This window comes from Artemia sp. Qi Xiang Cuo, chromosome 3, assembly GCF_049724085.1.
Source record: "Artemia sp. Qi Xiang Cuo chromosome 3, ASM4972408v1, whole genome shotgun sequence".
Classification (NCBI taxonomy): Eukaryota; Metazoa; Arthropoda; class Branchiopoda; order Anostraca; family Artemiidae; genus Artemia; species Artemia sp. Qi Xiang Cuo.
Window position 1 is genome coordinate 36,991,064 of NC_142796.1, and position 72,089 is coordinate 37,063,152.

A 72,089-nucleotide genomic window follows, 5' to 3' on the forward strand; every position below is an offset into this window, starting at 1 on the left:
TTTGGAGACAGTTAGTGTAGACAGTAATTTTATTTTTAGACCCAAGATATCTAGCTTCTCTAATGGAGGGAGAGAGAAAGAGAGGGGATTACAAAATTACTTTAAAAAACGTATCAAAATTTGATAATATAATGTGTAAAAATTGTGTCGTAAAGCTATGGGAATCACATAAACTCAGCATTTTCAGAACTAAAAACAAAAGCTAAATAAATTTAAATTTGAAGTTTGACTCGATTCCGATAGCATTATCAAATAACCTGATACTAGACTGAAGGATAGCATGTAGAGGATTTAAACAGGATTCAAACTTAAAGATTTGTTTCAACAAAATCACCCCTTTCTTTTCATAAAGTTCACTGAAATCAGATATACAACTGAGCTATTGGGAGACGCGGCCTTACTGGTGCTCAAGGCCTTGTGAAGCCGGCTCTATGCGGGGCCTTACGTTATGGTCGTCCTATAGTGGGAGCAATAATAATGTAGTCTCTAGCGGGACTGTTACCAATGTGATTCATAGGGTTTAGCGGGAAAGTTGTGGTTTAGGGCCAAAAGCGTGTCTAACGAAGGAGGGTTTTGAGTTTTAAAACCACTGGCCCCGCTTCATATAAAGAGGGAGCGCACATTTGGGAACTCAAAGTCGTACATTCCACGGTTTTTTCTGTGAGTCCCCTCATGAAGTCACAAAATCACTCATGTGATTGTAATTCATAACATATGTGGCCCTGTTAGCACGAGGCCCAGTGCGGTAGCACCACTTGCCACCCCCACTGGACGGCACTGGCTCTCAGAGGGGTTGGAATCGAAAGTCCATACTAGATACTTAAGACCAATAATAATCTAGTATGAAAATTTATTTTGAGTTATCAGATTGTCCAGCTGTGATACTAGGTAACTTTATGTTGCTCCTTAATTTCAGTTGAAAAACTTCTTTTAAAACTTAATTTCTGATTGTTTTTTTAAACAATGCTGGAAAATCCAGCGCTCCCGTCATAACAATGTCCCTTCCCCCATGGAAAGATGCTCCCACATAGCCCCCGATCCCCCCCACTACCAGCAAAAAAATCCCCCCTGAAAACGTATGTATATTTCCCAATAAACAATACTATATGTAAACATTGGGTAAGGTTCATAAGTTTCAGCCCTTCCCCCGGGGCCTTTGGGGGATTAAGTTATCCTAAAAGACATAGGTATTATATTTCCGACCATGCTGAACGAAATGGCTCTCTCAAAATTTTGATCGGGTGACCATGGGAAAAATGAGCGTCCGAGGGGGCCTAGTTGCCCTCCATTTCTTTTGGTCACTTGAAAAGGGCACTAGAGCTTTTAATTTCCGCTTCAATGAGCCCTTCCACGATACTCTAGGACCACTGGGTCGATACGATCACCCACGGGGAAAAGAAAAAACAAACACGCATCCGTGATCTTTCTTCTGGCAAAAAATACAAAATTCTACATTTTTGCAGATAGGAGCTTGAAACCTCTACAGTAGGGTTCTCTGATACGCTGAAATTGATGGTGTGATTTTCATTAGGGTTCTATGACCTTTAGGGGGTGTTTCGCCTTTTTTTGAAAATCTGACAAATTTTCTTAGGTCTGTAACTATTGGTGGGTATAATTGAACTTGATAAAACTTATATGTTGGAAATCAGCATTAACATTTCATTTTTTGATTCATCTATTGGTATAAAAATTCCGTTTTTTAGAGTTTCGGTTACTATTGAGCCGGGTCGCTCCTTACTTACAGTTCGTTACCACGAACTGTTTGACAATATTAGTTTCAGCTCGGTGGGAAACTATCACCCCTGGGAAAAAAACATCACCTGGGAAAAAAAAAAAAAAAAAATAAACACGCATCCGTGATCTTTCTTCTGGCAAAAAATACAAAATTCCACATTTTTGCAGGTATGAGCTTCAAACCTCTAAACTAGGTTTTTTTGAAACGCTGCATCTGATGGTGGGACTTCCATTAAGGGTTTTTAGCTTCCATGGGGTGTTTCTCCCTTTTTTCGAAAACGAGGCAAATTTTATCAGGTCCTTGACTTATGATGTGTTGGACTAAACTTGATGAAACTTATATATTTGAAATCAGCATTAAAATCTTATTCTTTTAATGTATCTATTGGTATCAAAATTCCGTTTTTCCGAGTTTCAGTTACTTTTGAGCTGGGTCGCTCTATACTTACAGTTCGTTACTACGAACTGTTTGACAATATTAGTTTCAGCTCGGTGGGAAACGCCATTGTAGCTATATTTTAATTAAATATTTAGTTGATTTTTTTGTTAATTTAGGTCGTATTTTATGTAATGCGGTCTGGGCGCCCCCCTCCCATAATTTATTGTTGTTGTCTCCATAATTTTGTTGCTAAACTATTATATTTACATGATATTTTGGTACATTTCATTATGATTAACCCAACTTCACTTCTTGAGTGTGGTGGCTATAAGACACAAGTACCATAGTAACAGAGCAAACATTAGTTTGATCTGATTTTGATTTAGCTTTTTTCGATTATATTGTGTCTGGTGGGGTGCTTTAATAAATTTTTCCCCCGAATCGCCACTCCCCGTAACGACTTTGTAATGGAGTGGGGGGGGGCTGCGGTCAAGGTTGTTAGTCAAATATCATGGAAACATCCTAATAAAATAACCGTTGTATTACAAAATGTATTTTTCTACCTAACATGGTATCTTTTTTTTAAGCAATACCCCCACCATGAGATGGTTGCTAGTTCTAGGATATACAAAAAAAACAAATGGAAAAAGATAATTATTGCTTCATATTTGCAGTAATTTTCTATTAATCAGAGTTTCATGCTTCCTTCCATTGTTACCCACATAGGCTATATTGGAATATATTCAAATAATATTTGGTGCTTACATGTTATAGTGACCACACCAAAGAAGTGAAGTTAGGTTAATCATTTTGAAACATACCAAAATGTTAATGAAAATAATATACTTTAGTAAAAAAAAAAAATTATGGAAAATACAACACAGAATTGTGGGAAGCAGGACGGCCAGAACACATTATATTTAATACCTAGATTAGCCGCCTCTATATATTAAATATTTAGTTAAAATATACGCCCAAAATTTTTTCTCTCGCTCAGGCTAAGCTGATTATCTCCGAGTGAAGACAGAGAACTGATTTCATTACAGATCAAGAATAAAGTGTGGTCTCTATAACACCTAAGTACCTAATATACTAATATAGTAATTATATTGAAATTTTAGCGGAAATTGTTTCATCAGGTCAAGAATGTGACAATATTTTATTTATTTCACTTTTATTGGTTTGACATTACGAACAAACTGTTGATGAGAAATAAGTGGAAAAAATCTCAAACAAACAATATCTACAAAGTTAGTTTCTCAACTAGGACTGTAGCCAGTCTAGGCATTAGATCCCATTTTAACAGTAGTGATTATTATACTGGAAAAAGCTTGAATGGCAAATGTATAAGTGTATTTTTTTTTTTGCAAGCTAACTTTCAAAAGATCGCCCGTGATTCGGTATAATTTGAAAATAAATGAATTAGGAAGATTATATCATTTCCATGCTACATTTTCATTACTTTTTTGTGGATTGGTAATATATTCATATAGATAAATTAATGAAACGTATATAAATAAATTATATTTGGATTTGTTAAAGAACTTTGAACAAAACAATATTCAAAGACATAATTTCCATTTTACTGTAACCAAATACAACGAATGGGACATCCAAGATTAGGTACTTTTAGAATTGTCTTGAGTTTCGCTTTATTTTCTTCTTCCGTTTTTATTTCCCGTGATGAAATTGTTTAAATCACAAAGTCCGATGAATTACAGAGAAGAATATTCCAAAGTAGTCTAGTCAAGAACTTTGCCTTGTCTTTTTGTCAGACCTTAACTGTAAGGCAAAACTGCATTTTGTTAAACCACCCATAACCACCTACTCTAAAGGCATTACATTCACCCTTCATGACGGATCCGCCTTTATTTCTTTGAATGAGAAATAGCGAAGTAGAGTCCATCTAGCGGTAACAATTAATGCTTTTTGAAGCAAGTTTACATTATTTTGTACAGAAAATTCAAAGCAATTTTAAAAATCTGGCACGGCGAATAAATAGATCTGAAGCTAATGAACAATATGGTATAAAAATCTTGTCTTTTCTGTTGAAATAGTAGGTTCACCTCAGTCGCAAAATTCCATTTTTAAAAAAAAAAATTTTTCTTAAAAAAAAAAAACTGAAACAAATTTAAAAAAAGTAATGCGGTGAATTTATAAAGTTAAATCTCAGCTATGGAATAATACCAGCATTTTTACCTTTCGTTGAAACTTGAAGACGGTACGCGATCTATTAAAAATCGGCCAAAAACATGCATGGTAAGCTTAAACCTCAAGTGTCGTCAATCGCGGAGATTTCAGTGGCAGACCTTTTTTTGGTTTCAAGCCTTTACGCACGAGAATAACTTTAAATGACATTTTGGTGCCATAAGATATTTTATGATGGTGTTGTCATAAAAAAAATATAAAAAGTGCGTAAATGTAAATATTACATTTTTGTTATACATTCAATAGTCTGACAAGGCATTATGTATCTTTTGTCTTTACTAACTAGGACTGGGTCAAAGCCAGCTTTGTTATATAGATGTCATTTCTGTACAAACTGAGCAATATATTTAAATGTTTCAAAAATGGCTGCTACAGGAAAGTTTTCAGGAATGCTTTCTATTGTTAAAGGTAACTTTTGAACGGATTGCAAAAATCTATACTTTTGTAAAAATGATTGGTAAGAATACAGTTTTAGGGACTTTTTTTTTGGTAAAATTCTAGATTAGATGCTTTTTGCCATCTTTGAAATTAGGCTAGTTGAGGTAGGAGAATGAATTCTGAGCCTAAATTATGACCTAGGAATATTTTCTCAAGCTCTTATCTCTCCCTTTTTTTAAGGTTTAAAAGATTGCATTGAAGACAGTTTAACCTGTCTTAAATTTGGAATTTTTTTTTTTTTTCAATTTGCTTTGAGTAGGCCTATACTTTTTGGTAAATTGGGCCTATTTACCAAATCATATTATTGAGTTACGACTAAAGTGAATATACCACTCGATGCCCTTTTTATGCTCTTTATGAATATAATAATCATTTTTGGGGGCTCAATCATTTGAGCCCCCACCCCTATAGGCTATATACCAGTTCAGAGTATATTTTTGCACATTAGTGGGGTGGGGGTAATTTTATTTCTGATGTAAATGAGAGGTAAGTTAAACTTCCCCTAATGTGAAAATATATAGACCCTGAATTGGTATATATAGGGGGTGGGGACTAAAATTCATTTCTGACAAAAATGATTATTATATTTGTAAAGAACATAAAAAAATGCATTGAGTGGTATATTCACTTTAGTTGTAACTCAGTAATATGATTTGGTAAATATTTACCTACTTTTCTGTGGCTGAAGGTTTTTAAAACAACATTCCTGTGATTTGAGAAAGATGTGGTATATTTTTACCACATTTATTTCTGATGTAAATGAGAGGTAAGTTTAAACTTTCCCTAATGTGCAAATATATACCCTGAATTGGTATATATAGGGGGTGGGGGCTAAAATTCATTATTGACTTACAACTAAAGTGAATATACCACTGGATGCCTTTTTTATGCTCTTTATGAATATTTTATTTCTGATGTAAATGGGAGGTAAGTTTAAACTTTACCTTCACCCCCTCCCCCCCTAATGTGCAAATATATGCCCAAATTGGTTTATATAGGGTAAAGGTACCAATGTTTTTACAGTTTTTGTAAAAAATAAAAACAGTTTTTCTTCTCCAGGAGTCCTAATTCAAAGACTTCTGGTTTGAAAAGAGTTTAAGTATGTAGGAAAAACACCTAGGAATATAATTCTTTGATGAGAAGTTTGAAGTTTTGTCTGGAAAGGGTACAAAACTCTTATTTTCTTAAATTAGAGCATTTTCACCTACAAATTCAACACAACAAAAAAATTACCTGATTTTGACGCAAGCCGGAACCCAAATCAACACCCGTATTGAGTGTCAAACCAATGATTTGACAGTTTTTGTAAAAAACCAGTTTTTCTACTCTAGAAGTCTTAATTTAAAGACTTTTGGTTTGAAAAGGGTTTCAGTATGTAGGAAAAACATCTAGGAATCTAACTGTTTGATGAGAAGTTTGAAGTTTTGTCTGGAAAGGGTACAAAACTTCAATTTTCCAAAATTAGAGCATTTTCACCTACAAATTTGACACAACAAAAAAGTTACCTGTTTTCAATGCAAGTCGGAACCCAATTCGACACCCATCTAAATACCTGTGGGCAGAACCTGGTGTATTTGACACGTAGCCTATATTCTTGTTTCTTTGTTTTTCTTCATGTTCATTTATTGTATAAAAGTATAAAAAACTATCCAAAAAGTAAAAGTAATAAAGCTAACAAAATTGTTGCAGGTATGTAGTATTTAGTACAACAAAATTGGTAGAACAAATTTTAATATACATTATTAAATACAAATAGTATTTAGTATAACAAAATTGTTTCACTAGCATTTTGGAAGGGATAAGGTCTAGGAAAACGGGTGTGGATTTCAAGAAATTTAAGAAGTTTATTTGATTTGGTGGATTTTATTTTCATATGCAGTTTCTTAGTTTTGTCCAAAACATAGGCCTATGTGTCATTTTGTATAAGATTTTGTATTTGATAAAATTTTTATTTTTTATTTGGATGAAGGATAAATAAGGGTATAATCTAAAAAAATATGGGGGGGGGGCAAAACAAGGTCTGGGGGGTCAAATGCCCCCCCTGCCCCATAGCAATTTACGCCCCTGCATGGTATGAGGCCAAGTGGCAGTTCCTCAGATGATGGAAAAATCCAGTGTCTGTAAGTAAAACTTTAAAGTTTAAAAAAAAAAAACCTTTTGTTTAACTGTTCTTTCATCTGAAATAGGCTATTATTAGAAATAATAATCATCAAAATCTCCCGTTGGGCAGAAAGCACCCGTAAATTCAACAGCTATGGTGCCTATGGTCTCATCAGTGGATCCTGGAATTTCAACACCTATTATTTCTCATCTGTTTTACATGTTCAGTAAAGTTTCAACAAAGTCACCTATATTTTGACAGGGCCTGGTGCTGTCTGTCCAAAATTTCGACAAGGTTACTACAAGATATTCGCCAAAGAAATAAATCCCTTGATAAAAGCCAATATTTACGCTTGAATGCGGCTGAAGGAACATTTTTAGTCCGCCTGGTATTCCACTATATTAAACAAGAATTTTTGATCCTTGGAACCTAGTTTCAACAATGCAATTTCTGTCGCCATTTTCATTTAATTTTATCGAGAAAAAGCTAATGTGGCTACATTTCAGAAAAGATGAAATATATCTTAACACAGTTGCACATACCCTAACTTTTTGTTACAATAAATAATCAAGTAATGACAGTTTGAACGTAACATACCCTAAAAATTGTTAGGAGCTCCTTTTGTATCGAAAACAGGAAACTGACCGAATTGAATGTTCTTTTCATATCTGGGTGTACCGGATATAGTGTCCACGTTTCGCACCGTCGAAATATAACGACGGCTCCAAGAGATGGTGCTCTAAGTCATGGCTAAGCAGAGCTATCCTGTTTTGAAGGAAAATTTCGACAGTGGTTCTGAAATTGCACTGTTGAATCATTGGTGCCTTTACCCTAGGGGTGGGAGTAAAATTCATTTCTGACAAAAATGATTATTATATTTGGAAAGAGCATAAAAAAAGGCATTGAGTGGTATATTCACTTTGTTTGTAAGTCAATAATATGATTTGATAAAAATTTACCAAAGATTTTTTTTCAGATATAAGGCCTAAATTTTTATTGTCTTTTAAGAACAATAAATCTGGATTTTGCAAATTTAAGCTCAAAACATTTTTTTTACAACATTTTCTTTAGATCTATTCCTGAAAGTTTTGCTTTTATACCTTAGGTTTCAAGGTAGAGGTAGATTCTTCCAAAGACATTCCAAATGTGGAATTTCTCATGATCTATTCCTGATAGTTTCATTCACCTAGCTCAACTACTTTCCATGAAAGTGTTAAGCATCTCATCTAGAAATTTACCCCTATTAGAGTTTCACTATGATATGGTTAAACTTGTGACTAGAATGTAGTAATCTTTGAGAAGCACTTAATTGCTGTATGTTTTCACATGCTTTATGGTGCTGAATAATGTCCTGTTTATCACAAAAATCATTTAAATGATAAAAGTTAGATAAATAATTTTTATTAGGTTCCTAAATGTACTTGACAGCTTAGGAAGCTAAGACAAGACCTAAAATATTAGAGTACAAAATAACATTGACTGAAAAACTGATTTTGCATCTCTAGCTTTGCAAGGCAAAGAATAGACTAGGGGTGATCAACCCACATGTTTTGCTGGCCATTTTGGAAATATATTATAACTTTGAAGGCCACTTATAAAGTTATGTATACTTATTTTAGGTTTGGACCAAATAGAGACTTTGTTTAAAGTTCAAAATTCTATCCTAATTGATTAGCATTACTGTGTCTTCTATTATTCTTACATTCAGACATAGATAAAACAATAATAAGTAGCCTATACTTTAATGCATATTGTTAATAATTACATAGAAATTAAGAATGAAAAATGTAAGTGAAATATAGCCTAAATAACTTAACCATAAAAATAATTATTTTACTAGGACATAATTTCTTTCTCTTCTCTGTCACTTAGCTTTTCTAAGTCAATGTTGATTTGGTTACTGTATTTGAACATTGTAATTGATGTTGATGGTTAGCATCTATTATGTTTGAGTATTTGGCTGTTGGGTCAATTTAGATTTTGGGAAAACAATGGACAGATGTAAATTGACCCAAAAGCACTAGCAATTTTATTTAGCCAGTTTTCTGAAATTGGAATTCTCTTTTTGATGTAAGTGTAACATATTTTTAGTTCTTATTATTCAAAAATGTGTTTAAAATCAAATGTTATTTTATTTTTCATTATTTTGAAAGCTAACTTCTGAATTTATTGATGCATAGTTTGTTTTAATATGTTGGTTTTCACTACTTTGGCCATTGTATTTGGTAAAAGTATGATGAATATTGCATGCTGGAAACATACTCAAGACAGGCTGCTTAAAGTCTATCAGCTATGGTTGGCAGGCTGCAATATAAGACTAGCTTATATTGTTTTGTATTGTCTCCTTGGTAAGAAAATCTGATGATTCTAGAATTAGCACAGACAAACTTCTATAAAGGTTGGTATTTCTCATGAAGGACACATCAATAAAGAGAGGATAAGTTTATCTATAAGTACTGTTGTGAAATTACTGTAAAATAAAAACCTGTTCTGTAAAATTGGTAACATAAAGTACTCCCTAGGAAATATAGAATAAAATTGTTGTTGTAGAGTTGCCCTGTAGCTACAAAACCAGTTGAGCATTTTTTTTTTTTTTTTTTTTTTTTTTTTTTTTTTTTTGGTCTATCATTTTTCAGCTTTTAATGAAAATCTTGAAGATTCTGATTTTCCTAGGCTTAAAAGGGTAATGTGCCCCTGAAAACCAATAGGTGCAAATTTTCTCAATGTAAATGAATTCAAGCTTTTCTAAAAATACTATTTTAGAAACTAGGGCACAGAAGTTGAATTTACACTCATTTTATTTATTTATAATAAATAGGCTTTGATTTGCTTAGGGTTGAAAGTAGGGGCTAATTTGGGTCCAATCTCCATACACTTCAAACTTCTCTGAATTTCTGGACACTCCCTAATCAAATTATTTATGACTTACAATTTATTTATTTTTTACAATATACTTAATATATATATATATATATATATATGAAAGCAGGGGCTAATTTGGGTCCAATCTCCTGACACTTTCAAACTTCTCTGAATTTCCGGACACTCCCTAATTAAATTATTTATGACCTACAGTTTAGTTTTTTTTACAATATATATAATTATATATATATATATATATATATATATATATATATATATATATATATATATATATATATATATATATATATATATATATATGCATATATATACTAAATTCGAAATCATAAATGTTTTTTTCTTTCCCTTGGAAGGAGAAGACAATTGTAAAAAAAATGCTTGCATAATGCCTACATAAAATGTTCATTGAAAGATAATAAGCATATGTAAATAAGGTAATATACAGTAAGATGAGGGGTAATCAACTACCAATCACTCATCATAAACACTTCACAACAATACTAATTAGGGTAATTTGAATTATATTACTTTTTTTCACCCTTATGTATGTCCAGTAAAAATAAGAATATCATATCCAAACCTATTTCTCTCACCCTTTGGGTAGTTTTGTCCAATATTAATTACAAGGTGCCCAGGGGCGAATCTCCAGCATTTTTATTGGGGGGGGGGCCAAGCGGGGGCCATATCTGGACCCCTCTTGCCTCCCTTAGGGTTGAAAGTAGCCCTTTGCTTAGGGTTGAAAGTAGGGGCTAATTTGGGTCCAATCTCCATACACTTCAAACTTCTCTGAATTTCTGGACACTCCCTATTCAAATTATTTATAAGATAAGATAAGATAAGATAAGTTTTATTCTTCATTAAATACACATATAATATTACATGTTATTAATCCCTCAAAGGCTCATTGGCCTGTACAAAGAGGGACGACATATGAATTACATACTCAGAGATAAAAAACAAAAGAAAATTTAAAATGATCACTTACTCACATATGAAGGAGAAGAAAAGAAAATATAGATAAACTGGAAACTATAGAAAAAATTAGAATAAATAAACCAAATTTATTAATTATATTAAATAGACTCACAAAAAAAAAAAAAAAAAAAAAAAAAAAAAAAAAAAAAAAAATTATTATTACTATAAGCGAATCCCTATCGTCGAAACAGAATTATGTGTATTGTCAGGTAAAACTAACATCATAATAGCTGTTACGATATTATTCATAACTCTTATCCAAAATATTAAAAAATCAAAACTTAAGCCATGTACAGCCCTTTTAGCTTGTATTTAAAACTATATAAATTCCAATTCAATCAACTCTGCTTATTTCTGAGGCTAGGTAGCAAAATTGAGGTTTATGGGTTAATTCAATCATAAGGCTTATAATTATTGGACTGTAATAAAATGGTGCGAAAGCAATAAAATTTAAACCGTCTTCATGAATGCTACTCCTTAGTGAACTATACAAGTTTCAGCAATAAATATTGATAGTCATACCTGAGGTCTGGGAGTAATAGCGCAGAGAATACCACCATAAAACAAAACTAAACATTCAGGGGACATCAACTCAAAAAAAAAAAAAAAAAAAAAAAAAAAAAAAAAAAAAAAAAATATTCAGTTTTATTGTTAAATAAATGGTCCTTAAGAAACCTCTTGAAATTGCCAAACGAGTGGCATTTATGTAATGAAGAAGGCAGGGAGTTCCAAACCTGATGACAAGCGATGAGGGGATTGAAATCTGACCGCACAGTGGGAGTAGGAGGAATGCAGATACTATGTGACGAACGAAGGATATATGGAGCTGAATCAGAAATAAACTGAGGAGTTTTTTGAAGAGATTTTGGAAGATTGCCATGAAGCTGATGAAAAACAAAAGAAGCACAAGAAAGAATGTAGATAGACTGTAGATTTAGAAGCGGTCTTGGTGAAGAACAGTTGGTGTCCATAACCAGACGCCGTTTTTTATCATACATGACAGAAAGCGACCGCAGTGTAGAAGGAAAAGTAGACATCCATATTATGGGACAATAAGAGACATATGACTGGACAAGGCAGAAAAAAAGAAGCTTCAGAATAGATCCAGGAAAGGTGTGTTTGAGTTTTCGAATGACACCCAAACTCCGTGAGACCTTAACCTAATCATGGCTATATGGTGTCTAAACGAAAGGTTCTCATCAAGCAGGATACCAAGATACCGGACCAACCGATTCTTTGGTCTACACAAGGAGCCTTGTGACACCTGAAGCTGTGTCAGTTGAGGGAAAGCTACACCAATTCGAGACAAAATAAGAAAATGTGACTTGGTAACATTCAAGGCCAAGCACTTCGCCTCAAACCATGAAACTACTCTCTCGAATATTGCCACCAGATGAGATCTGACATCACATTCCGTCCTCCCTAAAGTCCCAAAAGTGCTTTCGTCAGCAAAAGCAACGAGGCAATCTTCATTAGAAGTAGCATTGAGACACAAAGGAACCTCCGGATGACAAAGATTGCAGCATACTAGAGGACTGGTGTTCTTGACTGCTGAAATCAGATCATTGAAATAAATCAGAAATTCAACGGGGTCAAGAACAGATCCCTGAGGGACACCATATTATACTTCAGAAGGACTCTGGAAAAGAAGATCAATTGAAATAAGTTTACCAGAAAGATATGATTCAAACCAAGAGAAAACATTTGATCTTATACCAATATACGATAATTTCCAAAGAAGAATCTGATGAGTCAAAGAATCAAAAGCTTTACCAACATCCAAAAATAAAGCTGCCGTGAAAAGAAATAAATCTAGTGCCAAATGAATGAGATTCAAGGGAGGTGAAAAAACATGCTCTGTAGAGTGATTTGCTTGGAATTCGAACTGGAAATAATGGAAAAAGTTTTTTATAACCGACAAACTAAGACGCCTAGATAGCATAGCGTTCTAAGAAATTTTGTTTAAAACAGATAGAAGAGAACTTGACCTCTAATTAGAAGGATAACGCCGGGACCCACCTTTATACAGTACTATAACCTTAGCTTGCTTGAGCGATTCAGGGAAAATTCCTTTCACGAAAGACAGATTGACAAGCTTAGTCAATGGTGACAGAAGAGCGGGAAGAACAGCACGGATAACCCGTGTAGGAATTCTGTCTGGCCCTGAAGACGATGAACCTTTAAATGCATTTACGATCCGAGCTACCTCGAACTCAGAAACAGGGTTCAAGACCATTGACTTTAAACATGGGGGTCCAAGATAGGCTCTGAAATCGTAACGAGGAGTTCTAGAGCTCACAGATGAAGCAGTCATTTTTCCTATATTACCAAAATAAGACGTAAGCTCTAGCTGAACATTTTCTTCTCCTTGGACAATTTTACCGTCAACTATCAGCGTTGTTGGAACTGAAGGTGGAGGGGGAGTAGGTTTAAGTACAGAATTAATAATTTTCCATGTCTTCCCAACATCCTTTCCACATTTAGAAAATTTCCTGTGATAATACTGAGACTTGGCCTTCCGACACAGAGAATTAAATATATTCCTATAAGCCTTGAACCGCTGATGATGAGAAGCAGATGACGAAGCCTTGTATAGTTTCCACAGATAATTTTTCCTTTTCCAGCTTTTATGGAGACCTGGAGTCATCCACGGATTCAGCATTACTCTCCTTTTCGAGGTATGAGGCTTTGCATTCCGGTGGCAAACTTCTAGGATACCATCTTTTACTGAATCATAAAAGAAATCAAAAGAGCGGTTAAAATCAGATTCAGAATCCAAACTATCCCAAGGCTGATCAGTCAAACGAGATTTAAGTAGACTGATCTCACTGACACCAAAACGGAAAAATGGGAGATTAGATGGCGAAGCTTTACACTTCGATCGATTAGCAGTCCTATATCGTGAAATAGCAGTAAAATGATCAGAAATATCACTAACCATCTCCGAATTATCTAAGACATCTAGTGACGAAAAAATATTATCAATAAGTAATGCATGCATCTCAGTAACTCGGGTTGGTATTCAAACTGAGGGTAGAGTTCCCGCGGAAAGCATCATTGACAAAAATCTGCAGCCGAAGCAGAATTTTGATCCAGCAGGTTAAGGTTGAAATCCCCCATAAGGATTAGCTCGCAAGGATGCTTTTGGACTAAGTCCAAAACATCTTCCAGAATTTTCATAAACGAAGGAATTGATCCACTAGGGGACCTGTAAATCAAACCCACATCTAAATCCTTACAGCCTGACTTAATCTCAATAAAAGGGACTCAAAGATTCCTTCCTCATTTCTACTCAAATCACTTCGGAAATTATATACAAGATGATCGGCAATATACAGGGCAAGTCCACCTTTCGCCATCTGTTTTCCGGTTCATCCTCTCCATCCTAAATCTTTGGATATCTAAAAGCATATCCTTTTTTGAATCCAGGAAAGTTTCACATAAACCAATAACATCCGGAGTTCCCCCACTGACGATCCATTTCAGCTCATCAAAAGAGGAACAAAGTCCCTGAATGTTTAGGTGAAGCACAGAGAAAATACCATCTTGTTTAGAAGAGGCAGAACCACTTAATTGCGAAACATATTTACTTTCAATAACTGATTTAGGATCATTATAATTCCTATTTCTACTTCCAACTGAATTATTAATTATACTTTCTATATCTAAAGGATTATTTTGTAACTCAATAAAACGTTCCCCCAAAGAGTTAACATCACCCTGGTCACTAAAAGAATTAATCATTTTACATACGGTGGATGGTAGATCCGCTCCGCGACCAAACTCACCAGATCAAAGGATAACGACATAAATAAATAAATAAAATCACAATAATCATACCAATAAGTAAGATACATATACATTTTATATTATTCAACAAATTAATAATAATAATTTCAGATAAATTTAGTAACTTTCTTAAATCATTAATCATACTACTCAGTTCCTGAAATAAAAAATAAATAACGCTAAAGCTCCACTGCATTAATGTACCATGAGACCAATACAAGTAAAATTATTTTCAAGATAACAAAGGATTAAACTCCCAAACTGACGCAATGACTTGTGAGAACAGGCATGTAACAAAAAAGAATAATTATTGAAATCCATAAATTTCATTGAAGTTAATTGGAACGAAAGTAAATCATTAGACAGATACGCAAAAAGAAAAAAAAATAAGCAAAAGATAAATATAATACGCTGAATATATGAATGGCAAGATACTAAACATATCTATAAAAAAAAAAAAAAAAAAAAAAAAAAAAAAAAAAAAAAAAAAAAAACCTTAATCTTAAACACAGTCGGCTAGAGTATGAATTTTTTAGTGACACTTTCACCGTTAGGCCTTGCCAAAATTTGCCCACGATCAGTCCAAACATTTCTATGACCAAATCTGTCCTTAGCGGTATATAGGATCTCACGTCGCCTCTTTGTTAATGCTTCCGATAGGAAAATTCCACTTGAAGCTAAACTAGCTTTTGCTTTGAAGATTTTCTTCGCTATATCACTATTCACAAATTTAACTAAAAAAGGAGGGACTTTGTCGTTTAGGGAGGCATCGGTTAAAGCAGGGGATATTTTGAATCTGTAGATATTCCTAATTTGGGCAACATTAATTTCAGTCAAGTTCATTTTGGTTCAAAACTTGCAGGATTGTTGATTGGAGGTCAGATCCGGACTGTTGCTTAACACCATGCAAAATTAGCGAATCAAGCAGCACTTCTTGTTCAAATGAATCTAGTTTCATCTCAATTTTCTTGATTTTCTCTTCTTGATTTATAATTTGGTTGCGAAGAGTTTTCAGCGATTGTTCAATTTTGTTCAATTTTTTCAAATTTGGGTTGATAATCAAGAGTAATCGCATCATATATTTGACAAATAATATCGTGGGATGACTGGCGGTAAGAATCAGTATCCGAAAACCTTTCATTAACCTTCTTAGTTATATTTTGCAGTAACTCTCGCTTAGTTTTTTCCAGTTCAAGTTCCGTAGAAGTGATTTTATCCATCAACGATACACATTCTCCTGTATTAAATTCCTTAATTGTTAATGCATTAAATGACTTGGAAAGGGATTTATAAATATCGGGTGAATTTTTTAATTCCTCAAATGCAGCCTTTACACCTGCAGTCTGTTTTGTTGAAGTTCGGCTAACGCTTGGATTATATTCTGCCAAGTTGGCTTCAACAAGTCTGTATTCATCATGTGTCCCATAGCAAAATACCAAATATGATGGCTTTCCTTTGCTATCCTTGGACACTTTTGGTATTTTTACTGGCCAATGAGATAATTTTTTGAAGTTAGCTAACGCGATATCAAACTCTTTAAATGCTGGCATTTCCTATTAAGGAGAGGACAAAAGTAAAAGCAACTTATCTTTATCTAAGTAAAGAACCTTAAGGAAAAATTTAGTTGGAAAAATGTTCCAAAGATTCAATAATATATATCCAAAATAATCTATAAAATCCTCTAATATCAGTCTATTTCAATACCAATTAGTTTGGCACCAAAGGTGAACACAGATCAATTAGCTCGCAGTAGGTTTACTCAAGAAAAGTCAATGGCGCAATAAATTTCACCTGTGTCTTAATCCGTTTAGTTGAAGAAACCAGTTCTTTATTGTTCAGAGACTATAAAATATCCGTTTTAAGCTAGGTGTTCACTGAATGAAAGCGAGTTATAAACTCGAGTTATGACTTACAATTTATTTATTTTTTACAATATACTTAATTATATATATATATATATATATATATATATATATATATGAAAGCAGGGGCTAATTTGGGTCCAATCTCCTGACACTTTCAAACTTCTCTGAATTTCCGGACACTCCCTAATTAAATTATTTATGACCTACAATTTAGTTTTTTTTACAATATATATAATTATATATATATATATATATATATATATATATATATATATATATATATATATATATGTATGTATATACTAAATTCGAAATCATAAATGTTTTTTTCTTTCCCTTGGAAGGGAGAAGACAATTGTAAAAAAAAATGCTTGCATAATGCCTACATAAAATGTTCATTGAAAGATAATAAGCATATGTAAATAAGGTAATATACAGTAAGATGAGGGGTAATCAACTACCAATCACTCATCATAAACACTTCACAACAATACTAATTAGGGTAATTTGAATTATATTACTTTTTTCACCCTTATGTATGTCCAGTAAAAATAAGAATATCATATCCAAACCTATTTCTCTCACCCTTTGGGTAGTTTTGTCCAATATTAATTACAAGGTGCCCAGGGGCGAATCTCCAGCATTTTTATTGGGGGGGGGCAAGAGGGGTCCATATCTGGACCCCTCTTGCCCCCTTAGGGCTGAAAGTAGCCCTTTGCTTAGGGTTGAAAGTAGGGGCTAATTTGGGTCCAATCTCCATACACTTCAAACTTCTCTGAATTTCTGGACACTCCATAATCAAATTATTTATGACTTACAATTTATTTATTTTTTTACAATATACTTAATTATATATATATATATATGAAAGCAGGGGCTAATTTGGGTCCAATCTCCTGACACTTTCAAACTTCTCTGAATTTCCGGACACTCCCTAATTAAATTATTTATGACCTACAATTTAGTTTTTTTACAATATATATATATATATATATATATATATATATATATATATATATATATATATATATATATATATATATATATATATAATATATATATATATATATATATATATATATATATATATATATATATATATATATATATATATATATATATATATATATATATATATATATATGCATATATATACTAAATTCGAAATCATAAATGTTTTTTTCTTTCCCTTGGAAGGGAGAAGACAATTGTAAAAAAAATGCTTGCATAATGCCTACATAAAATGTTCATTGAAAGATAATAAGCATATGTAAATAAGGTAATATACAGTAAGATGAGGGGTAATCAACTACCAATCACTCATCATAAACACTTCACAACAATACTAATTAGGGTAATTTGAATTATATTACTTTTTTTCACCCTTATGTATGTCCAGTAAAAATAAGAATATCATATCCAAACCTATTTCTCTCACCCTTTGGGTAGTTTTGTCCAATATTAATTACAAGGTGCCCAGGGGCGAATCTCCAGCATTTTTATTGGGGGGGGGGGCAAGAGGGGTCCATATCCGGATAGTCAAGGGGCCTGGGATATATAATATTTTTTCTCCACATTATTCAGAGGCAACTGCCCCTCCCCCTTGCCACCCCCAAACGACGCCCCTGAAGGTGCCATAAGATTTGTCAGTAAAGTATATGAAGTATTGGCAAAATATGGAAAATACTGGTAAAATATGTAAGATAGTAAAATAAGTAAATTACAAATTTTACAGGGGTATGTAAAATTACTGTAAAAATATGTAAAATACCCAATTTTACCATTTATAACACTATCCATAAGGCTTTGAAATGTTCTGTCTTGCCTTTGTCTTTTGTGTGTTGTGGTGTTATGTCAATCGAAATCATATTTGATTCAGCAGAACAACTCATCCACAATTTATGTTTCTGTCATTCCTCAAAATAACTCTTAGCTATACCAGTTGAAAAGTTGTGAAGTAGTAGTTCTTTTGATTTTGTAGCTTCTACACAGCTGAATAGACATGTCAAAGTTGTTTTTTATCACATTTAAGCAATGCTTGGATGGCATGGTAAAAAAATGACCCCTTAAACTCTTGACCTTAGCTGTAATTTAAGGATTGGCTTTGTGCTTTAAAAAAATACACTTAGAACTCTATCCAGTATCTTCCAGCCTCTCTAATTTGAGTGCTTCTAGCCAAATATTTTTTTTGCCCTGATAATCAACACATCATTTAAATGCTAAAGCTCCAGCTGTGCAAATAATTATGGATGTCTACTGTGGAAGGTGCAAGCTGCTGCTCAAATTAAGCCTGTAGGCCTACTTTATTAAATGTCTCACTTGTGCTCATATGACAAAACATATCTGCTCTTTTTTCTATGTCTTTGAATTGACTGACAAGAAGTGATGAAAAAGGGACAATTTATTCAGTGTATTCTGCAATGACTCTGGAAACAGCTACACAATAAATTCTGGAAACAGATGAGAATTTCTTACTTTCATGCCCAAACAATCTGACTGGTAATTGACAACACAGGTATAGGGGAGAAGATTAACTATTGGGTTATTAATATGGCTCAGCCCAAAGAGTAGGATGCTCAGCCAGAACAACAAAAAAGTGTTACACATAGAATGTTTTTGTTATCATTATTGTAGTTTGTGGTAGTTTTATTCTACTTTCTTTATTGCTATGGTCTGTCTGTGCATAGGCTAAGGGGGATCCTAACTAATATACATAAGTAAATACTGTATGAATTATATACATTTAGTTTAAAATTGGATATAGGCTTTCATTTTAGCAGTAAAATTGTCTGAATCTGAATATCCTATAACTAGTCCATATAAAAGACAGCAAGAGATGGTAAAAATAGAATCAGAACATTTTGCTAAATCTGAACATGCTGCTATAATTAGTCTATATAAAAGACATCAAGAGATATTAAAAATAGAATCAGTAGTGCTGAACAACCTTGAAGTATTACTTTATCCAAACAGTGGTTGTCTACTTTCTTTCTAATCTTGTAACTTTGCCTACATCATTTTTTGGAAAGGGACCCCACACAGACTATACTTTCATCATCCCCAAAAGCTCAATAAATATCCAAAAGATTATACTAAAATGCTAGGTTCTTTAGACAACATACGACCAATTAAATATCGTGCACATTTCTTCACATAGGGAAAGTAGATTAGGAATTTCTCCTTGGTAGACCTAAAGGACTCCCCTCTCCCTCCAAACATGTTTGGGCCTGAAAACGGCGCTTTTCTCATTTTTGTACCTCATTTATCTGCAGAAGATCCTATGATTCTCCCCTCCCCCTGTGGGTTGTACCTGATTCCATCTATGGCTTTTCATTTTGTTAAACATACACTTGCAAGAATAGGACTGCATCCCTGATATAATATGACAACAGATTCATGGACTGACGAAAATAGAAATGTTATATTTAATGCTATGATTTTATTTAATAAAATTATATTGTGTATGTTTGTTTATTGCATAAAGTGTTCAGTAAATAAATCATACTTCAAGGATATGCGCCAACAATCAGAGTACAACACTATGCAAAAGCTGCTGCCACAGCTACTACAAGGAAACAAGGGAAGAGAAGACTAATGAGAAATGATGGGGACTATGTGACGTCAGGAACGCTGCTGGCCACTCAAAGACCTCGTTTCTTTTTTGATGATGACAATCCAGATCTTGCCAATCGACCACTTCGTTTTCATCCTGGTCAATATGTAAAACAGTCATTTACTTTATAAAACAAGCATTTTTGTAATTTAGTTGTTGCAGAATTTCAGTAGATAGAATTTGGAAGCAATATATGCATAATTAGTATTGTCTGTGCTTTTTTTTTCTCATACGTTACTAGCTATATATATTTTCTAGCCATATTACTAGGTGGTACAGTTTCACCTTATAATATAAAGATCTATTATAGAGTTACTTCAGTGAGGACACCAGAGTAACAGTTACTCTGGTGTCCTCACTGAAGTATCTCTATATTGCATCGTTTCCCTATGCGGATCATTTTGCGCAGATTGTACATTTTTTTTTTTTGGTGGTGGTTTTATTGGATTTTAGTTTTGTCTTGTTTTTTTTTATCCTGTTGTTCTTGTGTGTCTTTTGTGTTGAATACGCCTTGTTTGAATACAGGCGAAATATCAGCGTTGTTTTGCATTTGTCTTTTCTTTTCTCTCCACTGGCCACAGTATCGTTTGTTTGTTCTTTTTTTAGATTTTTCTCTTTGTTGGTTTTTGTCATGGCTGGCCAGTTCGGCTTAAGATCTTTCATAGTACATTTAGATTACGTTGAATGTTCTCTTGGCAGTGAGCTGCGAGAGCGAATAATATCGGAGATAGTAAACATCCTTAACGTACACCGGATCTGACAGGGAACCACTCGGACAGGCCATGCTCCATATGGACTGCACAAACCTGTATAGCATTCAGGGCTTTAATCATGTTCACAATTTTCTGAAGCATTCCATACGCTAGGAGAATTTCCCACATTGCCTCTCGGTGCACAGAGTCAAATGCTTTTTCAAGAAGTCTATAAACACTAAAATAAGCTGCACTTGCCATTCGTTTGATTCCTCCAGTAGAATACGTAAGCTAAATATCAGGTCGCAGCAAGAACGATTTGGGCGAAAACCATGTTGCTCATCCCTTAAAATTAAGTCCACTTGAGTCTGAATTCTACTGACTATAGTCTGACATAGAACTTCACTTCCTACTGTGACACCTCTCCAGTTATCGCATGATGTCTTTCGACCTTTCTTGAAAACTTTCACGATAATGCCTTTGTTCCAATCAGCAGGGCCAGCCCTGTCGTCCCACACCCCACCAAGCAGCTTAAATAGTGGGTCGGCGAGAGCCTTTCCCCCCATATTTCAACAGCTCCGGAGGGACTCCATTACATCCAGCTACTTTCCCAGTTTTTAGTGACTTGAGGGCCATTATAACTTCCTGAAAGAGGATGGGGCTCGAATAGATATTCAAATTAAATAGGAGCACGTCAGAGACCAACAGTGGCTCACTGGGTATCGGCTGGGTCAGAACATCCGAGAAATATTCACTTCGATGTTTCTGGACATCTACCTGATTGGTAAGCAGCTGCCCACTTTTATCCTCTATGAAGAGGCAACGGTTTGTTTGCGCTCCGGAAAGCTTCTTAGTAAGCATATAGACGTTTTTACTAGCACCCCGACTGGATGCTCTTTCTGCCTCAGCTGCTAAGTTCTCAGCATATTTTCTCTTGTCATTCCTGGCAGACGTTTTCACTCGCTTATGGGCACATTTATACTGCCTTTTTAAACTATCACAGTATTGTCTATCGCTAGGCTGACTAGATGAATGACTAGGTGAGTATTTATCAACGAGAGCTTTTAGATTTGTTTTTTCCTGAATCAGCTGCCTAGTTTCTTCACTAATCCACTCTTTTTTCTTTCGTTTCTTATATCCACAAGAACTTATATCTTCTATTCACTGCAGCATCTTTTAGGCACTCCGATAGTGATTTCCAAAGACAATCTGAACTTCTTTCGTCGGAGTCATCGAAGCTCTAAGATCCGAACCTATTTTCTAGTGCAAGATTCTATTTTTGATAAATAGTCTTATCACAGAACTTCTAGATATCGAATTTCTTAACTGTAGCTGACACTTTCTTCGCCACCTTCAATTTAATTTTGCACTTGGCTATAACTAGTTGACGGTCTGAGAAACAATCGGCTCCGCGGTAAACTCTAACTTCCTCAAGGGACCTTCTTCTGTGCTTGCTGACAAGTATATGGGTGAACTGGTTTTGACTGGTATCATCGGGTAAATTCCACGTGTATTTGTGGATAGTCTTGTGGGGGTACCATGAACCACCAATAATCATGTCATTAGTGGTACAATGATCAATCAGTCTCATGCCATTTTCACTTATTTCACCAAGTTCATGAGAACCGACCACCGTAGGTGCATAATTCTAGTTGCAGACCACTCTCGCGTTAAAATCAGCACACACAACCAATATATCGTGGCTATGAACTTTATTTGTGGCATCATTAAGCGACTGAAAGAAAGTGTCTTTATTAGAGTCGCTTGATCCATTTGTTTGAGCATAAACTGCGATTAACGTCATTTTTGGCTGGCTAGTTGCAAAACGTGCTCTCAGGATACGATCGTTGATTGGTTCCCAATCAAGAAAGTATTTCTTTGCTGCACCACTTAAAGCTTTAACGCCGCTTTAATACGCTCTTTCCCAGAATAAATCACATGATAATTCTCGCACTCAAGGGTCCCAAACTGTGGAATTCGTTCTCAGATAATGCAGCCACATCTATCCGATACTTATTAAGAATTCTCATCACATTATTTATCCGATCCGGCCGAGTATCTGGGTTAATCATTCTAACATTCCAAAATACAATTCGGAAACCATCTTTCTTAGTCAAAAATCGTGTCCGGGGGTGTTCAGTATCTCAAGATCAGTCAAAATTCCGAGGCCATTTGGCTTTGATTCAGTAATAATTATTTTTTTTTACGGTGACAGGCTATTAACCTGTCGGCCAACCCTCACCACTTTGCGGACTTGGGACCGTAAGTTGTGGCCTGAGAGAACCAACAGGGCAACCCTGTTAACCTTCCGGACACACGCCAGGTGGCATTAGATGCAAGTTTGGAATTGTTGATTTTATTAAGATTTTACTCACACCCAATAAAATTTATTGATTGGGTTTGAAGTCCGAAATTGAGCATAAAGTTACCGTGGTACAATTAATAAAAATAGGAAAACTCCTATTCAGGTCTTCAGTGAGTGAAGTTCTTGGTAGATATGATCTTATGGTCTTGCAATTTTCCTTGCTGCCTTTATTCATTGTTTACAGTATAATGGATCTTTACGCAACCACGCTTAAATTTGATTTAGCCTCATGTGTTCCCTTGAACATCTTCGGCAATCTGTCATCCTTCATTTGCAGAACATGTCCAAAATATTTTCGATATTGGATAAATGGATCCCCATCCCAATCGATTACTTTGCTTCAAGTAATAATATCAAGGAAGGTCATAGAAAGGAGGAAGAGCGGATGTCTCGTGTTTCAATTTTTCTCTCATCAAATTGTGACACACAGTCAACAACAAATACAAATTTATTCATCGTAGCATGCGTAAAATCGGCATCTTCAACTTATACGATACTCCTTGGGTTTTGTTGACATACCTGCAGGCATTGTCCTTGATGATAAAAAAATAGACTTGGCCAATCTATTGCTGCTGAAGATATGGATGACGTATTTTAGGTTAGTTATGGAGCGCCCCAAGGCTCGATTCTTGGTTTCCAAAAATGACCTTTATCAACTTTGTAACCTGGCAGTATCTAACATCTGCTCTGGAAGATATCCAAAAGGCCCTTCTCAAACCACACCAAAAAAATTATCAAATATACATAAAAACATAATTGCGTTTGCGAATGACACTACATTGAGGGCTCCTGCGGCAGATCTGTATTGAAGCTAGAACTTATGACCAAGAAAAATCATCTGTAGTTTGACAACTATCTATTAGCGCTCAATAAAACAGGCAGTAATCTGTATTTTTTTTTTTTTCATATGGACACGAGTTCTCATGCAGTAGTCAAGCTTCCCATATCAAGAGGTCGTACATTCTCTCCACCTGATAGATACGTGCGAATTCTTAGACTTCTCGTGTATCCAGCCTCATTGGCTGGATCCACCAATTGGGTCATACAGAAACAACAGCAAAGTTTCGAATTATCCGTTCTGCGTCTTTTATAATCCTCTTTTATTTATCGTCATCTTTTCTACCTTTTATCTGCCCGGATGTCTTAATTTCTCATCTTTATTCTTGGCCTTTTGCTGTAATTGAAAGCAGCAAGTCCTCCAGTCCACCATATATATTTCAGTTCAATTGTTGAGTCTAAATTTAGGCTCTCCATTAGTTCATTTGCATTCCAGTGTCTCCAGTATTCTAGTATCTCCTATTATATTTTTCTGGATTGTTTCAACGAATAAGACATTCACATCCCCATGAAGTTCAAAATCAGGAAGACACAGTGGTTATTTTCACCCCATCAGTGGAAAGGGAGCTTGGTCCCACCTTTACTGAGGATTGCGCCCGGGAACTCCATTCTTGTCAGGAATAAGGAGTCCTTGACTAGTGGTTTGTTTGAATTTCCTTAAAGCTTTTGCTGGGTACAAGTAATTGAATTAATTGGATTTGTAGGAAAAAATGTAATAATGATTAGAATTTTGTTCCTTATTTGATGTTTTTTTTTTGTCTATCTTTTTTTAATTAGTTGGAGCTAGTCCTCCATGCTGATGGGCACTGGCAGATTGAGTTATTTTGATGGCTGAAGGTTGACACGGAGGTCAGTTGTATTTGTTTAAGCACCTAGGAGTAGATTTCTTATTTACTGTTGCTTGGGTAGTTAATCATGAACAGTAATGCTTAATTGACAATTGTTTTTGTGTTCAAAGTTAACGGGCCAATGAACCCTCTGGAATTTAGCTGCTGATTAATTTTGCTTTAATAATAAATGGACTTGAATATAGGCCTATATATACCTCGACAAATTTAGCTACTCGAAATTTAGCTGCTGATTAATTTTGCTTTAATAATAAATGTACTCGAATATATATATATATAGCTCGGCAAGCAAATTTTAGGAGAATATGGAATAAAGATCTTTTCTTGTGTTATAAAATTACAAAACAGTATAGCATTTGTGAGACTGGACAAGCACGTGACATAAATCGCTTTATTTTTGGTAATATCTTAAAGCGAGGCCTTACATAGGAGGAGAGGATCCGGGCTTGAACCCTTGCCCATAAATGAGAAAAAGTACATTAAAGTGCACAGTTTTAGAAACTGATACTTCAACCACCAATCCGAGAAGAATTTACTACTACTGCTACTAACACTCACTGCAGCCCTAATCCGCCCAAGGCCAACACAGCTGTGCACGCTCTTCCTACATCCCAGTCGATTTTAAGCTTCCATTTTTACGCTCTTTCAGGAAGCTTCAATTTTCTTTAAACACAGTCTTAAGACCTCCCCCCCCCCCATTCGAGGACGATCTTTGGCAACTTGTCAACTTTCATCCTTAAAACGTGCCTAAGCTGCCTCAACCTTTCTATCACTATAGCCCTAGGAAGCGGGACAGAACCACATTTTTCGTGCAGCTTATTGTTTGAAATAAGGTCTGTCAAACGGGTACGCAATACTCTCCATAGACAATCTCTCTGGATTACATATAACAATTTACTCTCGGTCTTCTGAAACACCCACGTTTTGGAGAATCGTTTCTGAAAAAATCATGCCGTTTTTTTCAATATCTCAGTTCTCATTTCTATTTTCGACAATAAAGCCTTCACATTTAAGGAATCTTATAATATTTCACATTTTAGATTTTAACGACTACTCTAATCATATTTCAAGAGTCAAAGCTTTTTTTTAATCCCAAAATTCTGCAAGTTATTGTGGTGTCACAATTTGATACCACAAAGCCTTCACATTTAAGGAATCTTTACAAATTTCACCCTTCATATTTCAAGGAAAATACTTTTTCACTATTTCTAGGTTCAACAACACCCTTTCCAGTTACAGAATCTCAACAATTTTCCTTTTTTCTTCCTTCTAACCCTTCGCATTTTCAGGTTTTTATAACTAAACCTTTCACATGTCAAGAATCACACCATTTTTTTTTTCTAAATATCTTATTTCAATTTTTGGGAACAAAACCCTTCCCAATTCAGGAATGTCAACAATTTACATTTTCAACAACTAGAGACTTCAGTTTTCATAATTAATTTCAGATTTTTTTGTCTTAACGTTTTTATCATTTTAATTTTTTTTTCCTCCGTTAATTTCTTTTTAGTCATTATGTCCCTAAGTTTTTCGTCATTTTAGAAGAATTGTTCACGTGTTTTCTCGCCAAATTAAGTAATGGAGTGAGGATTGTTAATTTCTGGTTTTCTGCTCTTGACTAGATTAAAATCTCTATCGAGTCATAAATAATCAGAATTTGTAAGGGAGGGGGGGCTCTTCTGAAATATATTAGGCTTCTTGGTATTATAATTTATAATTGAATAAAAATTGGCTCAAATGAAACATTTAAAAAATTCAAATTACATGAAAACAACTGTATAAGGGAATTTTGGAGGGAGGGAATATAAGATGCGATTCCGACTGAAGAAATATCAAAGGAAATTAGAATATAAGTATTTTTGTCTCGTAGCTAAAAATAAAAATAAATTTATAAGCTTCTGTCCAGCGTGTAGGGCTAATAATCATTGATTTTTGAATAGATTCAGAAGAAAAAATGTGAAAGTTTTTAAGTCTAACAACTCCGAAATTTTGCAAATTAAAAATCTTAGGTATAGCATTATTAAGAAAAGAAAAAGAAAATAGTTAGCCCTTTTGAGAGGGGGGGAGGGGGTTTCTTCTTAAGTATGTCAGGCTGCTTAGTAGCATGAATTATAATTAAATAAAAATCGCCTCAAAAGAAAATAAGGATTTCAAATTACATAAAAAACATAGGATGAGATGATTTCTTTAGGAAGGGAGTATAACAAACGGTTTCAGCGGAAGAAAAATCAAAGGACATTAAAATATAAGTCTTAAACATAGTTTATTTGTAATTCTACCCCAAAATATGAGGCCTAAAAGCTTTTTCCCGATTTGTTTGGAACTTGTATCCGTAAGTGCTTAGACCAAGAGAACATTTCTTCGGAAAATAAAAAAAAAGTATCTTACATCACAAAACAAAATTCTTATGTAGGATGAAACACATGTCAGGTGTATTATGAAAGCAAATTTAGATCGAAGTAGCTTTTAAATCTAAGTAAGCCTCAAAACTGTCAAAGTTAAATATGACTGATGTACACATCTGTGTTGGGACACAAGTGTCAGGTATCTACGCAAAAGAATAGGAAATGACCCAATAATTAATAGGGCTATATAGCCGATGTCCTCGGAATTGATAGGGTTATATAGCCGATGTTTTCAGAGCTAATAGGGTTATAGCCGATTTAGTCGGAAGTATGCAGGTTGTAGCATGTCCGTGTTATTGGACCGCACTTTTCTATTTACAACTAACTCAGTTACTCGCCCTGCCTTAATTTCGGATGGATCATAGGAAAAATTTCCTCTGAAGAAAAGTAAAGAACATAATGTAGATTAACGGCATGGTTGCCAAGCGTATTTGAAGCAACTAAGGGATTATAGTTACAATTTATAAGGTGATTAAACCACAGAATAGAAGGGAATATTCCAGAAATGGAGATGATATACAAGACGGAGATAGTCAGTCTATTTATAGTTTCCCTAATGATGATTCTTACCCTCAAGAGTCAATACCTTGGGGTTCTCACTAAACTTAAGCTCTGTTGGTACCGTCCTCCTCATCAAGCCCAAGTCAAGATAACACGAAAGCTGTGGCACTGCTGGATCTGCTTATTTTGGCATTAAGTTAAACGCTAAAGTTTTGTTTTTGTCTCAACCAAGCTTATGCAACAATATGCGAAGGGTTACTTTTGAGACTTTTTCCTCTTGGTCTTTTAGGAAATTAATAAAAACAAAACTTTTCCCACAAAGTAAGTTTTTCAAGAAAAGTAAAGAACTCCATTAAACCAAAAATGAACAAAAATAGAATCAAATAATCTACCAAGCATGCAACTACCACAAATCAGTATCAATAAATAAATAAAAACAAAAACACACGGAAATTAAAATAAATAACAGAGTCAAATTCAAAACGAGCAGAAATTAATATGAGTAGGGTTCTAAAACCCTATGCTATCTAAAAGCCAAAATATAATTTGTGCTTTGCTGAAAAAAAAATCAAATGAATGTGGATTGTCAGTTTAACATACATATGCTGATATTTATTCCTTAAAATCTCAATTTATTTTTGATTTCTTAAAGTTACAAAAGTGAAAACATTTGAAAGAATTTTTTTCAGTAAAGTACAAATTATGTTCTGGCTTTTAGAAAGCAAAGGGTTTAGAACCCTATTCATATTAATTTCTGCTCGTTTTGATTTTGACTCTGTTATTTATTTTAATTTCTGTTTGTTGTGGGTTTCATTTTGTTCAACTACGTTGAACGAAATATCTATTTCAAAATTGTGATTAGATGTGTTTGGGGAAATGGTGGGCGTGGGAGGGGTTTTCGTTGCCATTCAATCACTTTCTACTATTAAAAAGGGCACAAGTCCTTTGAATTTCCAATTCAATGAGCCCTTTTCGAAGGTTCTACGACAACTCCTTCAATACGAAGTGTTCTGGTCTAAAACCAAAAAAAAAAAACAAAAAAAAAACAATACATTGTGCCAACATCGTTCTTCATTTAGGCAGCGCTATTGCGCTGCCTAGGAAAACTTAATCTGAAATTCTTTGAAAAAGCTTCTCCTTAGCTCTGCGACAAACCTGGTAAAATACTATTTTACAAAAGCTTGGTGGAATCGTGCAGCATGGAACGGTCTTGACCGTGTAATTCATACAGCGTTTACTTCTACAGGTTGCAAACATGTTTGGCAGATTTCTATGTAGAGGATGGAAGCATTATATTTAAGTAGGGGTTCGTTCGAGTATGTGAACCAAATGTTGGGGGAAAGATAGGTCCTTGGACACTGATACAGGATCCATAGTTACGTAATTAGAGATCATTTGGCAAATAAAATAGTTCAATTGATGATTTATTGACATTAAAATTAAGGGGGTGGGAATCATAATAGACAGCCATTAGTGGCTGCCTAAAAACACAGAAAATTTTGTATTGTTCACATTAGTTGCCAAAGTAAGCCTTGGATATGTTTTTTTTTTCATAGACTTATTTCAAATATTTTAATCCTCTTCTTATTGATAATACAAAGCTAGAGTAGTCTGCAATTCAATATAACTTGAGGAAGTATACAAATTGTTATTCTCGCGATTGTGTTAGGTTTTTACTAGAAACCTTATTTAACTCTTCTATAGAAACTCTCCTGTTCTGTCAGTGCAGGAACTATGATTTTGAGTATAGTTGTCTTCTCGTTTTAAATAGTCGGTTGGCTTTGCCGTGGGAAAGCTGTTCGTAGTTTGACTCACAATCTGTGCTTCTTTGTTCTATGCCCATATTTTTTCCTTATTAGATTATTTTGCAGGCCGGAATTGGAAGAAACCATACAATATATGCCCTTGAATCTGGCAGGACCGTAATTACAGCCGAGCTCTTTCATCCGAAATGGGAAAGTCCAATTGTTTCAAAACAATATGCCGGAAGACAAAATCAGAGAATACTCCGTCATTATTTACATGTTATACCAGACCCTCTTCCACAAACATTCAAACTGATCGATGAAAACTAGTGTAGTGAGCGAAATGTTTTTCGAAATAAAATTATAATTTTTTTCTTCCTATAAATTTTCCCTTTTTTTAATATTTCACCTGACCTCATCACTTTGTTATAGGCAGAGGTTGCACCATTTTTTTTCCATTTTTTTGTCCATTTTTTTTTCACCTAGCTACATTTTGGTACCTCCTAGATGATAAAAGTAAGTTTCTGGAGCCCCTGACAATGAAGCAGTCGTCTAAAGTAAGTGCCTAAAGCAGCGGTCGGACCTTTGTTTCAAGGGAGCAAGAGATGACTTTGATGTAGGTATGTCGACTTGGGAAGGTGGGTTCTTCGTGTCTAGGCATGGAATCCTACAGGTCCTTGGAAGTCTGAAGATTTTCACGATTTTTTTTTTTTTTAATAATATCCTATATTTAATATAATCTGACCGTTTATTGGTCCTTCGTCCATTTTTTTTCACCTAGCTACATTTTGGTACCTCCTAGATGATACAAAATAAGTTTCTGGAGCCCCTGACAATGAAGCAATCGTCTAAAGTAAGTGCCTAAAGCAGCGGTCGGACCTTTGTTTCAAGGGAGCAAGAGTTGGTTTTGATGTACGTACGTCGACTTGGGAAGGTGGGTCCTTCGTGTCTAGGTATGCTATCCTACAAATACTTGAAGTCTGAAGACTTGTACGATTTTTTTCATAGTCTATATTTAACATAATCCAACAGTTTGTTGGTTCTTGGTCCATTTTCTTTCACCTAGCTGTATTTTGGTACCTCCTAGATGTTACAGAATATGTTTCTGTAGCCCCTCATAATGAAGCAATCGTCTAATATAAGCATGTATATCATGGAATACACTAGAAAGTTCTTTACATTTTTTTTGTCTGCCACGTTCATAAAAGTTGCAAAATAAAACACGAAATTAGAATAAAAAGACAAAAATTTTATGAAGTAAGTTAACTTGAAATTATAGAGCTGTTGATCTTGCTCTGCGTGTATACTTTTTTTTCTTTCTTTATTTTCTTGGTATATCCAACTTTTTCAATGATTAAAGGCAAGCCAGTTCTGAGGCAGCGTTAATAACTTCAGTAAACATGAAAAGTTAAATATATCGTTTTTGGTACTCATTATAGATTTATTTTCAAATCCCTATTTATTTTCCTTTGAAGAGCTTTTGTTTCGGAAAATGTTAGAAAAATTTATGGGGGTCCGTATGTTAGTGGATGTACCTGTAGTTTGAAATAGTGTTGACTATCAGTAAAGCATACAAATATAATGTCAGTAAAGCATAATGTCAGTAAAGCTTAATGTCGGAAGTAGTTTATGTTTCTAAGAATGCTTTCTTTAAATAAAATCTTAGAAGCATCTGAACAACGAAAATTTTATTTTCTAATTGAATGAAAGACGTTTGTCTTGTTATCTTTATGAGGAGGGAATTAAATTCTTATGTATATCTTCATAGAAAATTTATTTTTTGTGATAAAAAAAATTCGATTTCTGCATAGATATAAATAAAAAAACGAAACTGTTGTCGTTAAGAGGGAAGGGACTGGAGGAGGCAAAGCGTCTCGTTTTTTTGTCAAAACTTGATGTAAGGACTCTGAAAATTTAAAAAAATGTAATATTCTTGACATTTGAATGGTTCAGATAAATAAATGTTATTGCCTATAGGGGGGGATATGGGGCTATCATTTTTAAATGATAATACCTCATTTTTTTTTAATTGAAAGCAGGGATGCCAAAAAGCTAATTATTTTTTTATTTAAAGCGGAGACGGAAAAAAATGATATAAAATTCCCTGGGAAACCATACAAATATTTTTATAGACCCAGGGCCCCCCAATGGGATTTTTTTATTGTCTTTGGTATTTTTGGATCTCTTATAGGCTACTGGCTTTTGTGTGTGCTCCCTTTTGATTAGATTCCTTGGATCTTATTGAATGCCACGGCGAATCTATTATTTCATTTATTATGCAAGGGTTCTGAAACACCACAGCCATTTCGTTTCTACTTCTCTTAAGGAATAACGAAGAAGACCAGCGTCCAACCAGCAACTTGCGAAGTTTTTAACTCATGAATAGGCCCGAATCTTTTTTAAATTTAAGCTGGGATTTGAGAAAGACTGATGAAAACACTAATGTTTGCGATCAACATTGATCGCGCCGGCGGCATGCCGCCTACATCTTACCGGCGGCGGCGCGCCGCCGGGGTCTAATTGGAATTCACCTTCCCAAATTGTATTAAAAGTTATAGGGAAATATTAGTTTATAACAAAGACATAGGACTCGTGAGAAATCGTGAGCACATCAACTATGTCTAGTTTTTAAGCCACCTGTGTTTCCCATGCAGATACGATTTCTGAAATCTGTTCAAAATTTCAGAGTTCTTGAGGTCAGTCTTGACAACAAAAAAAAAAAAAAAAATTATTAGAGACATGGATGAACTAAATTTTATTAGAGACATACTTTTTGGAAACGGTTATCCTATTGTCTTTATTAACAATACAATTAGCCGAAGATTGGCAAGACACTCCTGTAAAATTAAGGGTCTTGTGCAATGTGAAGTTCCCGTCAAGCCCTCAAATATAATTTACCTTCCATATATTCCAAAAGTCACTACAAGTTAAAAAAAAAGTTTGCACATAAAATACTTTTTATGTCGTATTTACAAATAATTTTAAAAGCATGAATTTCTTAAATTCTGGCAAAGATATAACACCCAGTTACTCGCTAAAGAGGGGTTTATCAAATACCATGTGACTGTGGCAATTTTTTTGTTGGTAGAACCCATAAAAATTTACAAAAACGCCTGCAACAACACAAAGATGACATAATTAAAGCTTTAAATTCTAATAGTACAAATATTTCCTTTGATTCTGCTTTAAGAAGTCACATATATGATAACCCTAGTCATAAAATGCTTTTTGAAGAAACTTGCCTTATTAGCAATGATTTAGGCATAAAAGAGGTTGTTCGAGAGGCAATTGAAATTAAAATCAAAATAAATAGTAATATTTCTTTAAATAGAGATTTGGGGGAATATTCGCTTAATGCCCTATACACAAATTTAATTAAAAATGATTTGACTAATTATATTAAAAAACCAGTAAATAACTCCACTCAACCTATTACGAATAGACCTTCTAGGCTGGCTGCCAAGAAGGCGAGACTAGCTTTAAAAGCTTGTCTGTATGTATTTTAATTCCATCTGAATGAATTGTTCTCTGTCCATTTCGTTTGGAGTACCAGTCCTGGTTGAACTTCCTTGAAGTAATGATATTAGGGCTGTTTTAAAACAATTTTTTAAACAGTTTTAATGATTAAATTTTAATGTAAGTTTCTTTTATAGTGTTTTTATTCTCTTCGTCTGTTTTGCTGAAGACAGCCCTTGGATATAGGGTCAAAATATTCATTTAAAGTTGCGTTCCACTGTCTTGTATAAAAATTTCCCTGTTGTTCTACTTATTTGTTTATGATGGAAAGGCAGTGTGGTCTTCGTCGCTATTTGTGTATTAAGTATTAAGAAAATGTATCTAAAAATAGTAAAAGAAAACAAAATTCTACAAACTTACGATTCAGCTGTCGCAACAATCTGTTGGCTATCAATTTCAAAATCCAACTGAACCTGTATAGTGTATACGTTCCGATCAACTTAAAAATAAAATTCTTTACTATGAATGATGTAAGAATCTTATAGCAATTGGGAAACTGAATTCAAAAGGGTTCAATCTCATCAAACAATTCGTAGTAACGAACTGCAAGTAAGAAGCAACTTGGCTTAATAGTAATCGAAGCTCTAGAAAACGGATGCCAATTTAGATACCAATAGATACATCAAAAGAATTGGATTTTTATGCTGATTTCAAATATATAAAAGTTTTATCAAGTTTAGTCTTACGCGCAACAAGCTACAATCCTGAGAATACTTCCATTATTTCTGAAAATTGGGGGAAACAACTCCCTCAATTCAAAGAATTATAATGAAAATAACTCCATCAGATTCAGCGTATCAGATAACCCTACTGTAGGGATTTAAAGCTCCTACATATAATTAAATAATAAAAAAGAAAGTTTTTTTCAACTGAAAGTAAAGAGCAAAACTAAAATTTAAAGCGAACAGAAATTATTATGTACATGAATAGTGTTGCCCCCGCCTCACTCTTTATGCTTAAGTATAATTTTTGTCCCAATTCTTTAAAAACGCAAGGGTTGTTTAATTAGAACAATAAGTAACTTTTGAAGTGCCAAAAAACTGTAGCGTGAAGAGTGAGGTGTTGAGGAGGGGGCAAGTCCCTTCATATACATAATAAATTCTGATTTCCTGAAGTTTTTTATCGTTTTAAAAAATAAAGTTGTGAGAAAGAGTCAAACTTTAACGTAAATAGCGAGGCATTGATGAGAAATAAATTTCTGTTCGTTTTAAGTTTTAATGTCGCTCCTTACTTTCAGTTTAAAAAACTTGTTTTTTTATTTAATTTCTGAACGTTTTTGAATTAAAGCAGGTTTTTATTTCGGCTCACCGTACATGAATAATTAAAACGAAATTTGCATATTAGTTTTACATTTTTTGGCTAAATGGCTTTCTCGAAAGCTGTTCAATTTTATTTATGAACGTTTTTATTAGTAACAAATATACGTAACATACGAATTAACTTACGTAACAAACTTCTATATTCGCATATTCACACTTCTATATTTCTTATTATGTATATTAGGGGGGGTTTGCCCCCTAGTCAATACCTCGCCCTTTACGCTAAAGTACGAATTTTTTTTGCGAATTCTTTAAGAATGACCTCTTAATCACCAAGGCCGTTAATTAGAATAAATAGTCCTTATGAAAGTACTAAAAAAACTTTAGCGTAAATAGCGAGGTGTTGACTAGGGGGCGAACCCAATCATATACGTAATAGTTTCTGTTCGTTTTAAGTTTTGATGTTGAAAAGTTTTCTGTTGAAAAGTTTTTTAGTTGAAAACTTGTCTTTTTATTTAATTTTTGATCGTTTTTTTGAAATAATGCTGGAAAATCCGGCGCCCCCTTCATAACAATGTTCTTTCCCCCATGAAAACTTGCTCCATGGAAAGATCCTCCCACGTAACCCCCGACATCCCCCCTCCACTAGCAGAAAACAATCCTCCCTGAAAACGTCTGTATACTTCCCAATAACCAATACTATATGTAAACATTGGGCAAACTTCATAGTTCGCAGCCCTTCCCCCGGGGACTGTGGGGGATTAATCATCCTCAAAGACATAGTTATTATATTTTTCGACGATGTTGAACAAAATGGCCATCCCAAAATTTTAATCAGGTGACTTTGGGAAAAACATGAGCTTGGGAGGGGGCCTAGTTGCCCTCCATTTTTTGGTCACTTAAAAAGGGCATTAGAACTTTTAATTTCCGTTTGAATTAACCCTCTCGCGATTTTCTAGGACCACTGGGTCGATACGATCACCCCTGGAAAATAAACAAGAACATATAAAGACGCACCCGTGATGTTTCTTCTTGCAATTAAATAAAAAAAATAAGTTTTTTAAACTGAAAGTAAGGAGCGACATTAAAACTTAAAACGAACAGAAATTATTCCGTATATGAAGGGGGCTGTCCCCTCCTCAACGCCTCGCTCTTTACGCTAAAGTTTTTTATTGTTTTAAAAAATAAAGTTGTGAGACAGAGTCAAACTTTAGCGTAAAGAGCGAGGCGTTGAGGAGGGGACAGCCCCTTTCATATACGGAATAATTTCTGTTCTCGTTTTAAGTTTTAATGTCGCTCCTTACTTTCAGTTTAAAAAACTTGTTTTTTTTATTTAATTTCTGATCGTTTTTTAGTTAATGCAGCTTTTATTTGCATAAAAATTTTACTTTTCTTTTGCTAAATGGATTTCTTTACAAATTAACTTACGTAACTAACTTCTATATTCGTATATTTTTCTTTTGGCAAAAAATACAAAGTTGCAGATTTTTGCACATATGAGCTTTAAACCTGTGTAATAGGGTTTTCTGATACGCTGAATTCTGACGGTGTGATTTTTATTAAAATGCTTTCATTTGTAGGGGATGTATCCCCCCGCTTTAAAAAATCGAGTAAAAGTTCTCATGACTGTAACCGTTGACTAATAATACTATAGTTACTAAAATTTATAACGAGCATTGGAAGCACATTTTTTTGATACATTTATTGACATGAAAATTCCGTTTTTAAAAGTTTCGATTACTATTGAGCCGTATTGCTCTTTTCTTATTCTTTTTTTATTACGTATATGTTATTACGCATATGAAGGGGTTCTCCCCTTAGTCAATACCACGCTCTTTACGTTAAAAGTTAAAAAGAATTTTTATTCACAAACCCCTGAATCACAAAGGCCGTTTAATTAGAATAGATAGCTCTTTTGAAAGCACTAAAAAAAACTGTAATGTAAAGAGCAAGGTATTGACTTGGGGGAGAACCCCCTCACATACGTTATAATTTCTGTTCGTTTTAAGTTCTAATATTCCTTCTTACATTTCAGTTGAAAAAACTTGTTTTTTTTATTTAATTTCTGATCGTCTAATGATCGATTTAATTTCTAATGATTGGAAATCCGGCGCCCCCTTCATAGACCTGTCTCTTACCCCAAAGAAACATCCTCCACGGAAATATTCTCCAGAGTAACCCCCTCCTCTAGCCCCCCCCCCCAGAAAAAATCCTTCCTGAAAATGGTTGTATACTTCCCAATAACCAATAAATAATGCTGGCAAGTCCGGTGCCCCCTTCATGGCAATTTCCCTTCCCCCATGAAAACTTCCATCATGAACAGATCCTCCAACATAACCATCGACCCACCCTTACCTCCCACAACCAGAAAAAAAACCTCCTGAAAACTTCTGTATACTTCCCAATAACCAATACTATATGTTAACATTGGGTAAAGTTCATAACTTTTAGCCTTCCCTCTTGGAACTTCGGGGGATTAAGTCACCCTAAAAGACATATTTATCATATTTTCGACCATGCTGAACAAAATGGCTATCTCAAAATTTTGATCGAGTTTCAAAAATTGATGAAACTTATATATTTGAAATCAGCACAAAAATCTGATTTTTCTTATGTATGTATTGGTATCAAAATTCCGGTTGTTTAGAGTTTCGGTTACTATTGAGCCGGGTCGCTCCTTACTTACAGTTCGTTGCCACGAACTCTTTGAAAATGTGGAATTTTGTATTTTTTTTTTATGCCAGACAAAAGATTACGGTGTGTGCTTATTCGTTTGTTTTTTTTTCTTCCAAGGGGTGATCGTATCTACCCAATGGTCCTAAATATCACGAGAGGGCTCATTCGAACGGAAATCAAAACTTCTAGTGCCCTCTTTAAATAACTAAAAAAATTGGAGGGCAAATAGGTCCCCTCCCACGCTCTTGTTTTCCCCCAAAGTCACCGGATTGAAATTTTGAGATAGCCATTTTGTTCAGTATAGTCGAAAAATCTAATAACTATGTTTTTAGGTGTATTATTTGGGGGGGGAGTGTGCTTGGGGTGGATTTCTAAGGGAGAATCTTCCTTTGAGAAGGAAATTTCTGATGAGTGAATATTCTCGGAGAAATGTTACGCTGGGGAGTTTTGACAGAATTACTATACGAAATTCTTTTTAATTGTCTTACATTCTCTTTACCAATTTTTTTATATTGAGATGTTCCGGGGGAAATATCCGGGTGCTTTTATCCGCCTGTTTTGTTTTCTGGGAGATAATTTCCATGGAAGGGGGCATTCATGGAGTTATTGAGAAACCGATTATAGATTATAGTCTTAATCCAATGAAAAAAAATGCTAAGGAGAATTTTTCAGGGTGAATCATCCACAAGCCATTTTACAGAGAGGGGGGGGGATTCTCAGCGAGGAAGGAACTGTTTGGAAGGAATTCGATGGGGGGGGGGTGCAATTTGCTTTGGATGAAATTTCCACGAAGGAATTTTCCGTGAGGGGGAGGGGTATATTTCACAAAGCATGAGCCAGATTTACCAGCATTATTTAAAAAACGAACAGAAACTATACCATATATGAAGGGTTGCTCCTTCCTCAATACCTTATTCTTTACGCTAAAATTTGACTATTTACTAAAATAGAAACACATGGGCTATTTAATTAGAATAGGAAGCTTTTTTTTAAAGTGCTAACAGCTTTAACGTAAAGAGCAAGGTATTGAGGAGAGGCGACCCTTCATATCCGGAATAAATCTGCCAAAATTAATATGCAAATTGTGTTTTTATTTTTCATGCACGATGAGTCAAAATCTAACCTGCATTAGCTGTAAAACGTTCAGAAATTAAATGAAAACAAGTTATTTTAACTGAAAGTAAGGAGCGACATTAAAACTTAAAACGAACAGCAATTATTCCGTATATGAAAGGGGCTATCCCCTCCTCAACGCCTCACTCTTTATGCTAAAGTTTGGCTCTTTTTCAGCACTCTACTTTTTAAAACAAAAAAAAACTTTAGTGTAAAGAGTGAGGCGTTGGAGAGGGGACAACCTCTTTCATATACGGAATAATTGCTGTTCCTTTTAAGTTTTAATGTCGCGCCTTACTTTCAGTTAAAAAAAACTTGTTTTTTTTTATTTAATTATATGTTGACGATACTTTTATCAACATATGAAGAACCGTGTATATTGCAATTGTAACTGTCTGTTTATATGCAAAGTAGCACAACAGACGAAAATTAACGAACCAGAGAGTAGTGAAGAATGATAGTATACAAAGTAACATTTGGCAGGGATAGTCATTAGTGATAAATCACTAGGGGTGGTGCCGCAATTTGGTGATTTTCAGGGATTCGGGAAACCATATTTTTTTTTAGTGACACAGATTTTCGGGGAAATCCCCGACAATTCAGGGATAGTGCAAGCCCTGCTTGATTTCTAATCAGGAAATCAAAATAGTTAACCACATGAGAAAAGACAAGCTCCGATTTTGTGGTTGACACAATAAAAATTGCCGCAAAACTAATTCAAAGTCAGCCGAATGGCGTGCCGGCGGCGTTGCAACACTTCGGAGGCGGTCAACCGGGCCTCTCGTTGACGGTGTTCGGTCGATGCGCCGGCGTGGCGTCGAGGTCTAATTCGAATGTATTTTAACTTGCGTGAAAGTGACCTTTCCTATAGCTTTGGTATAAAGTAACATTTTCCTATAGCTTTGGTGTAAAGTAACCTTTCCTTATAGCTTCGATTTAAGGTGATTAGTGCCTTACTACTCATATTGGCTTTTGATCTTGTTCAGCGACTTCTTCGCAATCATAATACTATTAGCGACATAGGGACAAGGCGAACACACTGTTCGATATCGCAGCGTTGCCTATAGTAAAGGTATAGTAATCGTTTCATTCGCAAAGTCACCCCCTTCGCCCTTGATGGTCCCATTTATAAACATAATTAAGACATTTCTCTGTTGTTTTATATCTGTCAATGCTTCGTTTTTTTGACTTGTCAAAACCGTTAGACTATATCTGATTGTAAAAAATTTCAGATCTGTTGGTTGTCAAATATTATTCGTAAATGATTTATGAATGCGGACAGCAATGAAAGTAAATATGATAATGTGATTAATAAAAACATATTCCATAATATAAATAAAGGATGTTGCTGTATAAGTTTTTGTAGGGTTGTACAGACCTTTATCCTTAAATTATATGGAACCACAAAGAGAGAGGGTGTATTTGCGACTGAAGTGATTATTATTTTTGGAAGGAGCATGAAAAAGGAATCGAGTAGCGTGCTCACTTTGTCTCTATGTCAGCAATGGAGTCACGTATATATTTACCAGATTTCATACCCTTAGAATTTCGTGTGATATTACAGATATGCTCTTTTGACAACCTGGATGCACAAAGTGTCCTATGATTCAGTTATATATTCTCAATATTCCCGAAGGGTTAACAACTGGGCATTTTGTGGGACACCTGGAGGCATGAGGCACGGAGGCATGCCTCCGGAGGCATGACGGAGGCATTAAAAATGGACAGGGAAGGAAACTTATAAAATATTCCAAAGGGCGCAGTATGTAAATATATACAGCTTGCCTGTTATTTGGTATCTGTCGAATATTTCAGCACCTTCAAAAGCGATCTTTTAAAACTGGAAAAAATCATTTACGGGTTTATTTGGCAAGGAAAAGAACCCCCAAGACTGAAAACAACTGATATGTACCAACTGATATGTACCTAAAGAAGAAGAACGGAGGACTGCAAGTTGTTGATATCCATGAAAAAACTAGGTAACCCTACAATGGCACTGATGGTGTCACTTTTTCCTTTTACACATGCAGCGTTGCCACCAGCTCAAAAATAAAATTCCGATTTTTCGTCAAAAAAATCCCGAAATTTAAAAAAAAATCCCGGAACACGGTTTTTAAGTTATACAACATAGGGCTGCGCGGTGATGACGCAAAAAGCAAGGTGCGAAATTCAAAGTACCGTGAAACGTGGTTTCTAGTTGTAACTAACAACTGATTGTCAATATTCCTAGTATTATTTCGACGTGAAAACGTTCTGGTGGATTATAGGATCTACGACAAATATTTTAGGCCAAAAAAATTCGCCAAAGTTCCGAAAAAACTTGTCCATGCATCCACGTTTAATCGTTGTTTGAATTTCCCGCCCAAGAATTGACGTCACGCTTCGCAGCCCTATTCAATATGGCTTGGCCAGCGGCAAAAGTTGCCTTTTATCACGTCTTCACACGTCCTTTTCCCTTTTATCATACCTGCTTTTCTGTTTAGTGGCTGTGCCAAGACGCACCCTTGGATCTCGGATTCTTAATTGTACTAAAAAAAAAAGGAATCTGCTGCTTTGACACGAAAGAATCCGGAAGAAAAACAGATCCCTTTTTCTCGAATGTACTTAGAATCCAACTTTCTTGGTATTAAACCCAGGCCTTTGGGTATTTGAAGAGAAAACTGTAAAGCAACAGTCAGAAAAACTGTTACTACCGAGTTATTAGTAAAAAGCGCTAAGTAAAGCAACCAACTAAAAAAAATAACTAGTTTTTCAGATATTTATTGGTACGTTTCAGTAATCATCTCGATAATCACAGCTCAAATGACAACCCTAAGAAACTGGACAAATGAGCTCCAGTAAATCAAACTAAGCTCGGTTAGCACAAGTATAAACACTAAGTCTTCTACTACAATGTCTTCTACTGAGCATAACAAGTTTTCCGATGATATTCATTGCTTCCGCTTCCCTAGACTCGGAATGCATTTAAGACTCATAAAATTATACCAAGAACTCAAGCGAATGGAGGAAGAGGGGCACACGCACTTGAGCTGGAAGGACCAGCCCCGCCGTGGGTTCCTCGTCCGTAGGAGACATGGTTCAAGATTCTGTTCAGTTCTGTGCCCTCATGCACGTCGGTATTAAGGTTATTTTTGGTTTTTTTGTTGATGGGTTGGTTGTATTTTGGTTTTTTTGTTGATTAAGGTTGGTCGTAAAAAGGGCTGAAAAAAAGAAAAAAAAGAAGGAAAAAAGTGACACCGCAAGAATGGGTTTCTTGTGGACGGAGGACGCCCGGTCTACAGGAGAGCAAATAGTTTTTTTTGTGTTAAAAAATTTTAAAGTTGTAAGAGTAAGCCTTTTGGAAGACCACCTTTAAAATTCGAATTCGTATTAGTGAAAATTGAAGGATATGAATTTTAAGAAATTGAAGTAAAAATGCCACCGGAAAAGCGTCTCCTAGAGGGGGAAGGAAACCCTGGAACGGGGGGAGTGATAGATATTCGACAATAAAAAAGTTAAATGGTAGTTGGCCTTCATGCCCGGTACTACATTGACTGGTATATAATAATTTTTTTTTTTTAAGTTTAGGTGATATGATAATGTATACTGTTGTAAGATTTATATATGTTTGTATTAAAATATCACCGAGTGGAGAGGAGGAGGGGAGGGAAAAAAATAACAACTACCTCTGAAAAATGTTAACCTGTTCTTCTGGATAAATGAATTCAGCTTTGTGAAGACGTCTGAGTCAAAGCCAAAGACAATGTTGGTGCCGATTTCCATAGAAACGGGTTCTGCTGAATGCATGATATACAGGCTGGAGTCACAGTAACCCTGGTCTACCAATGCCGCAGTTAATGTGAGATCAGCATTCAGCCGGAACCACTGTCAAAGAATTCCTATGTCATCAGGGAATGGCATCGCCATATTCTGCGTGTCAACAGAGTGGCATCTTCGCCCAGACAAGTAGCCAAACTGTATGACCCGCCCAGCTAATACTCTCTTTCCCCTGCCAACCGGTTTGTAAACGCACCATTCACCGATACGCAATTCCGATTTCACACCGACCTCTGCATTGGTTTGTGGCGGCTCACGTAGTCCGACTCGTCGGCCCTGGACCATCACCCCTTTTTAATCGGTCACTAATCAGCTTCTCAGAGCTTTCCCTCAGAAGCCACAACAGCGTGGATTTTTTTATTGGTGTTATAGAGCCGTCAGAAATTTTGACAAGACAAAACCTAGAATTCTTCATGTTCGTCACAGGCTCACTAACCCAATTTTTCTCAACTTGGTGTTTCACACAGTGAGCGATTACTGGCAAATCTTCAAAGATGCCGTCACTTTCCGAGCCCGATTCAGTGTCAGTCGCGGAAGCCTTTTTCTGCTTATCGGACAGAGTATTTTCCACTGAGTCATCGTCTGAGTCACTGTTGTGAAGTACAGAAAGACAAACATTTGGTACTTGGTGACAGAAAGTACGTTGTCGGGTATCAAGGTTTTCATTATTTGCTGGCTTTCAATACAAGCTCGCCCTAGCTCCAGCTTTATTTTATTGTCCCCGGGCAAAGAAAAATCGGAACTAACAGACACAACACCAATGGATCTAACTCACTTGGCCTTGGGCAAGGACAACTGTTCATTAGAATATTGAGCTTCAAAATCCGTTATACTTTCATATCGACGAATTCGATGTAGAAGTTAGAGGAACAAAAAGTTTATTACAGTACTGTAAGTGCTGGTTTGAGACCGCATCTTCCTAAAAAAATCTTCACACGGTTGGCTATTCATGCCGGAGAGTTTGAAACGACGTTCTAGCCCAAGCCGTTTGAATCGACGAATGAGAAGCACTAGGGAATGCATATTTATCATTCCAAATTTTCGTTCAAAGCATAATGTCCACTTTTTAGGACCCAGGATCTCCAATGTCGAACGCAGTAAACAACACGACCAAGTAAAGATAACCTCTCAAGAGGAGAAAGTTTGCCGTCATAAAAAGCGCACCACACGCTTTCCATAAGCCAAAGATAAAACTGTGTTCCTTCGCTTCCAGAAACACGCTGTTTCAGGTGTACCGGAGGCAAGGAGGCACGAAGGAAGGGACACCTGCGACGGTCAGTTATTAGCCCCTCGAATATTCCTTGAAAGTTTCTGCTTAGTACCCTTTGCTGTTTCACATACGGCCTTTTGACAACATGGAAGCACATAGTGTGTTTTTATTTATCTCAACACGCACTGAAGCATCCATTTGATACCCTTGTTGTTTCGAAATATTGCAGGTAAGTCACTTCAGAGCTTAGATATACATAGTGTTTTTTGGTTTAGCTTGAAATTCACCTTAGCATACCCCGAAGATTGAATTTAAATGGCCTGTGCCGTCATATGTCGTTTTGCCGGACTTGGAATAATATTTGTAATTTATGGTTGTGATGTCATTATTTAAAAAACGAATCGAAAACCGGAACATGGCTGTTTCTATATCTAGGTCACCATATTTAGTTACTTTAACATTTTAAAGGAGTAATAATTATTTCTACCGAGCAACTCTAATTCCAAAACTCCTCTTCCTGTTCAGAAGGAGATTCCAATAGTCAATATACTGTAGTAACTGTTAGTAAACGATGCATTGTTGTGGTTATATTATATCGTAGGTAGCGCTGCGCTACCTAAGTAAAGAGTGAAGTGAGCTCTATATATTTTCTTTTGCTTTATTTATTATTATTTTTTTTTTGTTGGTTCACCAAGCCACTTCTTATTATAGAAGTTGTCGCAAAATCTTCGGAGGGGGCTCATTCGATTGAAAACCTCCAGTGCTCTTTTTAAGAGTCAAAAGTGATTGGAGGGCAACCAGCCCTCTACCACGTCCCTCTTTACTGCCCCCCTAAAGACATCCGATAAAATTTTGAGAAAACCATTCTGTTCAGCATAAATAAAAGTTTCAATAACTATGTCTTTGGGGATGACATGGCCCCCGCAGCCCCAGCAGCAAAAGTTGTAAGTTATGCAAATTGCGCATTGTTTACATTGAGTGTTTGCCATTGGGAAAGGGAAGTTGGACATTTGAGAGCATGATGAGGAATAGCATGACAAGAAATATCTTAAATGTGACGAGTACTACTTTCCCCTTGAATCGGACTCCTTTATTTCATAGTTTAAGAGGCTAAGATCCGAAATCATCTGATTATTTATTCAGTTCTTCTAAAGCATTTCTCATAGAAAGTCTGAAAACAAGGATTTAGGAGGATATTTGCCTAAATCAAAATACACTAAATGCATTATGGTTGTCAAAATGGCATATGTGCAGTAACCCAGGGAAACTAAGGGGAACAAGTTGAAACTTTCAGAAAAAGTTGAGGGGTATATGAAACTAAATCATAAGGCACTATGTGCATCCATGTTGTTAAAAAAGCGCATCTGCAATATATCAGGAACTTCTAAGGGTAGTTGAAAATTTCAGGGAGCTGTTAGAAGCTTGCTGCCCTATGTTCTAGTCAGAGACCGTAGACTATGCGTATCAGGAATGTAAAAAGACACATTTGCAATATCTTAGAAATGGTTAAGGGTATTAAATTTAAACTTTCATGGCATGCTGAGGGGATATTGAATTGCATCAAATCAAATCATACCATGTTTATCCGTGATGTTAAAATGGCGATCCTGCAGTATTTCAAGAACAGCTAAGGACATTTAGTTGAAGCATTCAGTGTATGTTAAGATAAATCATACCTCCTATATGCATCCAGGCTATCAAAAGGGTGTATCTGCAACATCTCAGGAACAGGTAAGGCTAGTAAGTTGATATCTATTGGGATCTGAATGTTATCAAATAGGCACCATGTCTTTATGTTCTCCGTCAAATATTAAGTACTTGCCGTTCGCATCTAACTAACTGTAAGTATGAGATATGACAAGTTGTGCTGAATTGTCTGCTTGTAAGCTAAAGAAACGTCACCAAAAGGAGGTAGCATTGCTTTACGGGAAAAAAAATGAAAAGATGCTTGGATCTCATGTGGATAAACTGCTAAGGAATGAAACTAAAGTAAAACCCAAAAAAGTATATAAAGTGATACCGTCGAAAAATCGGAGGTAATAGGTAGTAGAAAACGACAAAGAACATGCCAAAACAACCATGGAAAAGGATAAAAACTAAAAATAATAATTTTTTAAAGCTCTAGAGTCCCCAGCAGAGTAATCTTGAATTTCAGCAATGGTATTAAATAGTTAAATTGAAAGCCTACAAGAGAAAGTAACGTTTTAACATGAAAAGGAAAGACCAATAAAGGGGAAAAGTCATTAATAAAAATGTAAGTGTAGACCAAATGAAATTGAAACGAGAATAGTAAATAATGGTAATCTTGTGTTTTGTTTGTTGTTGTTTTTTAACGAAGTTTTGAATTTGTGATTAAGGATTTAGGATGCTATATAAAAAAGTAAAGATTATTTCATGGAAAGAGGAAATCCAGAATTTAGCATTAGGGTTGGAGCGTAAATATATTCAAAGCCTCAAAGCACTTGGAAAGGATTATACTTAGCCATACTTAGGATTTATCGCCACGTTTTGAAAAATATGTAGTTTAGTCTTGACATTAAAATTTCACGGGTTAACATGTTTTTGTATGATTCTTAAGAGCATTATTTAGTTTTGTAAAACATATTCCTGAATATGGTTAACCCCTTTATATGAGATTCCTGGAGCTCCCTTTAAACAACCTAAGAGGAAACAAAACAGGGCCATTAGAGTGGGCTGTAGCAACGTAGAAAATCAATTGCTACCTGTCAAGACAGATAAGATTTGATTTGGGTTCAACCTCTATATTTTTCAACTATACAACTTCAACCGTTTGGAGGAAACACCTTAGAAATGACAGTTAAAAAATAGCTTTGTCTGGCATTATAAATCTATCTCACTGCTACAGAGTATTGCAAGTTTTTATAGTATCTGTTAGTGTGTCCTGTACTTGTACAGTGGGTAGTTTATCTCTGCATATACGGGACCTGGAGTATCGCTCAGCTGCAGCAACCCGCTTTAGGACTCGGGATTTGATTATGGTGATAAGGTTTTGCGAAAGTAGAACCACCTCGTAACCAAGGACGAACCTCGGCCCTAGTAACCAAAAATTATAAAGCGCAAAAAAAAACCCGAAAAAACTGGCAAGTGACAAATTTTTTTAAGGTGATTATACTTAAAAATGTAATCACCTAGCTCTTCAACGATGACATCATGTATCACACACAGAAAAAAAATCGGCTTTTTGTTAGCTGGATATAGTGAAGAACGAACCTATGAGAATCAGACAGCAGGGGTGCCGAAAGAGATAAACACTTGAACGACCATTGTATACCTTTAAAAGCGTCAACTCGAAGAGAAGGAAGGTAAAAGAATGAAAAGCACTTAAAAAAGTATGTGAAGATCCTTAAAACGTGCCACAAAGAAATGTCGGATGAAAAACTGAGAGGAAAGTTCCAAGAGCTTATTAATGCTGATATCAATTAGTGAGTGGCGTAAAAAAATGCAAAGCATTTCTCCGTTCCTTTCGTTTTGGGAGGCAAATAGCTGAAAGTGCATTTGCCAAGAGCTTCTTCATGTTTTAGGAACAGTCTTAGAAATATCTTAATAACAGAATAAAATGCTAAGTTCTATTTTTCGAAGAAAGTTGAGGGGGTGTAAAGCTAAATCAAAAGGTACTATGTATATCCAGATTGTCAAAAATGCACATGTGCAATACCCCAGGAATAGCTAAGGTTATCACGTTGGAAATTTCAGAGCATATTAGTGGGAATGTTGAGCTAAATCAAAAGACACTACGTCCATTCAAGTTCGTCATAAGGGCGTATTTGCGATATCTTGAGAACGGATAAAAGTATCAAGTTGGAATTTTTTTTGGCATGTTGAGGGGGACATTTAGGTAAATATGGATGTTATAAGGATGGATTTGCAGTATCTCTGGAATGAATAAAGACATTAAGGTTAAACTTTCAGGGAATGCTGAGGCGTATGTTGAACAAAATCAAAACACTATATGAATGTAGGTTGTAAAAAGGGCGTACCAGCAATATCGCAGGAGTGGCTGAGGGCATTAAATTGAACCTTTCAGGGTTACTACAACTGCTGCTACTACTTATGCTACTGCTACTGCGACTATTTACGACTGACTGGTTATGGCTGCTTACGTTTGTGACTACTTGCGACTGCGAATACTTGCAACTTCGGCTAATTACGAGTCTGAATACTTGCGACTGCAAGTCCAACCATTTCTGACTGCGACTTGGGCTGTGACTAATTGGAACTGAAATTGCGACTAGATGCGACTTTGACTACAACAACTACTCGCGTCTCCAGCTACTTACAACTGCAAATGAAGCTACTCGGTACTGTGACTGCGAATATTTGACACATTGACCGGGAGTACTTGTGACTGCTATCACTTTTTGATACTGCAGCGACTACTAGGAACTGCGACTGCGATTACATGTGACTGTGACTACTATTGAACTAAATCAAAAGAGTTTATGTGCATCCCGATTGTCAAAATGGCACAGATGCAATTTCTCAAGAATGGGTTACGGCATTAAGTTGAAATTTTCAGGGTAAGTCGAGGAGAATGTAAAACTAAATCAAATAAAACATGTGTATCACGGATTGTCAAAAGGGTGTCTGTACAATATCCCAGGAAAGGCTCGGGGTATATCCCTGAGCCTTCAGGGTATATTTTTGGGGGTGTTAAACTAATTCAAAAGACGCTATGTGCATCAAAAGTTTCCAAAGTGCATATCTGTGATATATCAGGAACGGCTAAGGGTATTAAGTTAAATTTGTCTGGGGATGCTGAATGGGGAACTGAGCGAAATGAAAATGTAGAATGTGCATTTTAGGTTGTCGAAAGGATGCGTTTGCGATACCTCAAGAAAGGATAGAGGAATTAAGTTGAAACTTTCAGGGAATTAGGAAGTGATGGTTGATTTATGTTTATCTATACACAATGTTGTAGCAAGATGGAAGTTAGAATTTCGTCAGCCCTGTAGAATCCCAAAGATTATGCAGATTTACAACCCATTTATTTGAGCATTTTTCCACGTACCCACCCCGTAAAGAATTATTGTACAATTAATTAAAAAAAACAAATTTTGCAATACTTTGTCCAATATATAAATTGTCAGCCAAAATCCAAATTCTCATAGAGAGAAACCGAAAACATGAAAGACATTCTTTTCTTAACCAATGAAAAAGATTGTGTCAATTAAAAAAGAACAGATATTAATTCTAAAAAAAATTTGCCAAAGAAGTTTTTCAAAGAAAGGTAAAAGATATGCAGAAATTAATTCAAATAATTGTTCAAGCGAAAGACTGCCATAAATCTATATGGTAATTAGGAAATCTTAGTAGAGTAGTACCTTATACTTCTATGAGACGTATAGGAATTACCATGCTATTCTACGAGACGTCTAGGAAAAACATTTCCAGAGCATGTACTTATGGATTTGGGTGGATTATGTTCCCTCCCATGCTATTCTAAGGGTTTATATTCTCTCCCATGCTATTATAAGGGCTTATGTTCCTTCCTATGCTATTATAAGGGCCTATGTTCCCTCCCATGCTATTATAAGGACTTATGTACTTTCCATACTATTCTATAGCGCTATGTTCCTTCCAATGTTATTCTATGGCAACTCTACACCTTTTCAAAGAGAGTGAGTAGCTGACGATGGAGAAAAAGGGTTAAAGTGATTAGCAATTACGAGCGGGGATTCCCCGCTATTTTTTTTTTTTTTAATCGAAAACTAGAGATTGTGAAATTGCGTATTTAGGAATGATTTTTAGGGAAAGCTGACAATCACCCGTGTGTTATCCACAGTTCCATTTTTGAAGTCTGTGCTATCAAGAGCAGTTTCTGATTTGTTTTGGACAATTGCCTTTAGCCAACAATAGTTTGATATGAATGTGTTGTTAGATAGGATTTTGCGTATTAGATTCTATTAATGCGGAGAAAAAAAAGAAAAGGGTTTAGCATTTGCGAATACTTCGATGTGTTGTCAATTTAAAATAGTTTAGAAATAAAAAATTTTAACAAGAAATGGCTGAAAAGTGTTTTAGGGGAGATGGGTTGATTGTGTTCTGTATAATACACAAGTGGTGTTTGAACAGTGTTGTCAATTCAAAATAGAGTCTAACGTTATAGTATACTAAAAAGTTGATACTAAGAGAGATGTAGATGGCAAGAAAAGAATTTTAATAATGAAATTCAGAACAAACCTTAGAAATCCTTGCAAATCAAGTAGTAAGGTGTATGTGAGTACGAACCACCAAGGATCATAAGCACCAACGACCCTAACCAGCAGAGACATCAACCCCCCAAAGGTCCCTTACTCCCAAACTCGAAGGGTTCCCCCTCCCTCCAACTTTTTGCCCCCCCTCCCCTCCCCATTTTTTTTTTGACTTTTTTAAAAACGATATTTTTTTTCAACTTTTTTTTTACATGTCTTCGAATGAGATGAAAAAAAACTAAATTCAGTAGTGTTTTGTCGTGGTTTACCTTATCAGAGCTATATTCTCTTAATTTTTATTAATGTCTTTGGTATTTTTTCCGATGAAATGCAAAAGTTGTAATATTTTAGTAGTGTCTTATTGGGCTTCACATTTTCACAGTTATACTCTCCTGATTTTCAAAAGTTTGTTTTTGATTTATGTCTATTAAATAAAATAGCTGGACTATTTCATTAGTGTTTTTTGTTGTGATATAACATGTCCCGGTTACATTCTCATGATTTTTCCAAAGTCAATTTGAATTTATCTCCTTCAAATGCAAGAGTTGGAATGTTTCAATAGTGTTTTGTCGTGGTTTATTATGTCACAGTTACAGTCTCTTGATTTTTCAAAGTTACTTTTGAATTTCTTTCATGAAATACAAGAGTTGGAATATTTCAGTAGTGTTTTGTCGTGGTTTACCTTGTCACAGTTACATTCTCTTGATTTTTCAAAGTTCATTTTGGATTTCTTTCGTTGAAATACAAGAGTTGGAATATTTCAGTAGTGTCTTGTTGTGCTTTACATTGTCACAGTTACATTCTCTTGATTTTCCAAATTTCATTTTGGATTTCTTCGTTGAAATTCAAGAGTTGGAATATTTCAGTAGTGTTTTGTAGTTGTTTACCGTGTCACAATTATATTCTCTTGATTTTTTTTTAAATTTCATTTTGAATTTCTTTCGTGAAATGCAAGAGTTGGAATATTTCAGTAGTGTCTTGTTGTGCTTTACCTTGTCACAGTTACATTCCCTTGATTTTTCAAAGTTCATTTTGGATTTCTTTTCTTGTAATGCAAGAGTTTACCTTGTCATAGCTACATTCGCTTGATTTTTCAAAGTTCATTTTGGATTTCTTTCCTTGAAATGCAAGAGTTGGAATATTTCAGTAGTGTGTTGTCTTGGTTTACCTTGTCAGAGTTACATTCTCTTGATTTTTCAAAGTTCATTTTGAATTTCTTTCGTGAAATGTAAGAGTTGGAATATTTCAGTAGTGTCTTGTTGTGCTTTACCTTGTCACTGTTACATTCTCTTGATTTTTCAAAGTTTATTTTGGATATCTTTCGTTGAAATGCAAGAGTTGGAATATTTCAGTAGTGTTTCTTCGTGGTTTACCTTTTCACACTTACATTCTCTTGATTTTTCAAAGTTCATTTTGTATTTTTTCGTTGAAATGCAAGATTTGGAATATTTCTGAAGTGTTTTGTTGTTGTTTACCTTGTCACAGTTACATTCTCTTGATTTTTCAAAGTTCATTTTGGATTTCTTTCCTTGAAATTCAAGAGTTGGAATACCATTTTCCGTTAAGTGTCAGAGTGAATAAATTCATTATCAACATCCTTTGTCAGATACATCAAATAAAATTGACAAAATCTAAATTTCAGAATGAATAAATGCTTTAACAACATCCTTTATCGGATATGACGGATAAAATTGACAAAATCTAAATTTCAGAATGAATAAATTCTATATCAACATCCTTTGTCGGATATGTCGGATAAACTTGACAAAATATAAGTGTCAGAGTGAATAAATTTTTTATCAACATCCTTTTGTCAGACACATCAAATAAAATTGACAAAATCTAAATTTCAGAATGAATAAATGCTTTAACAACATCCTTTATCGGATATGACGGATAAAATTGACAAACTCTAAATTTCAGAATGAATAAATTCTATATCAACATCCTTTGTCGGATATGTCGGATAAACTTGACAAAATAAAAGTGTCAGAGAGAATAATTTTTTTTTATCCACATCCTTTGGCAGATACATCGGATAAAATTTACAAAATATAAGTATCAGAGTGACTAAAATCTATATGAATATCCTTTTCTCGGATACATAGGATAAAATTACAAATTCTAAGTGTTAGAGCGAATAAATTTTTTTTATCGACATTCATTGGCAGATATATCGGATAAAATTGACAAAATCTAAATTTGAGAATGAATAAATTCATTATCAACATCCTTTGTCAGATACATAGGATAAAATTGACAAAATCTAAGTGCCAGTGTGAATAAATTTTTTTTATCAACATTCTTTTGTCAGACACATCAAGTAAAATTGAAAAAATCTAAATTTCAGAATGAATAAATTCTATATCAACATCCTTTGTCGGATATGTTGGATAAAATTGACAAAATATAAGTATCAGAGTGAATAATTTTTTTTATTAACATCCTTTGGCAGATTCATCGGATAAAATTGACAAAATGTAAGCATCAGAGTGACTAAATTCTATATCAACATCCTTTTCTCGGATACTTAGGACAAAATTGACAAATTCTAAGTGTTAGAGTGAATAAATTTTTTTTATCAACATCCTTTGGCAGACACATCGGATAAAATTGACAAAATCTAAATTTCAGAATGAATAAATTCATTATCAACATCCTTTGTCGGATATGTCGGATAAAATTGACAAAATATAAGTGTCAGAGTGAATAAATTTTTTTTTATCAACATCATTTGTCAGATACATCAAATAAAATTGACAAAATCTAAATTTTAGAATAAATAAATGCTTAAACATCATCCTTTATTAGATATGTCGGATAAAATTGACATAATCTAAGTATCAGAGTGACTAAATTCTATATCAACATCCTTTTCTCAGATACATAGGATAAAATTGAAAAATTCTAAGTGTTAGAGTGAATAAATTGTTTTATCAACATCCTTTGGCAGATACATACTAAATTCTATATCAACATCCTTTTCTCGGATACATAGAATAAAATTGACAGAATCTAAGTACCAGAGTGAATAATGCGCGCACGTGCGCGCACGTAACCTCGTCTAAATTAACCTTAAAAAATGAAATAAAGCTTTGTCAACTTTGCATGTCTCTCTCACTATGTATGCGCCGTCGCGGTGTAAACGTGCGCGCACGTAACCTCGTTTAAATTAACCTTAAAAAATGAAATAAAGCTATGTCAACTTTGCATGTCTCTCTCACTATGTATGCACCGTCGCGGTGTACACTCCATGTCTTTCTTGTCAATTTTATCCTATGTATCCGAGAAAAGGATGTTGATATAGAATTTAGTCACTCTGATGCTTAGATTTTGTCAATTTTATCCGACATATCCGATAAAGGATGTTGTTAAAGCATTTATTTATTCTGAAATTTAGATTTTGTCAATTTTATTTGATGTCTCTGACAAATGATTTTGATAAAAAAAAATGTATTCAGTCTGGCACTTAGATTCTGTCAATTTTATTCTATGTATCCGAGAAAAGGATGTTGATATAGAATTTAGTCACTCTGATACTTAGATTTTGTCAATTTTATTTGACATATCCGATAAAGGATATTGTTATAGCATTTATTCATTCTGAAAATTAGATTTTGTCAATTTTATCCGACATATCCGACAAAGGATGTTGATAATGAATTTATTCATTCTGAAATTCAGATTTCGTCAATTTTATCCTACGTATCCGAGAAAAGAATGTTGATAACAAAATTTATTCACTCTGACAATTAGATTATGTCAATTTGATTCTATGTATCCGAGAAAAGGATGTTGATATAGAATTTAGTCACTCTGATACTTAGATTTTGTCAATTTTATCTGACATATCCGATAAAGGATGTTGTTAAAGCATTTATTTATTCTGAAATTTAGATTTTGTCAATTTTATTTGATGTATCTGACAAAAGATGTTGATAAAAAAAATTTATTCACTCTGGCGCTTATATTTTATCAATTTTATTCGATGTATCTGGAAAAGTATGTTGTTAAAAAAAAATTCACTCTGATACTTAGATTTTGTCAATTTTATCCGACATATCCGACAAAGGATGTTCATAATGAATTTAATCATTCTGAAATTTAGATTTTGTCAATTTTATCCGATGTATCTGCCAAAGGATGTTGATAAAAAAATTTATTCACTCTGACACTTAGACTCTGTCAATTTTATCCTATGTATCCGAGAAAAGGATGTTGATATAGAATTTAGTCACTCTGATACTTAGATTTTGTCAATTTTATCTGACATATCCGATAAAGGATGTTGTTAAAGCATTTATTTATTCTGAAATTTAGATTTTGTCAATTTTTTTTAATATATTCGACAAAAGATGTTGATAAAAAAAATTTATTCCCTCTGGCCCTTATATTTTATCAATTTTATTCGATGTATCTGGCAAAGGATGTTGTTAAAAAAAAATATTCACTCTGATACTTAGATTTTGTCAATTTTAACCGACATATCCGACAAAGCATGTTGATAATGAATTTATTCATTCTGAAATTTAGATTATGTCAATTTTATCCGACATATCCGATAAAGGATGTTGTTAAAGCATTTATTTATTCTGAAATTTAGATTTTGTCAATTTTGTTTGATGTATCTGACAAATGATGTTGATAAAAAAAAATTTATTCACTCTGACACTTACATTTTGTCAATTTTATCTGACATATCCGACAAAGGATGTTGATGATGAATTTATTCATTCTCAAATTTAGATTTTGTCAATTTTATCCGATGTGTCTGCCAAAGGATGTTGATAAAAAAAATTATTCACTCTGACACTTAGAATTTGTCAATTTTGTCCTATGTATCAGAGAAATGGATGTTGCTATAGAAGTTAATCACTCTGATGCTTACATTTTGTCAATTTTATCCGATAAATCTGCCAAAGGATGTTAATAAAAAATATTATTCCCTCTGATACTTATATTTTTTCAATTTTATCCAACATATCCGACAAAGGATGTCGATATAGAATTTATTCATTCTATAATTTAGATTTTTTCAGTTTTATTTGATGTGTCTGACAAAAGGATGTTGATAAAAAATTTTTTATTCACATTGGCACTTAGATTTTGTCAATTTTATCCTATGTATCTGACAAAGGATGTTTATAATGAATTTATTCATTCTGAAATTTAGATTTTGTCAATTTATCCGATGTATCTGCCAAAGGATGTCGATAAAAAAAATTTATTCGCTCTAATACTTAGAATTTGTCAATTTTATCCTATGTATCCGAGAAAAGGATATTGATATAGATTTTAGTCACTCTGATACTTTGATTTTGTCAATTTTATCCGATGTAGCTGCCAAAGTATGGTGATAAAAAAAAAATTATTCCCTCTGACCCTTACATTTTGTCCATTTTATCCGATGTGTCCGACAAAGAATGTTGATACAGAATTTATTTATTTTTAAAGTTAGATTATTTCAATTCTGCCCCATATATCAAATAAAGGATGCTTCTAAAGCATTTTTTCATTCTGAAATTTAGGTTTTGTCAAATTTTATTTGATGTGTCTGACAAAAGGATGTTGATAAAAAAAATTTATTCACTCTGATACTTATATTTTGTCAATTTTATCTGACATATCCAACAAAGGATGTTGATAATGAATTTACTCATTCTGAAATTTAGATTTTGTCAATTTTATTTGATGTATCTGACAAAGGATGTTGATAAAAAAAATTTATTCACTCTGACACTTATATTTTATCAATTTTATTCGATGTATCTGGCAAACGATGTTGATCAAAAAATTTATTCACACTGACACTTAGATTCTGTCAATTTTATCCTATGTATCCGAGAAAAGGATGTTGATATAGAATTTAATCACTCTGATACTTAGATTTTGTCAATTTTATCCGACATATCTGACAAAATGATGTTGATAGTGAATTTATTTATTCTGAAATTTAGATTTTGTCAATTTTATTCGATGTATTTGACAAAGGATGCTGATAAAAAAAATTTTATTCACACTGTCACTGAGATTCTGTCAATTTTATCCTATGTATCCGACAAAGGATGTTGATATAGAATTTATTCATTCTGAAATTTAGATTTTGTCAATTTTATCCGTCATATCCGATAAAGGATGTTGTTAAAGCATTTATTCGTTCTTAAATTTAGATTTTGTCAATTTTATTTGATGTATCTGACAAAGGATGTTGATAGAAATATTTATTCACTTTTACACTTATATTTTATCAGTTTTATTTGATTTATCTGACAAAGGATGTTGATAAAAAATTATTCACACTGAAATTTAGATTACGTCAATTTTATCTGACATATCAGACAAAGGATGTTGATAATAATTTTATTCATTCTTAAATTTAGATTTTGTCAATTTTATTTTATGTATCTGACAAAGGATGTTTATAATGAATTTATTCACTCTGACACTTAACGAAAAATGGTATTCCAACTCTTGCATTTCAAGTAAAGAAATCCAAAACGAACTTTGAAAAATCAAGCGAATGTAACTGTGACAATGTAAACCATAACAAAACACTACTGAAATATTCCAATTCTTGCATTTCAACAAAAAAAATCCATAAATGAACTTTGAAAAATCAAGAGAATGTAACTGTGACAAGGTAAACCACGATAAAACACTACTGAAATATTCCAACTCTTGCATTTAAAGGAAAGAAATCCAAAATGAACTTTGTAAAATCAAGAGAATGTAACTGTGACAAGATAAACAACTACAAAACACTACTGAAATATTCCAACTCTTGCATTTCAACGAAAGAAATCCAAAATGAACTTGGAAAAATTAAGAAAATATAACTGTTACAATGTAAAGCACAACAAGACATTAGTGAAATAATTCAACTATTACATTTCACTAAAGAAATTCAAAAAGAAATTAGAACAATCAGGAGAATGCACCTGTGATAAGTTAAACCACGAGAACACACTACTGAAATATTCCAACTATTGCATTTCAAGGAAACAAATCCAAAATGAACTTTGAAAAATTAAGAGAATGTAACTATGATAAGGTAAACCATCATAAATCACTACTGAAATAGTTCAACTCTTGCATTTCAACGAAAGAAATCCAAAATGAACTTCGAAAAATCAAGAGAATATAACTGTGACAAGGTAAACCACAATAAATCACTACTGAAATAATCCAACTCTTGCATTTCACGAAAGAAATCCAAAATGAACTTTGAAAAAATCAAGAGAATGTAACTTTGACACGGTAAACCACTACAAAACACTACTGAAATATACCAACTCTTCCATTTCGATGAAAAAAATTCCAAAATGAAAATTGAAAAATCAAGAGAATGTAACTGTGACAAGGTAAAGCACAATAAGACACTACTGAAATATTCCAACTCTTGCATTTCAACGAAAGAAATCCAAATTGAACTTTGAAAAATCAAGAGATTGTAACTGTGACAAAGTAAACCACGACAAAATACTATTGAAATATTCCAACTCTTGTATTTCATGAAAGAAATTCAAAATATAATTTGAAAAATCAAAAGATCGTAACTGTGACACGTTAAACCAATACAAAACACAACTGAAATATTCCAACTCTTGCATTTCAAGGAAATAAATCCAAAATTAACTTCGAAAAAATCAAGAGAATTTGACTATGACAATGTAAAGCACAACAAGGCACTACTGAAATATTACAAATCTTGAATTTCAACGAAAGAGATTCAAATGAACTTTGAAAAATCAAGAAAATGTAACTGTGACAAGATAAAGCATAACAAGACACAACTGAAATATTCCAACTCTTGCATTTCACGAAAGAAATTCAAAAAGTACTTTGAAACTCAAGAGAATATAAGAGTGACATGCTAAACCATGACAAGACACTATTTATATAGCGCAACTCTCGCATTCCATCGAAAGAAATCCAAAATGAACTTTGCAAAATCAAGAGACTGTAACTGTGACACAGTAAAGCACGAAAAAAAACAACTGAAATATTCCAACTCTTGCATTTTAACGAAATAAATCCAAATTGAACTTTGAGAAATCAAGAGAATGTAACTGTGACAAGGTAAAGCACAACAAGAAACTACTGAAATATTCCAACTCTTGTATTTCATGAAAGAAATTCAAAATGAACTTTGAAAAATCAAGAGAATGTAACTGTGACATAGTAAACCACGATAAAACAGTACTGAAATATTCCAACTCTTGCAATTCACGAAAGAATTTCAAAATGAACTTTTAAAAATCAAGAGAATTTAACTATGACAAGGTCAAGCACAACAAAACACTATTGAAATATTCCAACTCTTGCATTTCAAGGAAAAAAATTCAAAATGAACTTTGAAAAATCAAGAGAATGTAACTGTGACAAGGTAAAGCACAACAAGACACTACTGAAATATTCCAACTATTGCATTTCAGCGAAAGAAATTCAAAATGAACTTTGAAAAACTAAGAGAATGTAACTGTGATAAGGTAAACCACGACAAAACACTACTGAAATATTCCAACTCTTGCATTTCACGAAAGATATTAAAAATGAACTTTGAAAAATCAAGAGAATGTAACTGTGACAAGGTAAAGCACAACAAAACACTACTGAAATATTCCAACTCTTGCATTTCAACGAAAGAAGTTCAAAAAGAACTTTGAAAATTGTTGTGAAGTGTTATTCTATGGTAATTGGGGGGGTTGTAGTTGTAGATGCCTTTATTCTCCCTTTATGGGGGAGATAGACTCTGGCCCTAAGGCAATTAAACTTTGGTAGCGTGCCTTAGGCTATGACCGAACTAATGAGGCGTACCGACTGGGTATGTTCGAGAGGCTAAAAGTAGATCGTATAGAGGTTGTCTAAAATACAATACTTTTATTCATTTAACATATAATATAATCGGATATATTCTGTCTACTGGGACTGGCTGTCCCAAGTAGACCACAAGTCTCAAAAAAACAACAATAATCTATAAATAGATACTTAGACACTTAAAATGATAACACAAAGTTCCAAAGTATTTCTAAAACAACGGACCAGAGGTCAGTCCGGCATAAAGTTAGTATAAGATTTTTTTTCCGATAAAATGTATCTTTTATACATTTTTATCAACCACACCTTCCCACGCAATCGCTAGCAAGTGGTAATTTCTCAATTTCCCGTTAAACAGAACTTAGCAGGATATGTTCCTTATCTTAATAAAAAGTGGTATTTTAAAACTTCATATTTGCGTCTTATATATTTTACTAAATTAATAATTAACTAAATTAGAAAGCTTTACCACAAAATTAAGAGAATGTAACTCTGACAAGGTAAACCACGACAAAACACTACTGAATTTAAGTTTGTTTCATCTCATTCGAAGACATGTAAAAAAAAAAGTTGAAAAAATATATCATGTTAAAAAAAAATAAAAACAAATGGGGAGGGGAGGGGGGGGGCAAAAAGTTGGAGGGAGGGGGTACCCTACGAGTTTTGGGGTAAGGGACCTTTGGGGGGTTGATGTATCTGCTGGTTAGGGTTACTTGTGCTTAGTATCCTTTGTGACTTATAATCACATAAACCTTACAACTTGATTCGCGATGATTTCTTATGTATGTTCTGCATTTTATTATTAAAATTATTTTCTTTCTATCTACATCTCTGTTAGTGTCGAGTTTTTATTATGTTATAACGCTAAACTCTATTTTGAATTGACAACACTATTCAAACACCACTTGTGTATTATACAGAACACAATCAACCCATCTCCCCCAAAACACTTTTCAGCCATTTCTTGTTAAATTTTTTTATTTCTAAACTATTTTAAATTGACAACACATCGAAGTATTCGCAAATGCTAAACCCTTTTCTTTTTTTCTCTACCTTAATAGGATCAAATTCGCAAATCCTATCTACCGACACATTCATATCAAACTATTGTTGGCTAAAGGCAATTCTCCAAAACAAATCAGAAACCGCTCTTTATAGCACAGATTTCAAAAATGTAACTGTCGATAACACATGGGTGATTGACAGCTTTCCCTAAAAAGCATTCCTAAATACGTAATTTGACAATCTCTAGTTTTCGAAAAAAAAAACAGCGGGGAATCCCCGCTCGTAATTTCTAATCACTTTAACCCTTTTTCTCCATCGTCAGCTACTCACTCTCTTTGAAAAGGTGTAGAGTTGCCACAGAATAACATTGGAAAGAACATAGCGCTATAGAATAGTATGGAAGGGAACATAAGTCCTTAGAATAGCATGGGAGGGAACATAGGCCCTTAAAATAGCATAGGAAGGAACATAAGCCCTTATAATAGCATGGGAGAGAATATAAACCCTTAGAATAGCATGGGAGGGAACATAATCCACCCAAATCCATAAGTACATGCTCTGGAAATGTTTTTCCTATACGTCTCGTAGAATAGCATAGTAATTCCTATACGTCCCATAGAAGTATAAGGTACTACTCTACTAATCTTTACGGTCTTAGGCAAAATCTTTAGATTTCGAACGTTATATCGTTTGAATCAAGCGCTTGTTCATAATCTATAAAACTGAATAGCATAGGAAGGAACATAATCCACCCAAATTCATAAGTACATGCTCTGGAAAGCTACCAAGGAACGTAAGGCAAGCAAATAACATGGTAATTCCTATACAGGCAAGCAATTCATTATTAGCATTCTACTGATACACCGCACCTGGAATATGACGCCTATCCAGTAGTACATCCAAACAATCAAAAAAAAAGAATTTTTGAACTTATAGGTTTCCATAATTTTCAATCCTACTATGAAAACGAAAGAAAAAAGTAAAAGAGAAAAAAAACAAGAGAAAAGGAAAAAAAGATTGTGTAAATCCTAATGATTATCCTCCTATAATGATAATCGATGCTTGATAGTGCACGTGCAGCGGTAGTCGCACGCGCCAAATTTTTTTTTGACCATTTAGTAAAAAAAGATGCGATTTAGTAAATTTTTCCAGACCTGGGTGGCACAGGAACGATCCTACCCTCTATCGAGTTCTTCATAAAAGGGAAAAGGGTGATTTTTATGGAAACTATTAAATGGAAAATCAGGTTTTAGCAACTGCTTTTCGGCAATATGTTGTAAGAATACAAGGTTAAAATGCAATTTTAGCCCCTGATTTGTATTAAAATCGTCATTTGGAATCAATTTCAAGCGGTACCATAAATGGTCGTAAATGGCCGAAACGACTTTTGTTGGCCTGTAGTAAAATGTTTCTGTAGTAATATATCATACTCCAAACAATTTCTTCAGTTACTGTCAGGAGTAATGTACTGTATTAGAAGAAAAAGTGAATGAAAATGTCTTATGCAAAAATTTCATAGATAGTACTTTACGTCACCGACGATCCGCGTGTCACGCTTCGCGTAACACGCAGGAAAAAATTTTGGATATGGTACAATTTTTATGTCTTTTGGTACATTTTTCATGCAATTTGTGGTACATTTTGTTTTGAGGTGTTGGTAACACTGCTACACACTCGAGAATCTGAATCTATAAAATCATACAACAACTGGTTTATTGCTGTTTGTATACGGAGACAATTAGCTTCGACTCAGTGTAGCTATATTTTAATAAATATTTAGTTGGTATTTTGGTTTATGTAGGTTAGGTTACTTATTGCATGCAGCCCCGCTATACTTAACCATCACCACCCCCCCCCCCCGTGTGCAAATATACAGCCCAAATTATATATATCCTATCTATTTCCCAAGCATAGCGGTTGTTTCTATCCCGTAGCTGTAGATCCAAATTCTCGAGTGTGTACTGGCTGATAGAAAAGTACCAAAAATTATAATAAAAGGGTATTTTGCACAATTTTTTTAAACTTTGAATAATTGAAAATCAGTCAATAAAAACAAACTTTGATTACAAGAGTGAATGTCATAGAAATCTAGCCTTGAAATTACTCGGGTTCAGGATAAAGAAAGATGACCTACTGGTTACTTTTGGCTATTCAAACTCAGCAACATGTCAATGTTTTTTCCCTGAGCATTTGTTCTACCTTTCAGTGATTAAATAAAAATAAAAGAAAACAGGTTTTTTCAACTGAAAGTAAGGTTCAGCATTACAACTTAAAACGAATAGAAATTATTCCGTATGTGAGAGGGATGCCCTTTATATACGTTTTTTCTAGTATTTTAAAAACAAGCTTCTTATTCTAATTAAGTAGCCCTTGTGTTTCAGGAGTTGTTTTTAGATAATTGGAACTCTTTAAAGGAGGGGTAACTCCCCTCACATACGGTAGGATTTCTTTTTGTTTTAAGTTTCAATATTTCTCCCTAGTTTCAGTTGAAAAAACTTTTTTCTTATCTAATTTTTGGTTGTTTTCATTTAATGCCAGGAAATCACCACTACAAATCCGTCCCTTCTGAAAATTCCAGCCAGAAATTTTTTTGTGGACATTTTCGCCTATAAATTTCTCTTAAGCCTATTTTCATTTGAAAAAAAAAGACATGTCTTTCATTTAATTTTTGATCTTTTTCAAATCATGCCGAAAAGCCCCTTCAACAGGAAATTTTTCATTGAAATTCCATCCTCCGAATGGAAAGTTTCTTCCACGGAAAATCTTCTGATGAAGAATGTCTCCCGCGAAAAATTTCCACATGGAGAATATCTCCTGCGGAAAATTCCTCCACGAAGAATTACTCCCACTGAAAACTTTCCCATGGACAATTTCCCCCGTGAGAACTCCCTCCCTCTCACAAAAAAATCTCCCAGGCAATTTTAACCTCTCTGAAAATTTACCCCGGACAATATCCCCGGAACATCTCTAGATGTTAAATTGAATCGGCAAAGAGAAAGTAAAATAAATTTGATATAGAAGTTCTGGCAAATTCTCCCGTGTAATTCTCCTTATAAGTTCATCTTCGGAAACTTCCTGCCCATGGAAAATTCTCCCCGTGGAGAATCCCCTTGCGGAAAATTTCGCTCCCTAAAAAACGTCTGTTTACTTCCAAATAGCCTAACAGAAACTATATATAAACAACAGACAAAATTCATAACTTATCGCCCTTCCCCCGAGTATCATGGGGGGATCATGACAATTTCCTCGGAATATCTCAACATCATAAATTGAATCGGCAGAGAAACATTATGACGAATTTCGTATAGGAGCTATGACAAATTCTCCGGTGTAAAATTCCCTCTTGTTAGTTCATCCCCGGAAACTTCCCTGATCATAGGCTTCAGTCAACACACGCCTATGAAAGGCTAAGAAATGAGGGAGCTCTGAATCTCTTTGAAAGGGTGTATACAAGGTCCAGAATAGCACAGAAAGGAATCTCTTTGAAAAGGTGTCAAGCTTCTATTGAATAATGTAGAAGTTGCTATACCTCTGAGCAAATAGCATTGAAATTTCTATACCTCCGAGCAAATTCCATATTAGCATTCTACTGGCGTCTAAACGTCGACAAAATCATCTTTCTGTATATCAAATCTTACCAACTAAAAATGAAGCTATAATGACACTTGGATTTGTGATGATTGGGAATCTATTGGAATCAAAACAAAAGCCAACCACCCAAGGTGATTAAGAGTTGAATCCTCCTCCGTTTGAAAATTTTTATAGAGAAAAAGGAGCATGCTGAGAGAGTAAAAGTAAGTAATATATATACATATAATATATATATATATATATATATATATATATATATATATATATATATATATATATATATATATATATATATATATATATATATATATATATATATATATAAAAAAAAAAAAAAAAAAAAAAAAAAAAAAAAAAAAAAAAAAAAAAAAAAAAAAAAAAAAAAAAAAAAAAAAAAAAAAAAAAAAAAAAAAAAAAAAAAAAAAAAAAAAAAAAAAAAAAAAAAAAAAAAAAAAAAAAAAAAAAAAAAAAAAAAAAAAAAAAAAAAAAAAAAAAAAAAAAAAAAAAAAAAAAAAAAAAAAAAAAAAAAAAAAAAAAAAAAAAAAAAAAAAATATATATATATATATATATATATATATATATATATATTATATGTATATATATATTACATTACTTTTAAGATTTCTCTCAGCATGCTCCTGCTACCATAAGTTTCCAGAGGAAGATTCACCCCAATCACCTTGCTGAAGTGAAATCTTGGTGAATATATATATATATATATATATATATATATATATATATATATATATATATATATATATATATATATATATATATATATATATATATATATATATATATATATATATATATATATATATATATATATATATATATATATATATATATATATATATATATATATATATATATATATATATATATATATATATATATATATATATATATATATATATATATATATATATATATATATATATATATATATATTTATATAGAACTTGTACGTTTCCGGAATTTTCAATCGTAGGCCTAATATGAAAACGAAAGAAAATAGGAAAAGAGAAAAAAAAGGAAAAAAGATTGCGAAAATCGTATTGTGTGCGCGTGCGGCATAGCTGCACGCGCAAAAAAATTTTTTTTAGCATTTAGTAAAAACAGATGCGATCTAGTAAATTTTTCCTCTCCGATTTAGTAAATTCTTCTAGGTCAGGTGTGCAACCCTGTCTGGGATTGTTTTGCTATAAACCAGGATTTTTTTATTTAAAAAGATTTTCAATGACTTTGGCTGATAGTCTACTCTTTTTTCTCTCTACGATATCACAAATATTCTCTGTTTTTGTTTGTTTCCTCTGGATTTGCGCTTGCACACTAGGGCAATGATTTTTCCGTTCGGGATTGGACTTTCGACTCCAATGTAACGACGAGCGGCGAATTCAAAACAAAGACAGCGAGGAGTTTCTTTTCTTGTCATTGTAGTTCATTTTGCCCCGTGTAATACCTCGGGCAAAGTTAATCTCAGAAAAGGTAATTAAAAAGCTTACGGCATTATACTTATTCTGTTCAAAAGGATACTTTAGTATGACGAATGATAGTTCCCTTGTCCGCTTCTTGATTGGCAAGACTTTTGCTAAACAGAAAAGCAGGTATGGTAAAAGGGAAAGGGACGTGATAAAAGGCAACTTTCACCACTTGCCAAGCCATATTGAATATTAGGGCGTCCAGACTATCCATTTTCTGGAAAAAGGGAACGGAAATCTTGGAATGTAGACAGGTCTTCCGTCCCATTTTTACTTTTTCTGGGCAGGAAGAATCAGAGGGTCAGAAAATGGAAAAATGGGACGGAAGTGGTAGTGTGGACAGCTTATTTGGAAAAAATGCCAGAAGGAGGAGTCGATTAGACACGATAAGTGATAAACAAAAATATTTTTATAAGATGGTTTTGAATAGAAAAAAAGAAAATTGTCTAACTGAGGCTCTAAATTTTTTTTCTATAGGTTTTGGCTAAGAAAAACGATTTGGTGAGGATAACGCCGATAAATTTGTACAGATATCTTCTGAAAAAACCACCAAGTTTTTGAAAAAAAAAACCATCTGGAAGTCTGGACGACTACTTCTTTTTCCAGATTTCTGTCCCATTTTCCAGAAATTGGATAGTCTGGACGGACTGTATGGCTGCAAAGTGTGACGTCAATTCTTGGGCGGGAAATTCAAATAACGATCAAACGTGGATGCGTCAACACGTTATCTCGGAAATTTGGCGAATTTATTTGGCCTAAATTGTTTGTCTTAGATCCTGCTAATCCACCGGAACGTTTTCAAATAAATAATACTGGAAATATTGACAATCAGTTGTTAGTTACAACTAGAAACCACGTTTCACCGTACTTCGAATTACGTGTTTTAATTTTTACGTCAAAAACCGTGTTCTGGAATTTTTTGGGATTTTCTAAGAAGAGAAATCGGGATTTTATTTTTCAGCTGGTGGCAACCCTGATTTCCATTAAGTTAGTTAATTAAGTTTGGTTATGCTGGTGAGTCTAGAAAGAAGGTAACTCTGATTCCAGGCCACAGCTTAAATATTTCTCAACTTGCTTGAGGGGTTTGTACGGTGTAAAAAAGAATATGGCTACTGATTCATTCTATTGATCGTGTTTTAGCTTAGACCAGATAAAGTGCAAAGACGTTATCATTTGATTTATAGTAAAATTATCAGACAAAATAAAGTTAAAGTGTCAGCAGGACTAAATAGTGATACAACAAACAGGCTGAATATTTGAAAAAATTCCCGCTTGAAAGACAGTTCATTCAAAGACAAATTATCACAAAATAATTTAGCTAGGATAAAGGTGGATATATCTCTTGATATTTTTTCTTTATAGCCTACTATTTCATAATTCAATCATGGATTCTGGGCCAAACTGCCTTTATAACCCCTAAAAGAGCTCAAAATAGTCCGAGGTAACCAAGATTTTAAAAACATTTTTTTAAATTGGCTCATGGGAAAAAATTGCCATTTCTAGCTGATTCATGAATGTTATTAAGAATTTCCCTTAGTCTTAACAGTGTAATTGTGATTAGACCATCTCCCCTTTCCCTGAAGAATTCAATACTCATTGAATTAAGGAAAAGTCTGTCCCTGAGTCAGAAATTGCCCAAATGTTAAAAATGATATCAATATGTCTTTCCGCCAATCAATATGTATCCAGGATTTTTGTTTGGGGCCTCCGGGTGGGGGTAGGTATATTTGCCTGGGGTCAACAAAAACTTAAAAACACATCAAAATTTATGTAAGTGAATTTTTATTACTTTATTAAGAGTCATACCAAAATTTAGAGGGGGGGGGTTCAAACCCGAAAGTCTCCCTTTTGATTGGTCTCTCTTTTAATGGCCTTTGTGTTTTATTAAAGTTTCTTTTTTGGGTCGGGGCATGACAACAAGGGATCGTAATTTAATTTAATTGTGGTGTGGAACAAAAGTTTGCTGAAAATTTAATAGTATACGAATGGAAATTTGTTCGTAAGCCAATAAACACAATTTTTAAACTTGATGGGAATTTTGTGCTTTGATTCGCATAGTAAATCAAGTCTTTTACAGAGTAGGTTTTAGAGCCAGAGCACGGGATTGGAAACAATAGCTGAAAATACTTATTGCTGATATTGCGGCAAAAATTGTAAAAAAAAAGTGAACTGTAAATGCCAGTAGTAGTTTTTCATTAAGTCATTAATCTCAGCAATTCATTAATAATATTCAAAAACAAATATTGTTTGCGGTTTCTAGATATATAAATTAAACAGACAAAATTCAACCTATAAGTATGGGGCAACATTAAAACTTAAGACAAACAAGAACTAAATTAAACAAGTAAATTTAAACTTAAATTAAAAGGGAATTTTGACAACAATTGACACATTATTGGTTTTTCACGCTGATTCTAAGGTTTTAGGTGTTTACCCCTCGGAAAATCCCCCGCGGGAAAAAACAGAAAGTGCCCTTCCCCCTCACAAAAAATACCCCCGCAGAAAATGTTCTCCCGCTGAAAATACCTATTGTGTTTAAAAACTAAATTTTACCCTAAGATTAAATCAAAATGAACTCTGTTAATGCTAATTCCCAATAAGGCATCTCAGCAGTATTCCAAGAACGACTGAGGGTATTATGTTCAAACTTTCATGGCTGTTTCTGCTCTTAAAATTTAACCAAATCAAAATAGCGTAAGTGTATTCAAGCTATCAAAGAAAGTAAACAGATTTTTCTTTTGCGAATGGTATCAAGTTTTCTATTTCAGGTCAACTAGAGGAGGTATGAAACTAAATTAAACACTAATATTTGATTCCATATTTTTAAAAGGGTGTATGTTGTTAAAAATTGCTGAAAATTTTTCTCCGGCATACAAATAGCAGGCCAAACTATAAAGTCTTAAAAAAAACGAAAGATTTGTACTAGTATTTTCTTTTTCCGTGAAAAGACTATGTCAATATAAAACGAAGATAAATTAATTAAAAAAACTTTTTCCACAAAATCGGTTTTTCAAAAAAAAGTAAGGAACTACATTAAACCAAAAATGAGCAAAAATAAAATCAAATAATCTACCAAGCGTGAAAGTACCACAAATCAGCATCGATAAATAAATGAAACCCAAAACAAAAAAAATTACAATAATTAGGCGAGTAAAACTCAAAGCGAGTAGAAATTAACATGAGTAGGGCTCAAAACCCTGTGCCTTCCCAAGCCTAGAACATAATTTACACTTATTGAAAAAAATACAAATGAATGTGCATTGTCAGTTTAACATACATATCAATTTAAATAAAAAAACAAAGTTTTTCCGAGGAAAGTAAAGAGCGAAGTTGAAACTTAAAACGAACAACAAATAGTACTTCACAACCTACCTAACATATATCAATAAAAATAGTACAAATAAACCAACTAATTATGCTTCCCTATGCTTTTAGAATTATACAAAACTAGCGCTTTACTGAAAACACAAAATAATATAGGAGTTAAGGTACAGTAAAAGCAAACCAATTAAGGTCACTTTTTATAAGGGTTCACAAATTATTGCCTTTTGGAATGTCAACCCTCCCACCGTATTTTCCTCAACTACAGCCCTTGCGGCAGAGCTATTTTTTATTGTTTTAAAAAAAAAGCTGTGAGAGCGAGTCAAACTTTAGCGTAAAGAGCAAGGCATTGAGGAGGGGACAGTCCCCGTCATATACGGAATAATTCTGTTCTTCTTAATTTTTAATGTCGCTCCTTACTTTCAGTCGAAAAAACTTGTTTTTTTATGTAAATTCTGAACCTTTTTAATTAATGCAGGTTTGATTTTGGCTCACCGTACATGAATAATTAAAACGAAATGTGCATATTAATTTTGTTTTTTTTTGGGTAAATGGCTTTCTCGAAATTTTCTTCCGACGTAACTTACGAATTAACTCATGTAACTAACTTCTATATTCGTATATTTTTATTACGTATATTAGGGGTTTTGTCCCCTAGTGAATGCCTCGCTCTTTACGCTAAAGTTCAAATTTTGTTCCAATTCTTTAAGAATGGCCCCTTAATCACAAACCCCGTTAATTAGAATAAATAGCTCTGATGAAAGTACAACAAAACTTTAGCGTAAAGAGCATGGTGATGACTAGGGGGTTAACCCAATCATATACGTAATTAAATAAAAAAAATACAAGTTTTTTTAACTGAAAGTAAAGAGCAGCATTAAAACTTAAAACGAAAAGAAATTATTCCGTCTATGAAAGGGGCTGTCCCCTCCTTAACACCTCGCTCTTTACGCTAAAGTTTTTTATTGTTTTAAAAAATAGAGTTGGAAGAAAGAGTCTAACTTTAGCGTAATGAGCGAGGAGTTGAGGACAGGACAGCCCCTTTCATATACTGCATAATTTCTGTTCGGTTTAAGTTTTAATGTTGCTCCTTACTTTCAGTTAAAAAAACTTGATTTTTTTAATTTAATTTTTGAATTAATGGAGGTTTTGATTCTGGCTCACCGTACATGAATAATTAGAAAAAATTTGCATATTAATTTTACTTTTATTTGGTTAAATGGCTTTCTCGAAAGTTGTTTAATTTTATTTACGAACGTTTAAATTAGAAATAAGTATAGGTAACTTACGAATTAACTTACGCAACGAACTTCTATATCCATATATTTTTAATACGTATATTAGGGGGTTCGCCCCCTATTCAATACCTCGCTCTTTACGCTAAAGTTTGAATTTTCTTCCAATTCTTATAAAATGACCCCTTAATCACAAAGGCCGTTAATTAGAATAAATAGCTTCTTTGAAAGCACTAAAAAATCTTTGGCTTAAAGAGCGAGGTATTGACTAAGGGGCTAACCCAATCATAAACTTAATAATTTCTATTCGTTTAAAGTTTTGATGTTGCTCCTTACTTTCAGTTGGAAAACTTGCTTATTTTTTTATTTAATTTATGATCGTTTTTTTTAATAATGCTGGGAAATCCGGCGACCCCTTCATTGCAATGTCTCTTCCCTCATGAAAACTTCCTACATGGAAAGATCCTCCCACATAGCCCCTACGCCCACGCCCACTACCAGAAAAAATCCCCCCTGAAAACGTCTGTATACTTCCCAATAACCAATAGGCCTACTATATGTAAACATTGGGTAAAGTTCATAACTTTCAGCCCTCCCCCCGGGGACTTTGGGGGATTAAGTCATCCTAAAAGACATATTTATTATATTTTTGACCATGCTGAACAAAATGGCTATCTCAAAATTTTGATCGAGTGACTTTGGGAAGAAAAATGAGCGTTCGAGGGGGCTTAGTTGCCCTCCATTTTTTTTTTCACTTAAAAAGGGCACTAGAAATTTTAATTTCCGTTCGAATGAGTTCTCCCACGATATTTTAGGACCACTGGGTCGATACGATCACCCCTGGGGAAAAAAACAAACAAACAAAAAACAAATAAACAAGCATCCGTGATCTTTTTTCTGGCAAAAAATACAAAATTCCACATTTTTGCAGATAGGAGCTTGAAACCTCTACAGTAGGGTTCTCTGATACGCTGAATCTGATGGTATGATTTTCATTTAGGTTCTATAGATTTTAGGGGGTCTTTTCCCCTTTTTTCAAAAATCAGCCAAATTTTCTTAGGCACGTAACTTTTGATGGGTAGGACTAAACTTGATGAAACTTAATTATTTCCAATCAGTATTAAAATCTGATTCTTTTGATGTATCTATTGGTATCAAAATCCTGTTTTTTAGAGTTTCGGTTACTATTGAGTTTCGGTCGCTCCTTACTTACAGTTCTTTACCACGAGCTGTTTGATAATTTCTGTTCGTTTTAAGTTTTGATGTTGCTCCTTACTTTCAGTTGAAAAAAATGTTTTTATTTTAATTTAATGTCTGATGTTTTTTTAAATAATGCTGGGAAATCCGGAGCACCCTTCATAGCAATATGCCTTCCTCCATGGAACGATCCTCCGACGTACCCCCCCTCAAATACCAGAAAAAATTCTCCTTGAAAACTTCTGTATACTTCCCAATAGCCAATATTATATGTAAACAGTGGGCAAAGTTCATAACTCAATGACCTTCTCCCGGGGACTTTTGGGAATTAAGTCATCCTCAAAGACATAGCTATTGTATTTTTAACCATGTTGAACAAAATGGCTCTCTCAAAATTTTGATCGGGCAGCTTTGATCGGGCGACTAAAAAAAATTATGTGGAAGGGGGCTTAGTTACCATTTATTTTTTTGGTCTCTTAAAAAGGGCACTAGAACTTTTAATTTCCGTTCGAATGAGCCCTCCTGCGATATTTTAGGACCATTGGATCGATATGATCACCCCTGGAAAAAAAATAAATAAAAAATAATAAATAATCTTACTGGAATCTTACTGGAAGACTAAAATTATTTCACAAATACTTTTGATAAGTATAAAAAGTCTAGAACAAGCAGCAAGGCAAGTGAATATCATATAGGTTTCATCGTATCATAAGATGCAATAATCTGGTGAGAAGGCGAATGCTCCTCCATGGAAAGATCCTTCCACGTAGCCCCCGCCTCCGACCCATCAGTAGAGGACTAAGTACCATTTTGGGTGGATTATGCTCCTTCCTGTGCTATTTGGGTGGATTACATTCCTTGGCACCTTTCCAGAGCATCTACTTATGGATTCTAGCAGACTATGCTCCTTCCTGTGCTATTTGGGTGGATTACGTTCCTTGACACCTTTTCAGAGCTAGTACTTATGGATTCTAGCTAACTATGTTCCTTCCTGTGCTATATGGGGAGATTACGCTCCTTGACACTGTTTCAGGGCATGTAGTTATGGATTTGGGTGGATTATGTTCCTTCCTATGCTATTCTATAGCGCTATGTTCCTTCTTGTGTTGCTCTATGGGACCTCTACACGTGATTAAACACGTTTTGCTTGCCTTTCCTTGGTACCTTTACCTTTCCAAACGAGTGGGGATTCCCCACTGGTTCCTAAACATTGCAAAAAAGCGAGCAGTATGAGCGGGGATTCCCCACACAAGTTTGTTTCAATTCCATGTTTTTCAACCAGACTGTTTTTTGAGCCAACATTCGTTTTTTAGGGGCCAATCAGAGACAGCGGAGGTATTTACTCCTCTCTCTCTCTACCCCACTCAATTGGTTGTCGTTGCTAGCTCAGTTTCATTGTAGCAGTGAGAGTGTCAACACATGACAAAATGTTACATACATGCCCACTATGTATGTACACACTGGGCAGCTGGTCATCATGTGAGAATTGCACAATGATTGATGAGTATGATGAAAAGTGTAGATTATGCAACCTGTGTAAATTACATAGAGGATTGGCTGTACAAATTAAAGGTTGTAATTTCTGTCTGGAAGAGGTGTGTGACTCTCATCCTAGAGGGCACCTGTGCTCCAATTGCCACTATGATAAATGTAATCAGTGGGAGAATACATATCCCGGTATGATAGGAAAGAATCCTAGGCGTGATTTTAGTTTATTGCTACGAGATTGGTATTGTCGTGGTTTTAGATTGTTCTAGGAGGAGGAACCGGGTCAGCGATTCAACTGTTGGAACAACAAAAGAAAATGGTTTCTACGTCATCGTTGTGAAGACAATGACTACTATGATTATAAGCCCAATGATTTTTATTTAGCTTTGACAGAATGTGATTCGCCACTTGAAGACACTATTTGTGACATTACTTCAAATAAGCAAATTGAAACTTGTGAATTCTATAGAATGAATGAAAATAGTATCATTGACTATACAAAGAGATATGACAAGAGTGAAGTTAAGCTCTATTGTAGAAAATATGACCCTGACATTGCACTACATCAGGATCAGTATACTTTAAATTGGGATAATCTGCCTCTATTAGTTGTTGTCAGTAAATATCTAGTTGAAGATGAAATCTAAAGAGTAGAAAAGTCGTTTTGATCGTGTACATACATTTTTCAGTTATTAATAAACAATTTCACATACCTTTTGAGAACATTTTATTCCTAGAGCACTAAAATCAATATTAAACACCCTTGTAAGTAT

At 34.2% G+C, this 72,089-nt stretch overlaps 1 protein-coding gene across 1 annotated transcript; it reads left to right on the forward strand.

Annotated features, from left to right (window-relative positions):
* The first annotated feature begins 4,664 nt into the window (after positions 1-4,664).
* On the forward strand, positions 4,665-29,770 carry mRpL27 (mitochondrial ribosomal protein L27). The gene is made up of 3 exons (XM_089086906.1): positions 4,665-4,729; positions 19,884-20,092; positions 29,505-29,770. Exons 1-3 carry the CDS (start codon positions 4,684-4,686, stop codon positions 29,706-29,708), a joined length of 459 nt encoding a protein of 152 aa, XP_088943032.1. The 5' UTR covers positions 4,665-4,683; the 3' UTR covers positions 29,709-29,770.
* The last annotated feature ends 42,319 nt before the right edge of the window (positions 29,771-72,089 follow it).

Bases quoted from the DNA above. Each gene is read 5' to 3' on its own strand.
- mRpL27 (XM_089086906.1), top strand. From the start codon at position 4,684: ATGGCTGCTACAGGAAAGTTTTCAGGAATGCTTTCTATTGTTAAAG. The intron at 4,730-19,883 runs GTAACTTTTGAA...TCATACTTCAAG, and splicing joins AATGCTTTCTATTGTTAAAG to GATATGCGCCAACAATCAGA. The intron at 20,093-29,504 runs GTAAAACAGTCA...ATTATTTTGCAG, and splicing joins GTTTTCATCCTGGTCAATAT to GCCGGAATTGGAAGAAACCA.